Raw genomic sequence first — 57088 nt, 5'->3', positions numbered from 1 at the left:
TAATAAGCTTCTTTTAGAAGGAAGAGTCACCAAAAAACTCGTCATCCTTTTTTTTGCTCCCCGTCTTTCCTCCAGATTAAGCGTGTGAACACTTGAAATATTGTATGAAGCCATGTTATGTTCATGAAAATGTATGATGAAAAAAAAAGAAAAGAAAAAAAAAAAGATCAGAAACCACCAGAAACCAATAAATCAATTCAAATAAAAAAAAAAATGCCTACAACACCCGGTATTCAAAGGCGGTCTCCCATCCAATTACTGACCAGGCCTATGTTCTTTGACTTCGGTGATCGGACGAGAACCGGTATGTTCAGCATGGTATTGTCGTAGACAAAAGACTCGTCAATTTAAACCTATTTAACATTAAACAATGACGTCACCATCTGATTTCTTTCAATGGGTGGTAGTAGTAGTTTCAGATGTTCATGATTATTTCAAAGTGCCCGACTGGGTGAGGAAACGGATTTAGCCCGAACGCCTCTTCTCCAACTAAGAGACTGTGTCCTCTGTAGATGGAGCTCTTGCTTCAACTATATTATTGGGGGTATCAATAATAGTCCAGAGCTGCACTTCTATGCCTTGTTGAGATCAGGTCCCCCTGGGGAGAGGAATATAACAAGCTAACGTCATATTCCAAATAAGCCTTTGAGCAAACCTAGTACCTCGACACGCGATATATAGTATTCACCTTGTCTTTGTTTATGACGTAATGGTCATCATGCGCAAAGAGTGTGCGCATTGACACTGTCTTGGAAACGGTTGCGGATAAAACATTTTGCCATAATGCTACATGGAGGATGGAAGAAAAGAAAAAGGAGGAGCCGGGCAGGGATGGGATGGGGGGGGAGGGGTGGGAGTTTGTTATAAAGGTGAAGGAGGGAAGAAGGACGGAGTTAGAGGTCGATAATAAGCTTTTTTTAGAAGGGAAGAGTCACCAAAAAACTCGTCATCCTTTTTTTTGCTCCCCGTCTTTCCTCCAGATAAGCGTGAACACTTGAAATATTGTATGAAGCCATGTTATGTTCATGAAAATGTATGATGAAAAAAAGAAAAAAAAAGATGCAGAAACCAATAAATCAATTCAAATAAAAAAAAATGCCTACAACACCCGGTATTCAAAGGCGGTCTCCCATCCAATTACTGACCAGGCCCTATGTTTCTTGACTTCGGTGATCGGACGAGAACCGGTATGTTCAGCATGGTATGGTCGTAGACAAAAGACTCGTCAATTTAAACCTATTTAACATTAAACAATGACGTCACCATCTGATTTCTTTCAATGGGGTGGTAGTAGTAGTTTCAGATGTTCATGATTATTTCAAAGTGCCCGACTGGGTGAGGAAACGGATTTAGCCCGAACGCCTCTTCTCCAACTAAGAGACTGTGTCCTCTGTAGATGGAGCTCTTGCTCAACTATATTATTGGGGGTATCAATAATAGTCCAGAGCTGCACTTCTATGCCTTGTTGAGATCAGGCCCCCCTGGGGAAGAGGAATATAACAAGCTAACGTCATATTCCAAATAAGCCTTTGAGCAAACCTAGTACCTCGACACGCGATATATAGTATTCACCTTGTCTTTGTTTATGACGTAATGGTCATCATGCGCAAAGAGTGTGCGCATTGACACTGTCTTGGAAACGGTTGCGGATAAAACATTTTGCCATAATGCTACATGGAGGATGGAAGAAAAGAAAAAGGAGGAGCCGGGCAGGGATGGGATGGGGGGGGAGGGCGGGAGTTTGTTATAGAGGTGAAGGAGGGAAGGAAGGACGGAGTTAGAGGTCGATAATAAGCTTCTTTTAGAAGGGAAGAGTCACCAAAAACTCGTCATCCTTTTTTTTGCTCCCCGTCTTTCCTCCAGATAAGCGTGAACACTTGAAATATTGTATGAAGCCATGTTATGTTCATGAAAATGTATGATGAAAAAAAAAAAAAAAAAGATGCAGAAACCAATAAATCAATTCAAATATAAAAAAAAATGCCTACAACACCCGGTATTCAAAGGCGGTCTCCCATCCAATTACTGACCAGGCCCTATGTTTCTTGACTTCGGTGATCGGACGAGAACCGGTATGTTCAGCATGGTATGGTCGTAGACAAAAGACTCGTCAATTTAAACCTATTTAACATTAAACAATGACGTCACCATCTGATTTCTTTCAATGGGGTGGTAGTAGTAGTTTCAGATGTTCATGATTATTTCAAAGTGCCCGACTGGGTGAGGAAACGGATTTAGCCCGAACGCCTCTTCTCCAACTAAGAGACTGTGTCCTCTGTAGATGGAGCTCTTGCTCAACTATATTATTGGGGGTATCAATAATAGTCCAGAGCTGCACTTCTATGCCTTGTTGAGATCAGGCCCCCCTGGGGAAGAGGAATATAACAAGCTAACGTCATATTCCAAATAAGCCTTTGAGCAAACCTAGTACCTCGACACGCGATATATAGTATTCACCTTGTCTTTGTTTATGACGTAATGGTCATCATGCGCAAAGAGTGTGCGCATTGACACTGTCTTGGAAACGGTTGCGGATAAAACATTTTGCCATAATGCTACATGGAGGATGGAAGAAAAGAAAAAGGAGGAGCCGGGCAGGGATGGGATGGGGGGGGAGGGGCGGGAGTTTGTTATAGAGGTGAAGGAGGGAAGGAAGGACGGAGTTAGAGGTCGATAATAAGCTTCTTTTAGAAGGGAAGAGTCACCAAAAACTCGTCATCCTTTTTTTTGCTCCCCGTCTTTCCTCCAGATAAGCGTGAACACTTGAAATATTGTATGAAGCCATGTTATGTTCATGAAAATGTATGATGAAAAAAAAGAAAAAAAGATGCAGAAACCAATAAATCAATTCAAATAAAAAAAAAATGCCTACAACACCCGGTATTCAAAGGCGGTCTCCCATCCAATTACTGACCAGGCCCTATGTTTCTTGACTTCGGTGATCGGACGAGAACCGGTATGTTCAGCATGGTATGGTCGTAGACAAAAGACTCGTCAATTTAAACCTATTTAACATTAAACAATGACGTCACCATCTGATTTCTTTCAATGGGGTGGTAGTAGTAGTTTCAGATGTTCATGATTATTTCAAAGTGCCCGACTGGGTGAGGAAACGGATTTAGCCCGAACGCCTCTTCTCCAACTAAGAGACTGTGTCCTCTGTAGATGGAGCTCTTGCTCAACTATATTATTGGGGGTATCAATAATAGTCCAGAGCTGCACTTCTATGCCTTGTTGAGATCAGGCCCCCCTGGGGAAGAGGAATATAACAAGCTAACGTCATATTCCAAATAAGCCTTTGAGCAAACCTAGTACCTCGACACGCGATATATAGTATTCACCTTGTCTTTGTTTATGACGTAATGGTCATCATGCGCAAAGAGTGTGCGCATTGACACTGTCTTGGAAACGGTTGCGGATAAAACATTTTGCCATAATGCTACATGGAGGATGGAAGAAAAGAAAAAGGAGGAGCCGGGCAGGGATGGGATGGGGGGGGAGGGGCGGGAGTTTGTTATAGAGGTGAAGGAGGGAAGGAAGGACGGAGTTAGAGGTCGATAATAAGCTTCTTTTAGAAGGGAAGAGTCACCAAAAACTCGTCATCCTTTTTTTTGCTCCCCGTCTTTCCTCCAGATAAGCGTGAACACTTGAAATATTGTATGAAGCCATGTTATGTTCATGAAAATGTATGATGAAAAAAAAGAAAAAAAGATGCAGAAACCAATAAATCAATTCAAATAAAAAAAAAATGCCTACAACACCCGGTATTCAAAGGCGGTCTCCCATCCAATTACTGACCAGGCCCTATGTTTCTTGACTTCGGTGATCGGACGAGAACCGGTATGTTCAGCATGGTATGGTCGTAGACAAAAGACTCGTCAATTTAAACCTATTTAACATTAAACAATGACGTCACCATCTGATTTCTTTCAATGGGGTGGTAGTAGTAGTTTCAGATGTTCATGATTATTTCAAAGTGCCCGACTGGGAGGAAACGGATTTAGCCCGAACGCCTCTTCTCCAACTAAGAGACTGTGTCCTCTGTAGATGGAGCTCTTGTTCAACTATATTATTGGGGGTATCAATAATAGTCCAGAGCTGCACTTCTATGCCTTGTTGAGATCAGGTCCCCCTGGGGAAGAGGAATATAACAAGCTAACGTCATATTCCAAATAAGCCTTTGAGCAAACCTAGTACCTCGACACGCGATATATAGTATTCACCTTGTCTTTGTTTATGACGTAATGGTCATCATGCGCAAAGAGTGTGCGCATTGACACTGTCTTGGAAACGGTTGCGGATAAAACATTTTGCCATAATGCTACATGGAGGATGGAAGAAAAGAAAAAGGAGGAGCCGGGCAGGGATGGGATGGGGGGGGAGGGGCGGGAGTTTGTTATAGAGGTGAAGGAGGGAAGGAAGGACGGAGTTAGAGGTCGATAATAAGCTTCTTTTAGAAGGGAAGAGTCACCAAAAACTCGTCATCCTTTTTTTTGCTCCCCGTCTTTCCTCCAGATAAGCGTGAACACTTGAAATATTGTATGAAGCCATGTTATGTTCATGAAAATGTATGATGAAAAAAAAAGAAAAAAAGATGCAGAAACCAATAAATCAATTCAAATAAAAAAAAAATGCCTACAACACCCGGTATTCAAAGGCGGTCTCCCATCCAATTACTGACCAGGCCCTATGTTTCTTGACTTCGGTGATCGGACGAGAACCGGTATGTTCAGCATGGTATGGTCGTAGACAAAAGACTCGTCAATTTAAACCTATTTAACATTAAACAATGACGTCACCATCTGATTTCTTTCAATGGGGTGGTAGTAGTAGTTTCAGATGTTCATGATTATTTCAAAGTGCCCGACTGGGTGAGGAAACGGATTTAGCCCGAACGCCTCTTCTCCAACTAAGAGACTGTGTCCTCTGTAGATGGAGCTCTTGTTCAACTATATTATTGGGGGTATCAATAATAGTCCAGAGCTGCACTTCTATGCCTTGTTGAGATCAGGCCCCCTGGGGAAGAGGAATATAACAAGCTAACGTCATATTCCAAATAAGCCTTTGAGCAAACCTAGTACCTCGACACGCGATATATAGTATTCACCTTGTCTTTGTTTATGACGTAATGGTCATCATGCGCAAAGAGTGTGCGCATTGACACTGTCTTGGAAACGGTTGCGGATAAAACATTTTGCCATAATGCTACATGGAGGATGGAAGAAAAGAAAAAGGAGGAGCCGGGCAGGGATGGGATGGGGGGGGGGAGGGGCGGGAGTTTGTTATAGAGGTGAAGGAGGGAAGGAAGGACGGAGTTAGAGGTCGATAATAAGCTTCTTTTAGAAGGGAAGAGTCACCAAAAACTCGTCATCCTTTTTTTTGCTCCCCGTCTTTCCTCCAGATAAGCGTGAACACTTGAAATATTGTATGAAGCCATGTTATGTTCATGAAAATGTATGATGAAAAAAAAGGAAAAAAAGATGCAGAAACCAATAAATCAATTCAAATAAAAAAAAAATGCCTACAACACCCGGTATTCAAAGGCGGTCTCCCATCCAATTACTGACCAGGCCCTATGTTTCTTGACTTCGGTGATCGGACGAGAACCGGTATGTTCAGCATGGTATGGTCGTAGACAAAAGACTCGTCAATTTAAACCTATTTAACATTAAACAATGACGTCACCATCTGATTTCTTTCAATGGGGTGGTAGTAGTAGTTTCAGATGTTCATGATTATTTCAAAGTGCCCGACTGGGTGAGGAAACGGATTTAGCCCGAACGCCTCTTCTCCAACTAAGAGACTGTGTCCTCTGTAGATGGAGCTCTTGCTCAACTATATTATTGGGGGTATCAATAATAGTCCAGAGCTGCACTTCTATGCCTTGTTGAGATCAGGCCCCCCTGGGGAAGAGGAATATAACAAGCTAACGTCATATTCCAAATAAGCCTTTGAGCAAACCTAGTACCTCGACACGCGATATATAGTATTCACCTTGTCTTTGTTTATGACGTAATGGTCATCATGCGCAAAGAGTGTGCGCATTGACACTGTCTTGGAAACGGTTGCGGATAAAACATTTTGCCATAATGCTACATGGAGGATGGAAGAAAAGAAAAAGGAGGAGCCGGGCAGGGATGGGATGGGGGGAGGGGGGGGAGTTTGTTATAGAGGTGAAGGAGGGAAGGAAGGACGGAGTTAGAGGTCGATAATAAGCTTCTTTTAGAAGGGAAGAGTCACCAAAAACTCGTCATCCTTTTTTTTGCTCCCCGTCTTTCCTCCAGATAAGCGTGAACACTTGAAATATTGTATGAAGCCATGTTATGTTCATGAAAATGTATGATGAAAAAAAAGAAAAAAAAGATGCAGAAACCAATAAATCAATTCAAATAAAAAAAAAAATGCCTACAACACCCGGTATTCAAAGGCGGTCTCCCATCCAATTACTGACCAGGCCCTATGTTTCTTGACTTCGGTGATCGGACGAGAACCGGTATGTTCAGCATGGTATGGTCGTAGACAAAAGACTCGTCAATTTAAACCTATTTAACATTAAACAATGACGTCACCATCTGATTTCTTTCAATGGGGTGGTAGTAGTAGTTTCAGATGTTCATGATTATTTCAAAGTGCCCGACTGGGTGAGGAAACGGATTTAGCCCGAACGCCTCTTCTCCAACTAAGAGACTGTGTCCTCTGTAGATGGAGCTCTTGTTCAACTATATTATTGGGGGTATCAATAATAGTCCAGAGCTGCACTTCTATGCCTTGTTGAGATCAGGCCCCCTGGGGAAGAGGAATATAACAAGCTAACGTCATATTCCAAATAAGCCTTTGAGCAAACCTAGTACCTCGACACGCGATATATAGTATTCACCTTGTCTTTGTTTATGACGTAATGGTCATCATGCGCAAAGAGTGTGCGCATTGACACTGTCTTGGAAACGGTTGCGGATAAAACATTTTGCCATAATGCTACATGGAGGATGGAAGAAAAGAAAAAGGAGGAGCCGGGCAGGGATGGGATGGGGGGGGAGGGGCGGGAGTTTGTTATAGAGGTGAAGGAGGGAAGGAAGGACGGAGTTAGAGGTCGATAATAAGCTTCTTTTAGAAGGGAAGAGTCACCAAAAACTCGTCATCCTTTTTTTTGCTCCCCGTCTTTCCTCCAGATAAGCGTGAACACTTGAAATATTGTATGAAGCCATGTTATGTTCATGAAAATGTATGATGAAAAAAAAGAAAAAAAAGATGCAGAAACCAATAAATCAATTCAAATAAAAAAAAAAATGCCTACAACACCCGGTATTCAAAGGCGGTCTCCCATCCAATTACTGACCAGGCCCTATGTTTCTTGACTTCGGTGATCGGACGAGAACCGGTATGTTCAGCATGGTATGGTCGTAGACAAAAGACTCGTCAATTTAAACCTATTTAACATTAAACAATGACGTCACCATCTGATTTCTTTCAATGGGGTGGTAGTAGTAGTTTCAGATGTTCATGATTATTTCAAAGTGCCCGACTGGGTGAGGAAACGGATTTAGCCCGAACGCCTCTTCTCCAACTAAGAGACTGTGTCCTCTGTAGATGGAGCTCTTGTTCAACTATATTATTGGGGGTATCAATAATAGTCCAGAGCTGCACTTCTATGCCTTGTTGAGATCAGGCCCCCCTGGGGAAGAGGAATATAACAAGCTAACGTCATATTCCAAATAAGCCTTTGAGCAAACCTAGTACCTCGACACGCGATATATAGTATTCACCTTGTCTTTGTTTATGACGTAATGGTCATCATGCGCAAAGAGTGTGCGCATTGACACTGTCTTGGAAACGGTTGCGGATAAAACATTTTGCCATAATGCTACATGGAGGATGGAAGAAAAGAAAAAGGAGGAGCCGGGCAGGGATGGGATGGGGGGGAGGGGCGGGAGTTTGTTATAGAGGTGAAGGAGGGAAGGAAGGACGGAGTTAGAGGTCGATAATAAGCTTCTTTTAGAAGGGAAGAGTCACCAAAAACTCGTCATCCTTTTTTTTGCTCCCCGTCTTTCCTCCAGATAAGCGTGAACACTTGAAATATTGTATGAAGCCATGTTATGTTCATGAAAATGTATGATGAAAAAAAAAAAAAAAAGATGCAGAAACCAATAAATCAATTCAAATAAAAAAAAAATGCCTACAACACCCGGTATTCAAAGGCGGTCTCCCATCCAATTACTGACCAGGCCCTATGTTTCTTGACTTCGGTGATCGGACGAGAACCGGTATGTTCAGCATGGTATGGTCGTAGACAAAAGACTCGTCAATTTAAACCTATTTAACATTAAACAATGACGTCACCATCTGATTTCTTTCAATGGGGTGGTAGTAGTAGTTTCAGATGTTCATGATTATTTCAAAGTGCCCGACTGGGTGAGGAAACGGATTTAGCCCGAACGCCTCTTCTCCAACTAAGAGACTGTGTCCTCTGTAGATGGAGCTCTTGTTCAACTATATTATTGGGGGTATCAATAATAGTCCAGAGCTGCACTTCTATGCCTTGTTGAGATCAGGCCCCCCTGGGGAAGAGGAATATAACAAGCTAACGTCATATTCCAAATAAGCCTTTGAGCAAACCTAGTACCTCGACACGCGATATATAGTATTCACCTTGTCTTTGTTTATGACGTAATGGTCATCATGCGCAAAGAGTGTGCGCATTGACACTGTCTTGGAAACGGTTGCGGATAAAACATTTTGCCATAATGCTACATGGAGGATGGAAGAAAAGAAAAAGGAGGAGCCGGGCAGGGATGGGATGGGGGGGGAGGGGCGGGAGTTTGTTATAGAGGTGAAGGAGGGAAGGAAGGACGGAGTTAGAGGTCGATAATAAGCTTCTTTTAGAAGGGAAGAGTCACCAAAAACTCGTCATCCTTTTTTTTGCTCCCCGTCTTTCCTCCAGATAAGCGTGAACACTTGAAATATTGTATGAAGCCATGTTATGTTCATGAAAATGTATGATGAAAAAAAAGAAAAAAAAGATGCAGAAACCAATAAATCAATTCAAATAAAAAAAAATGCCTACAACACCCGGTATTCAAAGGCGGTCTCCCATCCAATTACTGACCAGGCCCTATGTTTCTTGACTTCGGTGATCGGACGAGAACCGGTATGTTCAGCATGGTATGGTCGTAGACAAAAGACTCGTCAATTTAAACCTATTTAACATTAAACAATGACGTCACCATCTGATTTCTTTCAATGGGGTGGTAGTAGTAGTTTCAGATGTTCATGATTATTTCAAAGTGCCCGACTGGGTGAGGAAACGGATTTAGCCCGAACGCCTCTTCTCCAACTAAGAGACTGTGTCCTCTGTAGATGGAGCTCTTGTTCAACTATATTATTGGGGTATCAATAATAGTCCAGAGCTGCACTTCTATGCCTTGTTGAGATCAGGCCCCCCTGGGGAAGAGGAATATAACAAGCTAACGTCATATTCCAAATAAGCCTTTGAGCAAACCTAGTACCTCGACACGCGATATATAGTATTCACCTTGTCTTTGTTTATGACGTAATGGTCATCATGCGCAAAGAGTGTGCGCATTGACACTGTCTTGGAAACGGTTGCGGATAAAACATTTTGCCATAATGCTACATGGAGGATGGAAGAAAAGAAAAAGGAGGAGCCGGGCAGGGATGGGATGGGGGGGAGGGGCGGGAGTTTGTTATAGAGGTGAAGGAGGGAAGGAAGGACGGAGTTAGAGGTCGATAATAAGCTTCTTTTAGAAGGGAAGAGTCACCAAAAACTCGTCATCCTTTTTTTTGCTCCCCGTCTTTCCTCCAGATAAGCGTGAACACTTGAAATATTGTATGAAGCCATGTTATGTTCATGAAAATGTATGATGAAAAAAAAGAAAAAAAAGATGCAGAAACCAATAAATCAATTCAAATAAAAAAAAAATGCCTACAACACCCGGTATTCAAAGGCGGTCTCCCATCCAATTACTGACCAGGCCCTATGTTTCTTGACTTCGGTGATCGGACGAGAACCGGTATGTTCAGCATGGTATGGTCGTAGACAAAAGACTCGTCAATTTAAACCTATTTAACATTAAACAATGACGTCACCATCTGATTTCTTTCAATGGGGTGGTAGTAGTAGTTTCAGATGTTCATGATTATTTCAAAGTGCCCGACTGGGTGAGGAAACGGATTTAGCCCGAACGCCTCTTCTCCAACTAAGAGACTGTGTCCTCTGTAGATGGAGCTCTTGTTCAACTATATTATTGGGGGTATCAATAATAGTCCAGAGCTGCACTTCTATGCCTTGTTGAGATCAGGCCCCCTGGGGAAGAGGAATATAACAAGCTAACGTCATATTCCAAATAAGCCTTTGAGCAAACCTAGTACCTCGACACGCGATATATAGTATTCACCTTGTCTTTGTTTATGACGTAATGGTCATCATGCGCAAAGAGTGTGCGCATTGACACTGTCTTGGAAACGGTTGCGGATAAAACATTTTGCCATAATGCTACATGGAGGATGGAAGAAAAGAAAAAGGAGGAGCCGGGCAGGGATGGGATGGGGGGGGAGGGGCGGGAGTTTGTTATAGAGGTGAAGGAGGGAAGGAAGGACGGAGTTAGAGGTCGATAATAAGCTTCTTTTAGAAGGGAAGAGTCACCAAAAACTCGTCATCCTTTTTTTGCTCCCCGTCTTTCCTCCAGATAAGCGTGAACACTTGAAATATTGTATGAAGCCATGTTATGTTCATGAAAATGTATGATGAAAAAAAAGAAAAAAAAGATGCAGAAACCAATAAATCAATTCAAATAAAAAAAAAAATGCCTACAACACCCGGTATTCAAAGGCGGTCTCCCATCCAATTACTGACCAGGCCCTATGTTTCTTGACTTCGGTGATCGGACGAGAACCGGTATGTTCAGCATGGTATGGTCGTAGACAAAAGACTCGTCAATTTAAACCTATTTAACATTAAACAATGACGTCACCATCTGATTTCTTTCAATGGGGTGGTAGTAGTAGTTTCAGATGTTCATGATTATTTCAAAGTGCCCGACTGGGTGAGGAAACGGATTTAGCCCGAACGCCTCTTCTCCAACTAAGAGACTGTGTCCTCTGTAGATGGAGCTCTTGTTCAACTATATTATTGGGGGTATCAATAATAGTCCAGAGCTGCACTTCTATGCCTTGTTGAGATCAGGCCCCCCTGGGGAAGAGGAATATAACAAGCTAACGTCATATTCCAAATAAGCCTTTGAGCAAACCTAGTACCTCGACACGCGATATATAGTATTCACCTTGTCTTTGTTTATGACGTAATGGTCATCATGCGCAAAGAGTGTGCGCATTGACACTGTCTTGGAAACGGTTGCGGATAAAACATTTTGCCATAATGCTACATGGAGGATGGAAGAAAAGAAAAAGGAGGAGCCGGGCAGGGATGGGATGGGGGGGGAGGGGCGGGAGTTTGTTATAGAGGTGAAGGAGGGAAGGAAGGACGGAGTTAGAGGTCGATAATAAGCTTCTTTTAGAAGGGAAGAGTCACCAAAAACTCGTCATCCTTTTTTTTGCTCCCCGTCTTTCCTCCAGATAAGCGTGAACACTTGAAATATTGTATGAAGCCATGTTATGTTCATGAAAATGTATGATGAAAAAAAAGAAAAAAAGATGCAGAAACCAATAAATCAATTCAAATAAAAAAAAAATGCCTACAACACCCGGTATTCAAAGGCGGTCTCCCATCCAATTACTGACCAGGCCCTATGTTTCTTGACTTCGGTGATCGGACGAGAACCGGTATGTTCAGCATGGTATGGTCGTAGACAAAAGACTCGTCAATTTAAACCTATTTAACATTAAACAATGACGTCACCATCTGATTTCTTTCAATGGGGTGGTAGTAGTAGTTTCAGATGTTCATGATTATTTCAAAGTGCCCGACTGGGTGAGGAAACGGATTTAGCCCGAACGCCTCTTCTCCAACTAAGAGACTGTGTCCTCTGTAGATGGAGCTCTTGTTCAACTATATTATTGGGGGTATCAATAATAGTCCAGAGCTGCACTTCTATGCCTTGTTGAGATCAGGCCCCCCTGGGGAAGAGGAATATAACAAGCTAACGTCATATTCCAAATAAGCCTTTGAGCAAACCTAGTACCTCGACACGCGATATATAGTATTCACCTTGTCTTTGTTTATGACGTAATGGTCATCATGCGCAAAGAGTGTGCGCATTGACACTGTCTTGGAAACGGTTGCGGATAAAACATTTTGCCATAATGCTACATGGAGGATGGAAGAAAAGAAAAAGGAGGAGCCGGGCAGGGATGGGATGGGGGGGAGGGGCGGGAGTTTGTTATAGAGGTGAAGGAGGGAAGGAAGGACGGAGTTAGAGGTCGATAATAAGCTTCTTTTAGAAGGGAAGAGTCACCAAAAACTCGTCATCCTTTTTTTTGCTCCCCGTCTTTCCTCCAGATAAGCGTGAACACTTGAAATATTGTATGAAGCCATGTTATGTTCATGAAAATGTATGATGAAAAAAAAAAAAAAAAAAGATGCAGAAACCAATAAATCAATTCAAATAAAAAAAAAAAAATGCCTACAACACCCGGTATTCAAAGGCGGTCTCCCATCCAATTACTGACCAGGCCCTATGTTTCTTGACTTCGGTGATCGGACGAGAACCGGTATGTTCAGCATGGTATGGTCGTAGACAAAAGACTCGTCAATTTAAACCTATTTAACATTAAACAATGACGTCACCATCTGATTTCTTTCAATGGGGTGGTAGTAGTAGTTTCAGATGTTCATGATTATTTCAAAGTGCCCGACTGGGTGAGGAAACGGATTTAGCCCGAACGCCTCTTCTCCAACTAAGAGACTGTGTCCTCTGTAGATGGAGCTCTTGCTCAACTATATTATTGGGGGTATCAATAATAGTCCAGAGCTGCACTTCTATGCCTTGTTGAGATCAGGCCCCCCCCCCCCCCCCCCTGGGGAAGAGGAATATAACAAGCTAACGTCATATTCCAAATAAGCCTTTGAGCAAACCTAGTACCTCGACACGCGATATATAGTATTCACCTTGTCTTTGTTTATGACGTAATGGTCATCATGCGCAAAGAGTGTGCGCATTGACACTGTCTTGGAAACGGTTGCGGATAAAACATTTTGCCATAATGCTACATGGAGGATGGAAGAAAAGAAAAAGGAGGAGCCGGGCAGGGATGGGATGGGGGGGAGGGGCGGGAGTTTGTTATAGAGGTGAAGGAGGGAAGGAAGGACGGAGTTAGAGGTCGATAATAAGCTTCTTTTAGAAGGGAAGAGTCACCAAAAATTCGTCATCCTTTTTTTTGCTCCCCGTCTTTCCTCCAGATAAGCGTGAACACTTGAAATATTGTATGAAGCCATGTTATGTTCATGAAAATGTATGATGAAAAAAAAGAAAAAAAAGATGCAGAAACCAATAAATCAATTCAAAAAAAAAAAAAAAATGCCTACAACACCCGGTATTCAAAGGCGGTCTCCCATCCAATTACTGACCAGGCCCTATGTTTCTTGACTTCGGTGATCGGACGAGAACCGGTATGTTCAGCATGGTATGGTCGTAGACAAAAGACTCGTCAATTTAAACCTATTTAACATTAAACAATGACGTCACCATCTGATTTCTTTCAATGGGGTGGTAGTAGTAGTTTCAGATGTTCATGATTATTTCAAAGTGCCCGACTGGGTGAGGAAACGGATTTAGCCCGAACGCCTCTTCTCCAACTAAGAGACTGTGTCCTCTGTAGATGGAGCTCTTGCTCAACTATATTATTGGGGGTATCAATAATAGTCCAGAGCTGCACTTCTATGCCTTGTTGAGATCAGGCCCCCCTGGGGAAGAGGAATATAACAAGCTAACGTCATATTCCAAATAAGCCTTTGAGCAAACCTAGTACCTCGACACGCGATATATAGTATTCACCTTGTCTTTGTTTATGACGTAATGGTCATCATGCGCAAAGAGTGTGCGCATTGACACTGTCTTGGAAACGGTTGCGGATAAAACATTTTGCCATAATGCTACATGGAGGATGGAAGAAAAGAAAAAGGAGGAGCCGGGCAGGGATGGGATGGGGGGGGGAGGGGCGGGAGTTTGTTATAGAGGTGAAGGAGGGAAGGAAGGACGGAGTTAGAGGTCGATAATAAGCTTCTTTTAGAAGGGAAGAGTCACCAAAAACTCGTCATCCTTTTTTTTGCTCCCCGTCTTTCCTCCAGATAAGCGTGAACACTTGAAATATTGTATGAAGCCATGTTATGTTCATGAAAATGTATGATGAAAAAAAAAAAAAAAAGATGCAGAAACCAATAAATCAATTCATATTAAAAAAAAAAATGCCTACAACACCCGGTATTCAAAGGCGGTCTCCCATCCAATTACTGACCAGGCCCTATGTTTCTTGACTTCGGTGATCGGACGAGAACCGGTATGTTCAGCATGGTATGGTCGTAGACAAAAGACTCGTCAATTTAAACCTATTTAACATTAAACAATGACGTCACCATCTGATTTCTTTCAATGGGGTGGTAGTAGTAGTTTCAGATGTTCATGATTATTTCAAAGTGCCCGACTGGGTAAGGAAACGGATTTAGCCCGAACGCCTCTTCTCCAACTAAGAGACTGTGTCCTCTGTAGATGGAGCTCTTGTTCAACTATATTATTGGGGGTATCAATAATAGTCCAGAGCTGCACTTCTATGCCTTGTTGAGATCAGGCCCCCCTGGGGAAGAGGAATATAACAAGCTAACGTCATATTCCAAATAAGCCTTTGAGCAAACCTAGTACCTCGACACGCGATATATAGTATTCACCTTGTCTTTGTTTATGACGTAATGGTCATCATGCGCAAAGAGTGTGCGCATTGACACTGTCTTGGAAACGGTTGCGGATAAAACATTTTGCCATAATGCTACATGGAGGATGGAAGAAAAGAAAAAGGAGGAGCCGGGCAGGGATGGGATGGGGGGGGAGGGGCGGGAGTTTGTTATAGAGTTGAAGGAGGGAAGGAAGGACGGAGTTAGAGGTCGATAATAAGCTTCTTTTAGAAGGGAAGAGTCACCAAAAACTCGTCATCCTTTTTTTTGCTCCCCGTCTTTCCTCCAGATAAGCGTGAACACTTGAAATATTGTATGAAGCCATGTTATGTTCATGAAAATGTATGATGAAAAAAAAAAAAAAAAAAGATGCAGAAACCAATAAATCAATTCAAATAAAAAAAAAAAAAATGCCTACAACACCCGGTATTCAAAGGCGGTCTCCCATCCAATTACTGACCAGGCCCTATGTTTCTTGACTTCGGTGATCGGACGAGAACCGGTATGTTCAGCATGGTATGGTCATAGACAAAAGACTCGTCAATTTAAACCTATTTAACATTAAACAATGACGTCACCATCTGATTTCTTTCAATGGGTGGTAGTAGTAGTTTCAGATGTTCATGATTATTTCAAAGTGCCCGACTGGGTAAGGAAACGGATTTAGCCCGAACGCCTCTTCTCCAACTAAGAGACTGTGTCCTCTGTAGATGGAGCTCTTGTTCAACTATATTATTGGGGGTATCAATAATAGTCCAGAGCTGCACTTCTATGCCTTGTTGAGATCAGGCCCCCTGGGGAAGAGGAATATAACAAGCTAACGTCATATTCCAAATAAGCCTTTGAGCAAACCTAGTACCTCGACACGCGATATATAGTATTCACCTTGTCTTTGTTTATGACGTAATGGTCATCATGCGCAAAGAGTGTGCGCATTGACACTGTCTTGGAAACGGTTGCGGATAAAACATTTTGCCATAATGCTACATGGAGGATGGAAGAAAAGAAAAAGGAGGAGCCGGGCAGGGATGGGATGGGGGGGAGGGGCGGGAGTTTGTTATAGAGGTGAAGGAGGGAAGGAAGGACGGAGTTAGAGGTCGATAATAAGCTTCTTTTAGAAGGGAAGAGTCACCAAAAACTCGTCATCCTTTTTTTTGCTCCCCGTCTTTCCTCCAGATAAGCGTGAACACTTGAAATATTGTATGAAGCCATGTTATGTTCATGAAAATGTATGATGAAAAAAAAAAAAAAAAGATGCAGAAACCAATAAATCAATTCAATTAAAAAAAAAATGCCTACAACACCCGGTATTCAAAGGCGGTCTCCCATCCAATTACTGACCAGGCCCTATGTTTCTTGACTTCGGTGATCGGACGAGAACCGGTATGTTCAGCATGGTATGGTCGTAGACAAAAGACTCGTCAATTTAAACCTATTTAACATTAAACAATGACGTCACCATCTGATTTCTTTCAATGGGGTGGTAGTAGTAGTTTCAGATGTTCATGATTATTTCAAAGTGCCCGACTGGGTAAGGAAACGGATTTGGCCCGAACGCCTCTTCTCCAACTAAGAGACTGTGTCCTCTGTAGATGGAGCTCTTGTTCAACTATATTATTGGGGGTATCAATAATAGTCCAGAGCTGCACTTCTATGCCTTGTTGAGATCAGGCCCCCTGGGGAAGAGGAATATAACAAGCTAACGTCATATTCCAAATAAGCCTTTGAGCAAACCTAGTACCTCGACACGCGATATATAGTATTCACCTTGTCTTTGTTTATGACGTAATGGTCATCATGCGCAAAGAGTGTGCGCATTGACACTGTCTTGGAAACGGTTGCGGATAAAACATTTTGCCATAATGCTACATGGAGGATGGAAGAAAAGAAAAAGGAGGAGCCGGGCAGGGATGGGATGGGGGGGAGGGGCGGGAGTTTGTTATAGAGTTGAAGGAGGGAAGGAAGGACGGAGTTAGAGGTCGATAATAAGCTTCTTTTAGAAGGGAAGAGTCACCAAAAACTCGTCATCCTTTTTTTTGCTCCCCGTCTTTCCTCCAGATAAGCGTGAACACTTGAAATATTGTATGAAGCCATGTTATGTTCATGAAAATGTATGATGAAAAAAAAAAAAAAAAGATGCAGAAACCAATAAATCAATTCAAATAAAAAAAAAAAAAAAATGCCTACAACACCCGGTATTCAAAGGCGGTCTCCCATCCAATTACTGACCAGGCCCTATGTTTCTTGACTTCGGTGATCGGACGAGAACCGGTATGTTCAGCATGGTATGGTCATAGACAAAAGACTCGTCAATTTAAACCTATTTAACATTAGACAATGACGTCACCATCTGATTTCTTTCAATGGGGTGGTAGTAGTAGTTTCAGATGTTCATGATTATTTCAAAGTGCCCGACTGGGTAAGGAAACGGATTTAGCCCGAACGCCTCTTCTCCAACTAAGAGACTGTGTCCTCTGTAGATGGAGCTCTTGTTCAACTATATTATTGGGGGTATCAATAATAGTCCAGAGCTGCACTTCTATGCCTTGTTGAGATCAGGCCCCCTGGGGAAGAGGAATATAACAAGCTAACGTCATATTCCAAATAAGCCTTTGAGCAAACCTAGTACCTCGACACGCGATATATAGTATTCACCTTGTCTTTGTTTATGACGTAATGGTCATCATGCGCAAAGAGTGTGCGCATTGACACTGTCTTGGAAACGGTTGCGGATAAAACATTTTGCCATAATGCTACATGGAGGATGGAAGAAAAGAAAAAGGAGGAGCCGGGCAGGGATGGGATGGGGGGGGAGGGGCGGGAGTTTGTTATAGAGGTGAAGGAGGGAAGGAAGGACGGAGTTAGAGGTCGATAATAAGCTTCTTTTAGAAGGGAAGAGTCACCAAAAACTCGTCATCCTTTTTTTTGCTCCCCGTCTTTCCTCCAGATAAGCGTGAACACTTGAAATATTGTATGAAGCCATGTTATGTTCATGAAAATGTATGATGAAAAAAAAAAAAAAAGATGCAGAAACCAATAAATCAATTCATATTAAAAAAAAAAATGCCTACAACACCCGGTATTCAAAGGCGGTCTCCCATCCAATTACTGACCAGGCCCTATGTTTCTTGACTTCGGTGATCGGACGAGAACCGGTATGTTCAGCATGGTATGGTCGTAGACAAAAGACTCGTCAATTTAAACCTATTGAACATTAAACAATGACGTCACCATCTGATTTCTTTCAATGGGGTGGTAGTAGTAGTTTCAGATGTTCATGATTATTTCAAAGTGCCCGACTGGGTAAGGAAACGGATTTGGCCCGAACGCCTCTTCTCCAACTAAGAGACTGTGTCCTCTGTAGATGGAGCTCTTGTTCAACTATATTATTGGGGGTATCAATAATAGTCCAGAGCTGCACTTCTATGCCTTGTTGAGATCAGGCCCCCCTGGGGAAGAGGAATATAACAAGATAACGTCATATTCCAAATAAGCCTTTGAGCAAACCTAGTACCTCGACACGCGATATATAGTATTCACCTTGTCTTTGTTTATGACGTAATGGTCATCATGCGCAAAGAGTGTGCGCATTGACACTGTCTTGGAAACGGTTGCGGATAAAACATTTTGCCATAATGCTACATGGAGGATGGAAGAAAAGAAAAAGGAGGAGCCGGGCAGGGATGGGATGGGGGGGAGGGGCGGGAGTTTGTTATAGAGGTGAAGGAGGGAAGGAAGGACGGAGTTAGAGGTCGATAATAAGCTTCTTTTAGAAGGGAAGAGTCACCAAAAACTCGTCATCCTTTTTTTTGCTCCCCGTCTTTCCTCCAGATAAGCGTGAACACTTGAAATATTGTATGAAGCCATGTTATGTTCATGAAAATGTATGATGAAAAAAAAAAAAAAAAAAGATGCAGAAACCAATAAATCAATTCAAATTTAAAAAAATGCCTACAACACCCGGTATTCAAAGGCGGTCTCCCATCCAATTACTGACCAGGCCCTATGTTTCTTGACTTCGGTGATCGGACGAGAACCGGTATGTTCAGCATGGTATGGTCGTAGACAAAAGACTCGTCAGTTTAAACCTATTTAACATTAAACAATGACGTCACCATCTGATTTCTTTCAATGGGGTGGTAGTAGTAGTTTCAGATGTTCATGATTATTTCAAAGTGCCCGACTGGGTGAGGAAACGGATTTAGCCCGAACGCCTATTCTCCAACTAAGAGACTGTGTCCTCTGTAGATGGAGCTCTTGTTCAACTATATTATTGGGGGTATCAATAATAGTCCAGAGCTGCACTTCTATGCCTTGTTGAGATCAGGTCCCCCTGGGGAAGAGGAATATAACAAGCTAACGTCATATTCCAAATAAGCCTTTGAGCAAACCTAGTACCTCGACACGCGATATATAGTATTCACCTTGTCTTTGTTTATGACGTAATGGTCATCATGCGCAAAGAGTGTGCGCATTGACACTGTCTTGGAAACGGTTGCGGATAAAACATTTTGCCATAATGCTACATGGAGGATGGAAGAAAAGAAAAAGGAGGAGCCGGGCAGGGATGGGATGGGGGGGAGGGGCGGGAGTTTGTTATAGAGGTGAAGGAGGGAAGGAAGGACGGAGTTAGAGGTCGATAATAAGCTTCTTTTAGAAGGGAAGAGTCACCAAAAACTCGTCATCCTTTTTTTTGCTCCCCGTCTTTCCTCCAGAAAAGCGTGATATTTTTTTCCTATGAGGGAATATGAAGAGGGGAAAAAAGAGAGAAATAAAATTAAAAGGGTAAGAGAAGGATGTCTCCATGTCTAGGTCATCACATTGTCTACAACTCCTGCATCGAATGTATGTTAATTATGCATTCAATATGTTTGTTTAAATTCAATATATTTGTTTAATATCGTTTATTATCTGTATAAATTATATACACTTGAAATATTGTATCAAGCCATGTTATGTTTATGAAAATGTATGATGAAAAAAAAGAAAAAAGCTGCACTTCTATTCCTTGTTTACAGAATGAAAAACCGAAGCCTAAACCGAAGCCTAAACCTGCTTCCAACCAGCCAGAGTGGTGGACCAAGGATCCTTACTCCATGTTAACGTTATCAAATTGGCAACACACTGAATAGTCGGTTATTTCGCATTTGTCAAGTAGGAGAAACAAAGAAAGGTCATCAGCCAAAAATAAGGATAATAGTTGCGTTAAATGAAAACTGGTGGGAAAATGGAGGAACTGGTATGAATTATTGTAATCTAATGTCAAAGGAATGAAAAATATAGTAAAGGGGTGAAACTTTTCTATTGACTATGTCTGATAAGTGTCACGTTACACACAACAATATAACTTTGCGTTATGTTGTATAGTGTTTTCTTCGCCTTTTGTACATTTTTACTTTTTAAAGTCTGTTGTTCTATTTTCAAGATGACGTTTCAATACGTGCTGAGGTAGTGCTGAACAGTTCTGGGGCCCGTTTCATAAAACTTTTTATCTATAACAAATGCTAAATTTCTATGACAAATTTGCTCTCAGCCAATCAGATGCCATGATCTCAGTAGCTTATAACAGTAGCTTGTAACATGTTGTTGATAACAAGTTTGATGAAACAGGGTCCTGTTTCATTTAATCTCCTATATATTTCTATCAATATTTTATCATCAGTTCACTACACGCCAGATTGATGATCGAACCCTGAGAAAGGTGGAGATCGTGAAGGATGGACCGCTTGAGATGTACCTCGAGGGGGGCTCAATTACACCCCTTCTTGGGAGAGTGGTTGTGGCAGAGGTACTTGAGGACGGTGCTGCTGCTAAAAGTGGTATGTTTGACGTCATTTTGTGAACCAGGGTCTTTTAAAGCCCCACTGCGCTGCTTATAGCTACTTGCGCCCTCTACAAACGATGCCTAATCGGTGCCTGTTGGTCCCCCGTGACCCCCTCCTGTCAGTGACCTTGCAGGGAGGTCTTATCCCCCTGGCTAAACTAGTGCAGACGGGCTTTAAAGAATTGCAATGAATCGCAACTTATTTACGACTGATATCAATCGCAGCTATATCTAAATAAGAGATATAGGAGAGTGAAAACTTGTGATTGATTGGAGGACTTGCCATTGATTCGGATCAAGCACAACACGATTTTTATAAGACTGGTCCCAGATAAGGATGTGATACTGGGCACCCTGATATAAAGTGTTGCGATTGATTTGAATTGATCACTCGCTATTAAATTAATCGTAAACTTTGTGCAACCGCCTGTATCTCTGATGTACGTGTACATAGTGAGATTGATTTTAAGTTACCGTCAATTAATTTGTTATTTCATGCACAACTTGTCTTTATATAATTATGCTCTTCCGGACACTATCATGAATGTAACTTTCTCTCCCTCTACTTCCTCTCTGTCCCTTTTCTTCCTATGCCATTTGTGTACTTTTATTCCTTCCTCTCTTTACTTGTATGCATCGCTGACTATTGTATGAATTATTATTTTAATTTTGAAGAGGACGTCACTTCAAGCTTATGCTTTAGCCGACCCCTTTTCTATCATATACCATGTAATTATCACACATCTAAAGTATTACGGTGGTAAATATAATATATGTTGATGTATAGGCCTATATGGAATAAATAAACATCACATCAAAACAAATCAAATCAAATCAAATTTTGATTAATCAAAATCCGTTTATAAGACGAGGTCCGGGGTCAGATGGAATAAAGTTCTTTCACAGTAGGCCCCTACCCCGAAAACAACATGTAGCCTTAGTATGTAATCACTGTGGCGGATTTCGTTCACGCCCACAATGTGTGCACCATCTCCCGTGGGGAGTATTCATATCATAAATACTATAAAGGCCCATGGTAATTACGATCAGAATGATTTCCACCATCATACCAGGTACCAATTACTCTCCTGAGTATGGAGCGGCAAATATAGATTAATGCCTTGGCAATCATTAAAAGTGACGTACCAGGGCTCGAATCCACGACAATCCGCATCTCCCAGATGAGTGTCATCAAACCACCCGACTCATTAAAGGGCCTCTCTAACCCAACTAACATAGCCTTTAAAAACATGAACACACCTCTACTTATTACTATGCCAACCTTTGATTTTTAAGAAAGTCTCTAAATTGACTAAAAAATGATAATAACCATAACCATAATAAACCAAGAAATCCCCTGCAGTGACGTCATAATTATGCTATTGCGCAATACAGCTCCGAAACTGGGCTTTTTTTGAGCGTTCTGAGTCGTCATTTCTAAATCTATATTCCAGAATTGTTTATGATCTCCAAGAAATATCATTGTCATATTCGGAATCTCCGTCAAAAATTATTCTACATATCTTTTTTTTCATTTTGTTAGCCCGTTTTGGTTAGAGTGGCCCTTTAAATCATTTCTCATTGCAATATTAAAGGAGCCATTAGCAAGGGGGATCAGATCTTAATGCTAGAGGGAAAGAAGCTGATTGACGTCCCCTTGGAAACGGCGCAGTTGACGTTCAAAGACTACATGAAGGGAAAACTTGACGTGAGTATCATTAACGCAAACATCAAAAAGTAAAATAATCCTTTCACACGAAGCGCCATTTTGAATGCGTTGTTACCTGTGCTAATCAAGGCAGTTATAATAATAATAATAATAATAATAATAATAATAATAATAATAATAATAATCTTTTAAAGTCCACTCTAAATTTTATTAAACCGAAACGGAAATTTTTTATACCCAATTGATCGTGAGCCCGGCAGCCACTGAGCAGCGCCAGATCGACGTTGCTCTATCCCTTATACTGTTGAACGCCAAACAAGGTAGCAGCAACTCCCATCTGTTAACGTCTTTTGGTATGACACGGCCGGGATTCGAACCCATAGCACATTTTATAATCATTTTGATTATGAGGCCTCGCTCAGCTTGCACATCGAAGAACACATGAGTTACCGGCGCAGTCTTGGGTCAATAAATAACGCATCATGTGCACATGGGTCGTCAGTACCCCTAGTATACAAACACGCCACAAATCCTGTTAGAAAAGTTTCTAATCATGGTTCCTTTGTTGCTTTTTTTTGGTGACTGCTACCTTTGTGGAAAACTTAGAACATTAGCTACAGATATTGAGTAGAGAAAACAAGGAAGTATATTTAATGGGTGACTTCAACATCAATTTAATGAATTATGATACTGATCGTAGTGTTAAAGATTTTGTAGATTTCATGTACTCATTTGGATTATTTTCTCTCATCACTAAACCTACCCGTATTACTGAAATTAGTGCAACATTGATTGACACTATTTTCACAAACTGCATTCAAAATGAGTTTAGCTCGGGTATAATATGTTCAGATATTTCAGATCATATGCCTATATTTTGTGTTAAAAATGGCTCTGTGGTAACTTCTGTCAAGAGAGATGGACAAGTTATGAGGCGGTCAATAAATGATGAAAGAATCTCAAGGTTCAAGCAACACTTAGCTGAAATTAATTGGCAGGCTCTGCCTTCACTGGAAGGCGTCAATGAGTCATATGAACATTTTCTACAAATATTTCTGGAATTATATAATTTATGTTTCCCATTAATTGAAGTATCGATAAAAAGTAAATGTAAAAAGCCATGGGTAACTCGTGGTTTATTGAAAACAATAAATCATAAACATAAGCTTTATGGTAGTTATGTCAAGAGACCAACAGCTGTGAATAAAAAGAAATATATCGATTATAAGAATGTCTTGGTTAATACTCTTCGTATAGCCAAGCAAAAATATTACAATGATTTGTTCCACAGTGTTAAAGGTGATATTAGGAAAACTTGGTCTCATATCAATGAATTGTTATAGGTCGGTCAACTAGGCATTCACTCCCTCAAGAGATGGATTTTAATGGAGTACTTCTTTCTTCTGCCAAGGATAAGGCTGAAAGTTTTAATAAATATTTCATTGGATTACCCATGAAAATCAGTGCAGACATTCCTCAAGTACCACAATCTTTTCAAGATTATATGAAACAGTGTGATGATAATGCGTCAATGTTTCTAAAACCAACTTCAAACTCTGAGATCATTGATATTGTGTCATCTTTGAAACCATCTAAATCTAGTGGTTCTGATGATATTTCACCTAGAATTATAAAGGAGTGCATTCACCTTTTTATTGATCCCTTGTGTAAAATCATGAATATGTCTTTATCTCAGGGAGTTGTTCCTGATAAACTCAAGGTAGCTAAAGTAGTACCAGTGTATAAAAAATCTGACCGTAAAAACGTCATTAATTACAGGCCAATAGCATTGTTACCAATCTTTTCTAAAATTCTTGAGAAAATAATTTATAAACGCTTAAATGAGTTTCTATCTAAAAAGAATATCTTGATTCCTCAGCAGTGTGGTTTCCGTAAGCACTTCTCCACACAAATGGGTGTGTTTAATTTATTAAGTAATATCATAAAAGCTATTGATGGAGACAAGTATTGTTTGGGGATATTCTTAGATCTATCTAAGGCGTTTGATACTATTGACCATGGCATCCTCCTTAGGAAACTTGAGCATTATGGAATACGTGGTGTAGCATTGTCTTGGTTCCAAAGCTATTTGTTTGACAGGACACAATTTGTTGTGGTGAATGGTACTAATTCTCAACTTGCTTCTATTAAATATGGTGTACCTCAGGGTTCTGTTCTTGGTCCCCTGTTGTTTCTGATCTATATAAATGATATAATACACTCATCAACATTATTCTCATACTCACTTTTTGCTGATGATACCAGCTTGCTGTTGGCTGATAAGAAGGCTGAAGATTTATTACTAATTGCGAATCAAGAGATTCAGAAACTGTATGCATGGTATTGTTGTAATAAGTTATTGTTGAATGTTCAAAAGACCAAATGTGTTATTTTTCGCTCCAAGGGTAAAAAGCTTCCAGATGGCATTACTTTTCTTAATGTTGGAGGCCATGATGTTGCGCTTAGTGAAAATGTTCAGTTCTTAGGGCTAACCATGGATGAGCATTTATCTTGGAGAAATCATTTAGATGCTGTATGCACAAAGTTGTCCCGTAGTGTAGGTGTCATTTTTAGATTAAAATTTATTTTACCTGAAAGGGTGCTGATAACATTATATAATAGTATTATTCTTCCTTATTTGACATATTGTAATGTTGCTTGGGGAAACACCTTTAAGTCATATCTTGATAAGTTGAGAGTATGGCAGAAGAAAGCAATACGGCTTATTACTAATTCTTATTATAGACATCCAAGTTCTCCATTGTTCCTTCGACTAAGAACGTTACCACTAAGTGGACTTGTGTCGTTCAATTGCATATTGTTTATGTTTAATCTTAAGTCTATGCCTCATGAATGTACGTTAAAAGATTTATTCCGTCAGAACTCGCAAATTCATAATTATAATACACGTCAAAGGTGTCTTATTCGACAGCCTTTTGCAAGAACAAATGTCACTCTGACCTCTTTCCATATCTCTTGCATTAAAGAATGGAACAGTCTGCCTGATGATATAAAAAATAGTACAACTCTTTCTAGGTTTAGAAGTTCATCTAAAACGTACCTGCTTGAAAGACTGACATAGTTTTTATTCGCATCTTAGTAATTTCTCATTCTGAAATGCTTTTTGACCACTAAGGACCTACTCGTCAGTGTGTTTGCTGTGTATGGTGATGTGCGTGTGTGGTGTCTGTGTGTGTGTGTGTGTGAGTATTTGTATGTTCTATATTCTGTAGCTTAGTATTTTCATCCATTGTATAATCATACGTAACATTCTTTTTACTGTAAATGTATGTATTTTGTTATAGGGCCCCGCTCACAAGCTTAGCTTCTAAAGGGGTCCTAAAACCATTCAGTTTATGATGTAATCAAGTTAGAATATGTTGATTGATGTACTATTACCAGTCTCTTTTTTATGTAACAGATTATATCATGCTTTGTATGGTTTTGAATAAAATGAACTGAACTGAAAACATGCGTATGTTTGTAAGTAAGCAACCAGGAAACTGACGGCTTTCAGTCCTCTCCGAGGGGACTTAGTAATGAGGATTAATGCATTACCAAAGGATTTTACAGTATCCCTATTTTATTAGCACGTCAAAAATCATGTTAGAAAAGTTTCTAATCGTTGTTTGTTTGTCGTTGTTTTTTTAATGTATTTTAAAACTTTTAATCGGTGGTATTAAATGTCATCTTTTGAGTCAGTTCAAAATTATAAGGAGAAAGACAATCCTTATCGTATTACCTTATAGAAATCTGGGACTAAGCAACGTGTTATGGTTCGTACATTTTAAAGAGTGACATCCCGGCCCCCCACTCCAGGGTCGGAATGACCGCATGCGTGTTACCAAGATGTCCGGTAAAGGGGTACTTTTCACGCACCAAAGTCCGGCTCGTACATACACAAAATTGACTTTACACACCGGACTTGGGGGTGTTTTCAAAAGGAGAGAACACGCATATGCGTACACTAACTTAACACAGAGTGGGGGGGGGGGCGGGAGTGAAATGCCTTTTTATTTGTTTGCATTCGTGTTCTTAATGAGATTAGATATGAAATTTGAAGAAATAAGATATTTATAAATGATTTTTCTTCTACACTGACAGGGATCTCAAATATTGAGAATGATCATTGCCGTAGCTCCTCCAAAGAACTATATGAAGACGAAGTGTAAGTATAGAGTGTATAGTATAAATATGGCAAGTCCACAATATGTTATGTTAACCATTTGGCAATTTTATTTTATTTTCTATCACACCAATAATCAAAACAAGGAGGTTCATTTTAAAGCATTTCCATAGGACGATAGTCGTCATTGCTTCCCATCACAGTTCAAACATTTTTTGAAAAAAATAATTCAATATAATTTATTTTCACAGCTTGTATAAACCCTTAGTATACATAGACCACCCAAGGGAGACAAGAACATGGTCTTTATTTACAGGTTCCTTTAGTACACAGTGGCGGATCCCCCGCCCCCCATAAATATGTTAAAATCAGCCCTAAATTCGCCCAAAATGTACTGACAAAAACAAAAAAATATGCCAATGACTTACCTAAAAAGGTGATCTTAACCACCCCCAACGGAGCAAAATGTCAAATTAAAAAATTTCGTTGACCCCCCCCCCCCCCCCAAAAAAAAAATGTCCTCTTCCCCCCCCCCCCCCCTTCCCCTCCTCCCCCCGCTTATTCAGCGGCTGGCTGAGTCGTTGCAATTCTTTTTTGGGGGACTAAAAAAATATATAAATATGTTCTCTTTCCCACCGTGTGCCCCCCCCCCCCCAGCAAGAAATTTCTGGATCCGCCCCTTGTACATGTTCCAATGAGAAACCATTTTCACGGGATACCAACAAAAATGTGGTCTTTGTAGATAGGTGGTCAGGTTTTACTACTTTATTTTCACATTACTAGAAATTCTTTTAGATAATTGCCAATTTCAAGATTTAAGATTCAAGTTTATTTGTCAATGATAACACAAAAATCTGTTTCCCGTTGGTGTTACATACAATATAAACATTGGTAGAAACATGATATTGTACGCGTAGAGCCAGAAGGGTTTTGAGTTAATGTTGAACAAATTTTCTCAATTTTATTTCTGTTTCCAACAAAACATTACATATCAAATATAATCATTTACAAAAATTAAGGAATACAAATTGGAATCAAAATTGATTCAACACCATTCCAGCTCTCAGTAACGAGATATAATTATCAAGAACATTATTCTGAGTCACACCACAAATGCCTTCATACGTATTCACCACGACGGACTAATTATTCATTGATTTTCTTTATCCAGCCATTTCTCTTTTCACAGCACTTTCTTTTAGGCTCCTGAGATAACTGAGGACGCCCAAATAGCAAACGGAGACAAAAGAAAACAACACAAATTAAAGAAGGCGTTTGCATTTCTACACTGGATGTAATTTTAGAGCATTGTCTGAAATCAAATCTTTTATTCTGTTCAGACCAGGGTCCCGTCTTAAAAATAGTTGCGATTAATCGTCACTTATTTGCGATTGAAATCAGTCGTAACTATGCACATGAGAGATAGAGGACTGCAAACTTGCGATTGATTAGAGGACTTGCGATTGATTCGGCTCAATCGCAACTCTTTTTAACAGGTTTACCAGGACTGGTATAATCGTCATAGACATACAATGTATAAAGATAGAATGTGCTTTCTAACAATTGATCACAATCAAATTATTTCTGCCAACTGCAGCAAAATCATTAATTATTGACACGACTGATTTCATGTTACTGTGAAACACACAACGCATAAACATTTTGTTTCATCTTTCTTAATTACAGATCAAAGCCCATTCTAGTTTCATTGACGGAACTTGAACATTCCTTCAAAAGAAGATCTATTTAATCTAGCGAAAGACACAGTAATGCATAATGGGTCAAAATCATGATAAACCCTGACAACAGGTTTATGATAATTGTAAAACTATGCTATTTTTATAAAAATGTCCTCTTGGCGCTTCCAAAGTAACTTCAAGCTTTCGCCTATATACTAACTCAGTACTCAAAAGTAAACATATAAAATATTTCATTATTATCATATTGATTCGTACTTGAATTATTATACACCTTGTTAATCATCAGGAAATTATTCATGTATCACTATTTTGTGTAGTGTGTCGTTGTGATAGTATTCAAGAAAGTGTATTCAAGATCTTAAAGTTAAAACAAAAAAATATATATACCCAGAATATGATTTGTTCTGTAGACCTACTGCACGCAGCTTTTGAGAGAAGTAAATAGTAAATAGTTTATAATTGTTGTTACTAATTATAAGTCTGATAATAATGATGTATTTTGGACCGAATTTTGTGTGGTGCTATGATTACCGGTCATTATATGTATTTAGTATATAATGTACAAAGTCATGCGAAGAAATCATTATTTCAACAGTTTTAGAGATTATTTTTGTGTTCACATAATACACACAAATATGTCAGGAAGATATCATCAATATTGTGTTTTAGTATGTCGCCTTTAATTTGTGACTCTGTCGATGTAGTTCACTTTTAAGATCAATTAATTGAATTGGTAGCAAACCCAGTCTTGTAACAATATTGTGTTTTGTTCCACAAATCTGTATTTTACAATGCCGCCGTGATTTAGCCCAGATTATTTCGTTTTTTAAAAGCTCTGCAATAAGCTTATATACCATCATGTCTGCCAAGTCAACATGACTCGTTCTAATCTAAGGTTCAGTTCACTCAAATTGGCAACAAAAGTAAAAATGTTGACACTGTGAAACAGTAAACTTGATAGTTATGTTCGACTACTTCTGAGAAACAAGATAGTCTCCTTCTAGACTAAAACTACGTTTTTTAAATGAAACCTCTGTGATTATGTTCATATACATATAGTTGTATTTAAAGATCAAGCTACCCATATAGGCAACACATTAAAACCGCCTATGAATGGCCCGGATAACAAACCATGACTACTAGTAAAGTCAAATTAAGTACTTTTGTTTTCGTTACAGAAAATCATTTAGGGTAACGCCTTCGTGATTTATTTGACTAATTTCTTTTAAGGATCAAGCTCACTCAAATTGGCAACAAATTAAAACCGCCTTTGACTGGCCTGGGGGGTGTTTCACAAAGATCCTAAGTTGAACTTATCTCTAAGTTGGACTTAAAAAATATGGAAAGCCATTAGCATCTTTGAAAATATTTTGTAAAAGTTATTTTGAAAGGCATTCATTGTTTATTGAAATCATTCATATTTTCTATCATCAAGGAGATTTCATGTTCTGGATGTGGAATTAATAAAAAGTCTAAAATACTTGAATTTCTGCTTTTGAATATATTTCATTTAAAGACTCCGATGGCTGTCCATAATTTTTAAGTCCAACTTAGAGTTAAGTTCTACTTAGGATCTTTGTGAAACACCCCCCTGGATAAATAACTAACCATGACTACTAATTTAAAATAAGTATTTTTTTCGTTACGGAAAATCATTTCGGGTAACGCCTTCATGATTTAGTTTACTAATTTCTCTTAGGGACCAAGCTCACCTAAACTAGTAACAAATTAAAACCGCCTCTGACTGGCCTGGATAAGAGACTAGCCATGACTAGTAGTGTGAAATTAAGCACTGTTTTTCGTTACAGAAAATTATTCTTGATGACGCCTTCATAATTTGTCCTACTTAGTTCTTTTAGGGATCAAGTTCACTAAAATTGGCAACAAAACCCCGTCTGGTAACAATGACGTCACTATGGAACAAGACACTAGCAGAGTTACCTTTAACTACTACTGAGGAACGAAATTTTCGAGTTCCACAAAGTCTTGCAATTGATGTCCTTGTTCCGTCTTCGCGATCCTGAAATACCTGCGTAGAAAGAGAAAGAAACCGAATTTACGGGCTTATGATTAAGTATAAATAATTGAATAGGATAGTTGAGATATCCTGCGCTACACAAAATAATTTTGTTGTGAGATAATGAAAAACTGAAGGTCAAATGTGAAAGAATATAATTTAAATGACAAAATCATCTTTGATTGATCAAAATAGGTTCAGAGACGGCTGAAATATCCATAAATATAACCATTTCTAATATTTTGTGGTGCCCCACAAATATTTGGCAATTTTGAACTAGCCGTTGAAAACGAGATAGCGTCTTTATACGTTTTATTCCAGCCAATGCCAATATTGGATTTTTTGTCGGCCATTTCGTGTTGGTTGTAATAAGCACAACCAGCTGGCCTGCGTATTGTTATTATTAATTAATTAATTAACGGTCACCTTTTTTTTTAAAAGTGGATCTGAATTAGTATGATCGTATTCAATCTAAATTAATACATTTTGGGGTCTAGAATTACCTTCAAAGCACTTTTAGGTCCTAAAAAAGCACTAGAAATGTCCTAAATAAGAATAAGAGCAATAACCATGCACTTTGAAGGCATTTGCGGTCTGAAACAGGAGCTCAACTATCCCTTTAAGTATAAAACAATTGAACTCATCAAGTTACAGAGATGTTGACTAAGCAATTATGTTGGATGAAAAAGAAAGCATCTTGAAGTTTATCAGCCTCACATGAGTCAAACTTAGAACTCTTTATGATTTGCTTTATGATGTTTTTTAAATTAATAAAATGGAATCGGTAAATGACTAGAATCGGGAAGAATACCATTGGTATTTAAAAGCATGAGCAAGAACATGAAATGGGAGATGGAGAGGGGAATAGATGAAATTAAAAGAGCAGAGAACGATTTTAAAAAAAAAGGAGAATGGAAAGAAAAGAAGAAAGACTGATGTGAAAGGGAAGAAAGAGAGAGAGAGAGAGAGAGCGATCGAGATCTTTCATTTTTCATTATACGGAAACGTTCTAAAATTTAAGTATGAACAAACCACAACAGAGAGCTACATGTATATTGCAGTATTGTTACCTCTACATAGTCGTATATGCAGCCAGGAGCTGGTTCTAACTCGAAGCTTTGAAAGGTCAGATCAATCCAGTAACCCGGATTAACTTTAATTCTGGTGATGCAGTCAATATCGGTCGGGTAGTTCCCGGGATGATTAGGAGATGTGAACGAACCCTCTGATGCAAAGATGGTCTTATTGCAAGTGACTGTCAGTGAGGGAAGAAAATAGTGGATTGAATTCTCTTTCAGAAAAAATGCAAAGGTCTACTTTTATTCTACCAGTCTAAAAACAATTATAAATCAATCCCATTTTATCAGAAGCGAAAAAAATTATCCCCCAACATTGCCGGTAGCGCGCGCACCATGCGTATTTTCGGAAATCTCGCCGGTCCATTTTAGGCTCTTAAAATAACACATTCCACCTTTTTTTCAAAGCCACAACAAAGTGTTTCATGTTTTTGTTTCTTTTATAAATCAGATATGTCTGTTTGAATCCCCGAAATGAATATGGAAATTTGTATTAACCTGGATTCTTAGGTCCTTCTCTTTTTTTTTGTATTTTTATAAAAAGGAGATTTTAAAATCATTCAGCAAATCTGTCGGAAACTTCGTTCCAACATCATTGAACAGCACACCTTCTGCTCTTACCTCTACCATCTTCAAGACAAGCCGGTGCTTCACAGTGTTCCTCCAGCAAAGGTTCCAACCTATCCGCGCAGGTCACATGGGGGAGGATCTCGATTAGCCCCGCCGTGTTCTCCCGGACGCAGTATGCCTGACGGAACCTCATGCCAACCCCGCAAGATACAGAGCAGTCGCCCCACTCACCCACCTCCCATCTGTCAGTAAACGTAACAAATTTAGAAGAAGTTATTGTGGTTATGCATATCATTTTAGCTTACAGTCTGATAGCTTCGGGGGCATGTAACCAGGGGGCGTTTCACAAAGCCCCTTTTCAATGACAAATCGTAAAAAGCAGTGACAAATCTTCTGATAACCATTTAGAAGCAAGGAGTTCAATAGCTTATAACAAAAAATGTCATTTGTCACTGATGATAAGTTTTGTGAAACGCCCCCGAGGCCTCCCCTAAACAATCGAACAATCAAATACTGAGAAAAATAACATCGCAAAGACTTTCGCGAAATCAATTAAGTTCTATTTGAATACCCTGTTGTAAATCCTATATAAATCATGATCACGGCCCTGTTTTTTAAAACTGGATATCAATTACAGATGCTAAATTTCTATGATAAATTTGCCTCAGCCAATCAAATAGCACGATTTATTTGTTATTGATAACAAGGTTTATGAAACCACATGGCCCTTATTTCCTATACGTTATTGTAAATGCTAGCACATTTCTAAAGGTGACTGACAGGCTACTATTAGGTTTCATTTGAGGTTTACGAAATTCTTTGAGATCATGTTGCTATGGAAAATGGGAGGGATGGAGGAAAAAGTCATAGGGAGAGGGAACGAGAAAATAAATGGATACAACTTGTCACATCCTCCCCTCCCTTGATAAGATGGTTTCCAATAATTCCAAATAAATATAGCATCAACCCTCTGCTTACTGGTATCGGGTGATCCATGTATTAACCCTATGTGAATGAGAGAAATTAGAAGTCAACTGGTTAAGAACAAATAACACTTTACTTGTGGGGGCAGTTAAACTCGTTGCACGGTTTTGTAACTGGTTCAGGCTTCTTGAGATGCAAGCAATGAAAAGGCTCAACAGATCTACCATCCAGAGTTCCAACAAGCCCAAGCTCGGTACAGATAACTTCTTGCATTTGCAGTCCTGTAGTATAGAGCAAATATGATATAAGCATGTTACCAGAATGTTATAGCACAATAAAGGTGTTCGGCAATTATAATGATAATAATAGTCACATTTGTATATCCCTTAATATTATGTTCCTAAGCGCTTTACATTTTAATTGGTACTACCCCGGTCATTAGATTCAATTGCTAATCCGCATATGATTATGATAGTGCACATGCTCCGCTCCCTGGGGACTACTTTAGCAAGGCGCTGTTTTACAAGCGCACACATGCAAATTCAACCACATCAAAGTCCGCATAATACAGGGTACCCATTTAACACCTGGTCGGAGAGAGCCAAATGTAGATAAGACACCCTATTCAAAATGATATATTGGCAAACCTTTATGCCCGAATTCACAAAGGAGGTTTGAGCTCAAACCTTGGTTTTCGTACGTCATATGACGCGTTTTACGCGTTTTTTACAGACCTGGGGGGTGTTTCACAAAGATCCTAAGTTGAACTTATCTCTAAGTTGGACTTAAAAAATATGGAAAGCCATTAGCATCTTTGAAAATATTTTGTAAAAGTTATTTTGAAAGGCATTCATTGTTTATTGAAATCATTCATATTTTCTATCATCAAGGAGATTTCATGTTCTGGATGTGGAATTAATAAAAAGTCTAAAATACTTGAATTTCTGCTTTTGAATATATTTCATTTAAAGACTCCAATGGCTGTCCATAATTTTTAAGTCCAACTTAGAGTTAAGTTCTACTTAGGATCTTTGTGAAACACCCCCCTGGTTTGTAAAGTACAAAAGGAGGTTTGGCGAAACAAAAGGAGGTTTGAGCTCAAACCTTGCTTTGTGAATTCGGGCCTTAGAGTCTTGTCAGTAAGTCATTGATTACCATCTTACTTAATTATTTGGTCCTGTCCATGGTCACTGTCGATATATCTGAAACTTTTGTCCTGGCTTGCTGGAAACGATCCGGGCTATTTTCTTTTTGAAAAGTTTCCTCCACATCTCCCCCCCCCCCCAGCACCACCACCATCATCATCATCATAATCATCATCACCACCACCATTATCATCAACATTATCACCACCATCATGATCATCATAACCACCACCGTCACCACCATCATCACCACCATCATCATCACAACCACCATCATCATCATCATCATCATCATAATCACCATCATAACCATCATCACCACCATCATCATCATCACCATCATCATAATCATCATCATAACCATCATTATCATGATCATCATAACCACTACCATCATCATCAACATCATCACCGCCATCAACATCATCATCATCATAATCATCATCATAACCATCATCATCATCATCATCATCATAACCACCACCATCATCATCAACATCACCACCACCATCATCATCACCACCATCATCACCACCACCATCATCATCATCATCATAATCATCATCATAACCATCATCATCATCATCATGATCATCATAACCACCACCATCATCATCAATATCATCATCATCATAACCATCATCATCATCATCATAATCATCATCATAACCATCATCATCATCATGATCATCATAACCACCACCATCACCACCATCATCACCACCATAATCATCACCATCATCGCCATCATCATCATCATCATCATCACCATCCTCATCATCATCGCTATTTTCTATCAATAATAACAAATAATTTCTGACCGTAACCACACGTTTTGCTGCAAGGTGTATCAATGATGCTCCATCGGTATGCAGGTCTATCTTGAATCGGTTTGAAGAAAACCCAGCGCGCTTCTGAGCTCTTCTTGGCATCATCTAAAACATGGTATGTAGACGCGTAAACCTGTACAGTTAAGTGAAGAGAACACGAGATTATGGAAAACAATATCTAGTTTCTGGCTGCTACAATTGAATAAATTGATTGAAGTTGTAGGTTGTAAGCATAATATGCTCGGGCGATAGTTTTTACTTCTCCGTAAATTTCCGACGCCAACCGAGGCTTAACTCCAAACCTGGACCTAGTACTCTACCAATAACCATCATCATCATCATCATCATCATCATCATCTTCATTCATCATTTTCATCAGCATCATGTTCATCATCATCATCATCATCATCATCATCATCGTCACCACCACCACCATCATCATCATCATCATCACCATCATCATCATCATCATCATCATCATCAGTATCATCATTATCATCATCATCGTCATCATCATCATCATCATCATCATCATCATCATTATCATCATCAGTATCATCATCATTATCATCATCATCATCATCGTCATCATCATCATCATCAGTATCATCATCAGTATCATCATCGTCATCATCATCATCATCATCATCATCATCAGTATCATCATCAGTATCATCATCATCATCATCATCATCGTCATCACCACCACCATCATCAGCAGCAGCAGCATTCAAGTCCATTTGCAATCCTATTTCTATTAACCCTATTATTATTATCTTGATCCGGGAGTAATCGTTGTGAGTGAAATGTTTAAATGGTCATATTTTCACAAATGAGGGCATTTGAAGAGTAATCCTTTTAGGGGACATCCATCTATAATATTCTTCCATTCTAATATTTAATATATGCAAATACTCGCAAACTATTTTTGCTCTGATATTTATGAGAGCTCAACTAAGTGAACATTAAAGTGACTTAGTAACATTGTTCAGATAAGAGAAAAATTATGCTAAGGTAGTGACTTCATAATGCTAGATGTACAATTAAAGATTATCTGACAGTTTGAGTGAAAACGGACCATTATTAATGATACAAATTTAGATAAACTGATCTGATCGATTCCTTAATTCTCCCAACTACAATTTAATTACATTTTAGGTGAATGTAAATTGTCACAAAGCCATGAATTTGCTCTATATACCATTCAAGACATTTAAGTTTTGAAAGATTTTTAAAAGCCTGTCTAATGTCTTATTTTAAAGGAAAAATGGTTGGGAGAATTAACTGTTAATCAGTGTTAGAGGATGTTGCACAGTGACGCCTTCATAGAAAACCGTAAATATGTTTGAAGTTTGAGAATTTTCTCAGGATTTTTTGCCTGTTAGACGGTAAGTACAATAGAAGGTATATAATAAGTAACATTTATACAAAAGTTACAGTTTTTCATCAACCTTCAACAAGGTTACCGAGTCACTTTAACATAGTTACACACCTGTATAGTTATTTTTGAGCTGGTCGGTCCCCTGATTTGGATACTTTCCCCATCTCCACCTACGTAAGATATGACGTCATCCCCCATCGAGTACGCACGGGACTTCCCCCTTTCTCCTGCGCCACCGATGACGTATTGGTCTTCTATGATCAATGCTGTATATAAGAAAGAATATACAAACTCTTAATTTTCTTATTTTAAAGTCTACTCTTCTCTTTAAAGGGGAAGTCCACCATGATAATCTGTTGGTTTTATTAGAAGCACAAAATGAGAGGAACAGGTCAGTGAAAAATAAGTTAAGATTAAGATAAGATAGTTATGATATCTTTTAAAAGTTGATCAGTCGATCAGTCAAACACACATTGGCAACTCTGTTACTCCCATTTTCTCTGTACAAACAAAATTAGAAAGTTTATTTTCCCTCAAGAAAATGTCCAATTATACGTGCACCCTTAATATCATTATTGTAAATATGTTTCTCTACAACCCCGGTAATAATAATAATAATAAAGAAGGAAATAAAAGTTTAGGAAATGTTATTAATTGTTCAATAGTTTTATTTCATTGTGTTATATTTCACATCCCACCATTTTGATTAAGATAGCTCAGTGGTAGAGCACTCGTGGCCTCGAAACCGGGAGCTCCCGGGTTCGACACCAAGCCAATAAGCTAGTGCCCTTTGGTATGGGATTAATCCTCATTATCAAGTCCCTCTGAGAGGACTTAAAGCCGTCCGTCTCCTAGTTACTTACTTACAAGAGCAAATCATCATCATCATCATCATCATACCAAAAATTGATTATGAACTTGCAAAGCATTCAGACTCTTTGAGAGACATGATGAATGTCACTTTTAAGATGGGCAGGTGGAAATGTCAACTTATTAGATCGATTTAATCTATCTTTCTATCTATCAGGCTATAGTTCATCCAGACGTTGGACAAAGCCCTCCTCATAACATTTCCACTCTATTCCGTTTCTAGCTGTCCTAGTCCAAGCGGCCGTTCTCATGTATGATGTTAGGTCATCCCTCCATCTTCTCTTCTGTCTTCCTCTTCTTCTCTTTCCCCTCCTTGGCTGCCATGCTGTTAAACGATTTGTCCATCTATTGTCCTGAAGTCTTGCTACATGCCCAGGCCCAGCCCATCTCCACTTTGATTCTCTGACTTTCTCCATGATATCTTTAACCTTTGTTTTCTGGCGTGTGACTTAATCATCTTACCGAAATGACAATCTCCGCACGGTTGTGTGATGTTGATATAAGTGGAACCTATCGGGATCTCCAAAAGATTAGTATAATCTGAAATAAAAAACACATACAAAGATCGTGTAACATGTACAATAGATGCCGTACAACAATCAACCCCGCACGGACGATGACCTAAACATCCGACTTTCCAATATTGCCAAAATATCAGTAAAGTAATAAGAATAATATTCGGTTCTTGTACAGCGCATATTTTTTTATCACATAAAGTCTACATGCGCTTCCAAAGAGCTTTGGAAATTACGAGCTTACGAAACCTAAAAAAGGAAACATTTTTGAGCGGCCTCGTGACTCGGAGCTGCCGCCCTCGACTACATCACTGTCATCGACCCTTGTCGGACTTGCTCAGGAGGGACGGGTAAAGATAAAAATAAATCTGCCTTGATAATGTTTTGCCTTTATTCTCCCTTTTACAAAAGATGAAATCTAAGTGAGGGGAAGGGGGCGGTTGATTCGGACCCTATAGACATCATGGCCTACAAGCAATTAGTGAATGAAAATGAAAATGATAATAATAATAATGATGAAGATGGTGATGATGATGATGATGATGATGATGATGGTAATGATGATGATGATGATGATGATGATGGTCATAATAATGATAATCATAATAATATGTGAAATTTGTAAGGCAACGAATCTACTTGATATCAAATGTTTAAGGCGCACCTGTGAAACAAAAAAATAGAAGGAAAAAAAAAAGAAAAGGGATCGCATGAAAAGCATCGGCATTAAAAACAAAGGTACAGATGTAAAAGTTAACCCATACCCAAATGACAGAACACTAATTAATTATATGCCTAATTAAACAGATCCGTCTAATGCTTACCATAAAACGCGGGAGGGTGACTGACACCACCAGTCTGTATCTCGCATGTTGAGTTATCTCCGTCACAAACTCCACAAGAATCAAAACGTCGATCAGAATCTTCCTCGAGATCACATCCGAAATGCTGCAATGAGACAATTATTATCATTATTATATAATCATTATTATCTATATAAGGCTTCCAATTGGTACAATAAATCAGTGTATGTAATATTTTTAGCGCAGTACCCGGATGACAGATCAATTTTTTTCTGCTGTCATCCGGGAACTTCAAATGTCGATACAATATTGCTTGATTATCAAGTCAAATTATGTTATTTCGCTAGTCAGCCTGATATAGATAACAATAATAATATTGTATGGCTTTGTTTTCGTGTGATACTATATGAATATTGCTCTCGCTATGACAATATATTCTTGCATCACACTGCATCCAATAAATATATAATTATTGTTTGGTTGCTTTTATCAATATTCCATGTATAATTAACAATGCATAACATATTTTATAAAACACCAACATTTCGTTATGTAATATGGAAATAAGCAATCCGGACTCATTAATCAATAACATGAAAGAATGTTTTTTAATCATGTAATACGGAAATTAAAAGTGAACCTACTTAAAAGCTAACCCTTAACCCTAAACTCAATCCTTAACCCAAATTGCGACCCTAACCATCCTAAACCTAATCCTCTATCTTCCTAGGAATAAAGCCAGAATAATGTTGAAATTCAAAGGTCGTGGGTTCAAAGGTCATGGGTTCGATCCCCGAACACTAAACTAATGTCCTCTGACAAGGCCTGGTTTAGGATGACATAGCATTTGTGTTAGTAATTTGCCCTCACGGTGACTGTATGGTAGGAACACTCATCAGAGAGAGGATAGGGTGCACATTGTGCGTGAATAAAACCGATGACCGGGTTAATGATATCCGTAAAGCGCCTCAATAAAGACGGTAATTCGTTTTAAGCGCTATATCAAGTTCAAGTTCAAGTTCAAGTTTTATTTATCTTTCTTTCATAACACAAATTTTAAATATGACCTGAATATAACAAGTTGACAGAATATTGCGTTACAATAGAAAGATGAGGTGACCTTGGTTGAAAGCAATAAATCCAGATTATTTTTTTTTAAATAATTAGATGTTACGTCCCTACCTTACACTCGCCTTCAACGCATATGGCCGTTTTGTCTTCTAATGGATTGAGAACATCGCATCGAGTGCCGTCTGTAAACTGACCAAACTTGACCACTTTACTGAGCCCATACGACACACAGTTATGCTGGCAGAAATCATCACCAGACGTTTCTGTATTTCAAAGAAATGTAATCAAATCGAATCAATTCAATTCAATTCAAATCAATTCAAATAATAGTGTTTTCATAACTCAATCAAAAGATTAAAAATTTCTTACATAAAATGAATATCAAATGGCATTTGCAAAACAACTTAGAAAATAAAATATATTTGTAACTAAACAATCTTATATGGCGACAAGTAATAAATGCGTTTTAGGATACAAAATAGTATTTAAAAAACACATCATAAACTATTGACTTGGTAAAGCGGCGTATACTTTGCTGTTTGAAGAACAGAGGGGTTTTGCTCGACCATTTTCAAAAGCAAAAAATTCTATAACAAGCAAAAAACAAAATTAATTCATGCGATTTAAGGCTGTAACAGGTCATGCTTAAAGGTTATCTTGAATGAGTTTATACCCCTCGTCATTGGATATATCTTGTCATTTAACAATTCTTCTGTTTTATTTTCATGCTGCTAATAAAATGAAATAAATGAATGAACATATTTTGATAATTTTGCCAAAATAAAAGGAAAATCAACAACAACAACTCACGGCTTCTATCTGTATAAGGCAACCACGTTGTGAGCTGATCTTTGTAAGGAATATCATCTCGGGATCCACACTGTTCTTCTGCAAACTGGTACTGGGTGGAACCGGGACAGTTCTAAAAATGATGAAGAAAAACAAATAAATCATTCAATCTCCGTTTCATCATTCAATGTTGGTATAGGACATTATAGACCATCATTCAATGTTGGTATATGACATTATAGACCATCATGTAATGTTGGTATATGACATTATAGACCATCATTCAGTGTTGGTATATGACATTATAGACCATCATTCAATGTTGATATATGACATTATAGACCATCATTCAATGTTGGTATATGACATTATAGACCATCATTCAATGTTGATATATGACATTATAGACCATCATTCAATGTTGGTATATGACATTATAGACCATCATTCAATGTTGGTATATGACATTATAGACCATCATGTAATGTTGGTATATGACATTATAGACCATCATTCAATGTTGGTATATGACATTATAGACCATCATTCAATGTTGATATATGACATTATAGACCATCATTCAATGTTGGTATATGACATTATAGACCATCATTCAATGTTGGCATATGACATTATAGACTATCATTCAATGTTGGTATATGACATTATAGACCATCATTCAATGTTGGTATATGACATTATAGACCATCATTCAATGTTGGTATATGACATTATAGACCATCATTCAATGTTGATATATGACATTATAGACCATCATTCAATGTTGATATATGACATTATAGACCATCATTCAATGTTGGTATATGACATTATAGACCATCATTCAATGTTGGTATATGACATTATAGACCATCATTCAATGTTGATATATGACATTATAGACCATCATGTTGGTATATGACATTATAGACCATCATTCAATGTTGATATATGACATTATAGACCATCATTCGATGTTGGTATATGACATTATTGACCATCATTCAATGTTGGTATATGACATTATAGACCATCATTCAATGTTGGTATATGACATTATAGACCATCATTCAATGTTGGTATATGACATTATAGACCATCATTCAATGTTGGTACTTTTGATCATATTCCGTAACAGTATTGTATCGTGTTTCCTTCCCCTAATTGAGTCGTCAGAGTTTTAATACCCTACGTGTATATATCGTGCCTGCAGTATTCAAGGTAAAGTTATATGTTATGTTGTTAATATGTTATGGAGTTATATCCGTACATCAATAAGCCTGTTCGTAAATAGCTCTGGAACGCATGACCCCCAAACATCCACAGATCTTTTACACTATGGATACGTCCCACTTGTGCATTTTAGAATAATCACTGTCGAAGTGATGGAGGTGCTTCATGAATACCTTTTGTTTGCCTTCTTGAGAAGAATACTTCCATCTGTGTATCAGATAAATGTACTGTCGGTACATAAATGAATACTAATACACAGGGCGGCGATCCCGGGGGGACGGGGGTACACGTCCCCCCCCCCCCCCCCCCCCTCAATTTTTTTAGGGGAATCATCCCCCCCCCCCTGGAAATTTGAAAAAGTGCAAAACAAATTGTATAGCATATGCTGAATAATGACTGCAACACACTTTTAGGCTCCGGAAGGCCCAAGAGTGCAGCGTTTAGACTAATAAAATTGCAAAAAAAATCTCGCTCGGTCGCTACGCTCCCTCGCATAACATCCTTGTAAAAAAAAAATCGCATTTCGTCCCCCCGGTCATTAACAGAAATCGCCGCCCCTGCGGAACGAATGACCTTAATCTGCACATGCGCAAATCGTAATTACGAACTCGCTTATAGGTAATGCGCAAGGCTGTTAAAACTGGCGTTAAATTGATTATCTTGAAATAAGTTGAGATTGTTCATTAATATATTCCTAGCAAATAGTAATTACTTTCTTGGACAAGAAGTGTACAATGATGATAGTCAGAGAGTATTGTCGGTATTTCTTTGTTTGATTTTTATTATATTTCTGCATTGTTCAACGTAGTACAAAGTTATATACAAAAGTCAAAATACAAAAGTCAAAATACGTATAAAATAATATCATAATATAAATAACTGTAATAATTACACCTTTAAAAAGATTTCAAATCCAAACATGTAGAAGATATTGAATATAAAATTAGCAAACTTACAAACACGTTGCACGTTTCTATTTCAGTATCTTCTCCTTGGCAGTGGTACCCGCCAAAAGACGGTCTAAGTGATTTTAAAAGAGAAAAATAAGTTGAATAAAATAGTAAACAATCATTAAATAGTGTATAAATTGTTGCAAGTTAAATCATTGTAATATTAACTTAATTAATTCGAGAATTGAAGCTGTCTTCATCTCTAAATATTTGTCTACAAGATTTGCATGTTTACTTTTTGTCTTGACGTGAATGACGTTTATAGTTTGGTTTTCTACAATTTAAATAATTCTCATTCTGCTTTGGATTCATTTTTGCTTACATTTTTGCTACCTTTTCCTAATTCATGTACTTACGAAGTCTATGTTCATTTAAAAGTAAAATTCAAAGGAAATATTAGTTCTCTTAACATACTAAGTACCTTTAACGGTCGCTTCATCTTCAGAGTAATGTTTACAGGAAATTGATAAAATACAGTGATTTGTATACACAGAGAATTACAGTAATACATCTTCGTCTTACGTTGGACTATTGCAATGCCGACGTTTCCTTCGGATCCCTCCGCCGCAAGTTCGGGAACAATCGGAAAACATCGGCTCCCATTCGGACCATTGGCCATGAATAGGTTCGGGGCCTTCGTCTCCGTAAGAAACGCACTGTCCACTAATACACCACTGAAAGAGAGATAACAATTGTGAACATTGAAACACGTTTGGTGTTGTCCGACAAATTTTTTTTTAATTGTTTATTTGTTTTGTATTTGTTTTGCTTTTTTAAATTTTATGTTTAGGCCTACAATTAAGTTAACGGTGAACAATATTGTTAGTATTTATCAAAAGTAGAACATCATGCAGTATACAGTGCATATACATCAACTGAATTTTTTTGCCTGTTGCGTTAGACATCTTAGAGCATCAATATTCAAATTATTTAAGTAAATCATTTCAAGAATATGAAAAGAATAAGTATACGAAAAAAAAAACACTGATGAATACTATAAACAAAAAAGTGCAAGAGGAGGATAGTAATGATAATAATGAATCAATAATTAAATAACAATAGGTTTAATAAATAAATGATTATAAAAAAGTAAAGAGAACGAAAGTGAAAAGGGAGAAGGAGAAGAAGAACAAGAAAAAGAAGAAGAAGAAGGAAGAGGAGGAGTAGAAGAAGAAGAGAAGAAAAAGAAGGAGAAGAAGATAAAGAGGAAGAAGAAGGAGGAGGAGGAGTAGAAGAAGAAGATAAAGAGGAAGAAGAAGAAGAAGAAAAAGAAGGAGAAGAAGATAAAGAGGAAGGAGAAGGAGGAGGAAGAAGAAGAAGATAAAGAGGAAGAAGAAGAAGAAGATAAAGAGGAAGAAGAAGAAGAAGAAGAAGAAGAAGATAAAGAAGAAGAAGAAGATAAAGAAGAAGAAGAAGAAGAAGAAGAAGAAGAAGATAAAGAGGAAGAAGAAGAAGAAGAAGAAGAAGAAGAAGAAGAAGGAGAAGAAAAAGAAGGAGAAGAAGATAAAGAGGAAGAAGAAGGAGGAGGAGGAGTAGAAGAGAAGAAGAAGAAGAAGAAGAAGAAGAAGAAGAAGAAGAAGAAGAAAAAGAAGGAGAAGAAGATAAAGAGGAGAAGAAGAAGAAGAAGAAGAAGAAGAAGAAGAAGAAGAGAAGGAGAAGAAAAAGAAGGAGAAGAAGATAAAGAGGAAGAAGAAGGAGGAGGAGGAGTAGAAGAAGAAGAAGAAGAAGAAGAAGAAGAAGAAGAAGAAGAAGGACGAGGATGAGAACAATGATGATGATGAGGAGAAGGGGTACTCTCACCTTTCCGTCACCGCATTCAGTGCCGTCTGCCGGTGGTGAGCGGTTGGTGCTGCAGATTTTCTTACCATCTTTCGTTCTCATGCACCATAGCTTCGCACAGTCCGTCTTTAAAGGGATCAAGATTTTTGTTAAATAATAATAAAGAAGTAAGTGGTGGAAACGGGGGCAAGGGCACGTGCCTCTGGCCAAACCCATTTTGTATTTATGGGGGGTAAAAATTACGATTACAAAAATAGTGGCCCCTAAATCTGTTGCTTGTGTAGTAAGAAATCACTTTAAAAATATGATGACCCTTTATTATTTTGTTCCTCTCTTGCTTGATATTATTTTTTTCTCGCTTTCATATCACCCGAACCACTACTACGAGACAACAAAAATATTGCACGTTTAATGAGTAGTTGCCCAAGGTCAATTGTACTAGGGTGTCTTGGTGATTGTCCAGGGGGAGTTGTCCTTGGGAAGTAGTCAGGGGATCCTAAATGTTGATGCCTTGAGATAGTTGTCCGTGTGTGCCAGTGTGGGAATAGTTGTCCTGCTAGATGTTATAGGCATATGATCGCAGAGTGAAATCTGAACTCTTTCACGTAAGTATTCACACTGTTTTTTTTACAGTAATTGGCGACGATAAAACACTGGGTAGACGGATAGAGTGTTACCTGTCGATGTGAACAAGCCCCACTGCTATCTGCATAGAGGAATTTACACTGCTCGTTACGGTGAAAGAGTTGACCCGGTCGCCAACCTCGGTAGAGTGAAAGGTTCTTGTTCATTTCCGGTTCGTCATTAAGACAGTGTGATATTGGTGACCTGTAACCAGAAAATTGTGACAATCTAACTTTAACTAAGAGATTTTCAATCTATGGTTACGCTATTTGGGCAAACAATTTGTGGTTTTCATTCACTTCTATTTTTCAGGCAGGGTATTGAAATAGCCCTTTAAATAGCCCCACTGTACTATTAGTAGCTACTTGCTCCCTCTATATAGAAAACTTCCCCAATCGGTGCATGTTGGTCCCCCATGATCCTCTTTTTCTTATGTTAATTGAAAGCTGAGTTGAAGAGATAGTCACCTGTCAGTGTGGTCTAATCCCCCCCCCCCCCCCCACTCAGTGTTATTTAGGGTACGCATATGCTCGTTCCCTCTTTTTGAAAGCACCCCCTATCTGAGGACTGCCAACATTTTCGAACCCCCCTTTCGCGGGCTTTTCGCGGGCTTTTCCTGCCTTGGAGACCCCCCTAAATCAGGAAAAATGCTCAATGTACCCCCCTAAATTCGGAATAATTTCTCAGGAGTCGAAAGAGATGAGAGAAAAAAAAATCACCCCTTTTTAAAGAAATCTCCGGGTGAAAACTCAAAATCACCCTTTTTTTCTTACAGTTCTCGGGCCGGACTTTGTCGCACGAAAAGTACTCCTAACGGACATTTTGGCAACACGCATGCGGTCATTCCTACCTCTGAGTGGGGGGGGGGGGGGCGGGGTCTAATCCCTCTCAGCCAAACTAGTACAGATGGCCTTTAAGAAAATATCTTGCAAGTCTTTGCCTGATAATTTGTCATATTTCAAGCATATTTTTTTCAAGCCATTCACTTACAACGGTCGTTCTTCCGTAAATAATATTTTGTAAAATTTGATGAAATATGATAACTTTCAGGTGGTCAAGAACAGCCTTTCTTTGAACAGCAAGCAAACATTTGAATATGTTAATAAATCGGTCTATTCCCCATGAGAGCCCACTACTATGCGTCTTTAAATCGAGGAGTCAGTGACACAACGACGTAACTCCATTTTGGCCATTTTGAGAAAAAGTGGTTTATGTGTCACTGAGCACTTGGGCCTTAAGGAGTTAGGTCTATGTTTCATTAGCCATTGGCTTCAATGGAGTGTTGGGTGGAGTTAAGCCTGTGTGTTTCCTGGAAAGCCCACACTTTTCTGAGCATTTTGATATTAAATACTCATTTGGCAAAATATGGAGTTACGTCTTTGCGTCATTGAACCCTGGAAATGATTGTAGGTTTTTGGATTATTATCCTCTTACCTGAGAAACGAATTCAGATATCTGACACTGCATTCCGACCAGGTGTAGGCACCGGCTCCCGACGACGTCACAGAGGCCATGATGTGACCTGAGGTCGGGCAACTGTTTCCGGCGCCGTCATGCCCAATACCCAGCCTGAAAAGAAGGGAAAGGAAGTGAAGATGAGGAGCAAAAAAATGACCATCCTCACATTTGTAGACAATCAGCTTACATTTTTGACGATATTACACAATAATTATGCCACGATATTTAAAGAGAAAGTCCCCCCTGGTATTCAGATAGATTTGATAGCAGCAGAAAAATGAGAGAAACAAGTCAGTTAAAGTTTAAACAAAACCGATTATAAATCAGAAATTTACGATTATTTTAAGGAGCGATCAATAAAAAACATAAACTGGCACTTTGTGATGTATCTCGCGAGCTCCCCTCCCATTTGCCCTGTACTAAATGCTTAAAATAATTCATTTTTTCCGGTAAGAATGTTTTTAATCAATATTCGCCTTAGATAATAATTGGTGCAAATAATTATGTTTTTATACAACCTTTTTATATAAGAAAATGGAAGTTCATTAAATTTAACAACCTCATTGCTAGAATCTTATTTAATAAGCCAGTTCATAGAAACAATCTGCACATGAGCAGATAAAGGTCATTTGTACCAAAATGGTAAAACCCACAGAGATGAATACCGGATATGCGCTCATGAAAGTTATGTAAAATTATTCATTTATGCACCAACGGTACATTCTATGATACGCAGGTGGAAGTATTCTTTTCAAGAGCTCAAACAAAAGGTATTCATGAAGCACGTCTAGGACTTTGGCAGTTATTATTCTAAGATGCTCAAAGTGGAACTTCTCCATGTGTAAAAGATCTGTGGATATTTGGGGTCATTTGTACCATGTGCTATCTGTAAACTCCCTTATATAACCATACTTTATGTAAATGAATAACGGGCACTGCTAAGCTTCTTGTATACTTACGCGTGTCCTATTTCATGTGCCACCGTTAGACCTGTTGCTAGACCGTTATCTTCAACGATTGAACACCGTCTCGATCTGACGCAAGCCGACGCCATGTTTGCAAGCCCAAGAACGCCATGTACAGTTGACCCTGTGAAGATGTCTTTCCTCGAAAGGTCGTGCCTAAATAGAAATATATTAGATAAGGTATAGGTATAGGATAATAGCATTCACACGTATACATCGGACTTTGTTTTACAGCTCATAATCTTTGCATTCTATGCCCCCTCCCCCTTTTCCCCTTACTATCCCCCTTCTCTCTTTCATGATAGAATCATCTTTCATCTTTCTCTTCCATCTTTCTCTTCGGCCGTCATTTCCTTCTTCATTTTTATACCCTCTGTTTGCTCCCACCCTCTCTCTCTCTCTCTCTCTCTCTATCTCATAATAGAAATATTTATTCTCCTGTATGTATTTCCTTTTCGCTATATAAACACTCTCTCCCATCATCTTTCTCTCCCATCTTTCTCTGCGTCTGTAATTACCTTCTTCCTGTTTAAATCCTCTCACTTTCCCTCACCTCTCTATCTCTATTTCTCTCTCTCTCTCTCTCACTCTCTCTCTCTCTCTCTCTCTATCTCACTCTCTCTCTCTCTCTCTCTCTCTCTCTCTCTCCTTTTCTCTCTAACTCTGTCCCTCTCTCCGTGCTCCCTTTCCCAGATGTAATACTTCCAGTTTTACATTACCCTTTCTGGCTATTTCTAGAACAGGGTTATTGGATGCGGACGATTACTCCTCGATCTTTTTAAACAAAAAAATATTATGATCAATCCTCAAATGTAGACTGCTTACCTCGTTATCAATGTCGCTACATCAAAGTGTTCAGGGTCCCCTACATTTTCAGGATAAACTCGTTTCTGCCAGTCACAGAAGTAACGCAATGATGTTTGAGCGTCCGGTACGATCATGGGATCGACCTGTGAAGGAGGATAAAACACGTTATAAGACGGATTCTAGAATCTAAGCAATCCGATTGGTCCATTGACATCACGTGGGCGTGCATTTATTTGTCCCACCGTGCAAAACATCTCCCATCAAATATCGATAACCCATGTTTGATATCTGCCGATATCGCTTTCGCGTAATTCAGTCAAATTGAATGTGTGCATATAATAGATCTAACGTGAGAATATTCGGCTGGCCCAAGACGCTAGGCGTCGGATGTAGCCCCCAGAGCCCCCAAACACATCATGAAATAGGGTAGATTTCAGTACCCCCATCTCATGCCCCCACTTAACTGGGAAGATTATTTACTTACCTCTACTGCCTCTAGCACCAAGCAGCGAACGACATGCAGAGAAATATTAACCATAATTGAAGGGCTCCGAAATGTATTAGCCGCCTGTAGAAGAAACAGTTATCAAGACAAAATCACGTACGAAATTTCTCGATTGAAAAATGAAGTGTACTTCCTGATTATGCTGATTGCCATCATTGATATCTATAAAGTAGAGCCCTTTGAAACTGTTGGGGAGATTAGGGACTTTTAGATTATGCACGACGAGAACGTGGACTGCCATTTTAAGGCAATGTGACGTCACTGCCAGTGTCTTAAAAGGACGTCACATTGCCTTAAAAGGGCAGTCCACGTTCTCGTCGTGCAGAATCTAAAAGTCCCTATTATGAAATAGGGCACTCAATACATTTTAACCAGGGCCCCATTTCACAAAACTTGTCATTAGTGACAAATGCCAGTTTTTTGTTGTAATGTAGTGACGTCCTTGCTTCTGATTGGTTATCAGCAGATTTGTCACTGATTTTGGTCATTTCGAGCTTTCGTGGGTTATCCTGTTCAAGCTGACTTATTTTTGATCTGTTATTATTGTATATTGTCAGACTGTATATTGTTGTATGCTGGAAGCTTGAAAAAAGGCTTTGAGAAACGGGTCCCAGGTATATTTGCTTTGCAAATGGTGAAACTAGTGGTATTGTGAGGGTCGTGCTATGGATGGAGGGGAGGGGGGGGGGTTACTTGTCTTATTTTAAATGGACGGACGGGCGGGGATTATAATATATGCCGTGTCGTCGTATTATCTCCCCCTCCCCCTGTTCATTCTGTTTTTCATTTGTTAACTTTGATGCATCAACTTTGATGAATCAACTTTGATGAATCAACTTTAATTTCAGTTTTGATGCCCTACTGTTTATCTTGAATAGGAATCATGTTCAGATTACGCAATACGTAATTGTCATGTTCGAAAATTTCAATTGGTGATGTACAAGGCCATTAAAATTGCCTAAGGTTGACTTTTTTCGAAAGTCTTTAGGATCGTTCTTTAAATTTACAACAGAAAAGAAAAGAAAAGAAAAGAAAAGAAAAGAAAAGAAAAGAAAAGAAAAGAAAGAAAAGTAAACTTACAATAGACATGATGGTCTTGAGATAATTCTCCAATTCGTTGCCATGGTACTCAAACATGGTTGAATCGCTTACGATCATCACCTCGATGTATTTCCGATCATGCTCTTGTGGTATCGAACGCATGTCCAATCGTCGACTTTCTTCTTGATCTGAAAAGAGATACAAAAATATTAAAGGGATAGTTGAGTTCTGTTGCAGAGGGCGCTACACAAAATAATTTTTTTGTGAGATAATGAAAAACCTGAGTATCAAATTTGAAAGAACATAATATTTAAATGACAAAGTCATCTTTGTTTGATCAAAATCGGTTCAGAGACGGCTGAAATATAACGATTTCTAATAATAATACCGCCACAAATATTAGATATTTTGAAAAGTTTGAAGGAAAAAAACGTTGAAAACACGAAATAACGCCTTTTCACGTCATATTTCAGCCAATGCCGATGTTGGCTTTTTAAATGGCATTTTCGTGTTGCTTATATTACGCACAACCAGCCGGCCCATGTTTTGCTGTTTTTAATTAAATAATTAATTAACGGTCACCCTGTTTTTTTGAAAGTGGAGCTGAATTGGTACGATCGTATTGGCTAAATTTCACACATTTTGGAGTATAAAATTACCTTCATAGCAATTTTAGGGCACTAGAAATGTCATAGATAAAAATAAGAGCAATAACCATGCACTTTTGAAGGCATTTGCGGTCTGAAAACAGAACTCAACTATCCCTTTAATGACACACGCTGAGGACTGAACACTCCCACCTAGACCAGATAATAGCGAATGTATATCAGTGATTGAATGTAAGTCTAAATCATTAGATTTTTAAGCAAAAATTAAAGCGAGCAAATTGTACACATGCTTAATATATCTCAATAAACTACAGGAATAACATAATGAAAACATTCAGTGAGGAATAAGTTGATCAATTTATGTTTACGCTTTTTATGTATGTTTTTTGTAACGTTTTTATACATATATGTTTTTTTATTGGGAGGGGGGAGGTAAAATATTTAGAAAAGGTTATTTTAAAAGGCATGAAATGTTGATTCAAATCATTCATATTGTCCATAATCAAGGAGATTTCTTGTTCTTGATGTGGAATTTCTGAAAAGTTTAAAATACTTGAATTTTTGCTTTTGAATATATTTTATTCTAAGGCTACTAATGGCTCTCCATAATATTTAAATCCAATTTAGAGTTAAGTTTGACTTGGGATCTGTGTGAAACACCCCCCCCCCCCCTGATTTAAGATAGTTTGCGTGGTTAATATTACGCACCCTCATTCGTAGGTCCTGTCTCACACGTCTTTCTTTCCTGGCGTTTGAATACGAGATGGGGAGGCGACCATACCTCTTGTTGCTCCTCCTGCTCACCGGGGCGAAAATCCCCAACGAGGTGACGAAATTTTTCAGGAACTGGTCTTATCAATAAGTCCAAGTCCTTACTCGCTACAAGACCATTCTGCATCAAAGCGAATTATACCAATTAAAATAATAATTAATCATAGGTGTACGAGTTAGTGAGGTTGGGGCCTCAGCTTGGAAATGCCCGGTATAGCGTCATGTGTTGGCAGCGGAAAAGATAGGTTAGTGCATTTCGATGATGAAATAACACTTCTCTATTTTGCCCGCATCTTTGCCGGCTCGCTGACAAGATGTACAAACGGGAAACTGGGATTTCCAGTCAAGAAGCGTCAGCCGCTCCACCCCCTTGGCAAAAATGTACCCAACCTACGCCTGTGTTATTAATAACCTATTACAGTGCATATTCCTACTATTTTTTTTTAGGAAAAGGCATTAATACAAACAAAAAGCCTAGACCTACTCTTCTTAAAGGGAAAGTCCACCCCAAAAATAAGTTTGTTTCGATAGAGGCAGAATAATAAGAAAATCAGGTGAGTGAAAGTTTGAGCAAATTCTGAATGAAAATAAGAAAGTTATGAATTATTGAAGTCGTGATCAATCAAATACAAATTGGCAACTCTGTGACTTATTATACGAGCTCTCCTTCATTTGCTTTGTGCATAATTTTCCATAAAATCATGTTTTCTTTGTTATTGATGACGGAATATATATTTGTTCCTTGCAGGGGGAGTATAGAAACATATTTGCAATTATTATATTTAGGGTGCATGTATGGTTGAAATTTTTCTTGAGGGAAAATGAAAATTTTAGATTTTTTTAGTACTGAGCAAATGAAAGTTGAGCTCGCATGATACGTCATAGAGTTGCCAATTTGTATTTGATTGATCACAACTTCAATAATTCATAACTTTCTTATTTTCATTCAGAATTTGCTCAAACTTTCACTCACCTGATTTTCTTATTATTCTGCCTCTGTCGAAACAAACTTATTTTGGGGGTGGACTTTCCCTTTAATAATCTGCACAAAGATTGCACATATTCCAGTTTGATTTAAAAACTGAAAAAAACAAGTAAATTGTCCAGACTATCATTACTTATAGTGAAATTTTGTGAAATTTGTGTTTGTAATTGTTTAGAAAAATGTAAAGCCATAAAACAATATACGATTCGTTTAAAATGAATCAATACTTTAAATATTCAGAAAACAATACATACCAATAGGCTTCCATCTTGTTCGCTCAAAGACACCATAGAATCGAGCTCTCGGCCTCTCACGTGACCAATATAGTATCCATGGTTACGGTGTAAACGTTGAGCTCTGAGTGACGTAAGGTTGGTGCTATGCCAGTGGTGAATGACAAGATGATCAGGAAAGACATCGTCTATAAGAGAAAAAAAATAATAAGGATAGAGTAAGAAAGTGAGAAGGTAAAGAAAATACAAAAAAACAACGAGAGAAAAGAAAAGAAACAGAACTTTAACCGTACCACGGTTTAAGACATGGGGAATTTCACAACATACAGGAAATATAATTATCGAAGGACAGTTTGGATAGGTATACAAATACCCAAGTTTTATAATTTTTCTTAAAATTAAATGTATTCAACTATATGATGCAGTTTCGGAGCTGCATATGAGTCGATTAGAGGGTTGAGCACTTGGGATGGCAAATGACTCCGTGCCCCTCGTTTCTACGAAAAATAGAAGATTGACCCTCCACTCCCCATCGCCCCCGCCCCCACCCCCGCCGCTTCTCTTTAAATTATTTCTTCCATCCCTCTTCCCTTTGCGCTCATGCACTCGGCCAACTACTCACTATTATCCGGCTCCAAATCGAGCATATATTCTTTGCCGACCGCTCGGATGAGGTATGAACGTTCTCCAACACTGTGACGCGATTGGCCGGAAGTTTGATCACGTGACAGACTTGGCCGATGTCTCTGCACTCTGATTGGCTGAACGATCTCGTACTCGGGAACTGCATATCGAAAGGATATAGACCAACTAAGGTTGAGGTATGATAGTATAGCGTTTCGTATGTTGATTTTTGAATAGGTTTCTAACGTTTTAAGGGATGCATCATATTTTTTTTTTTTAATAATTTCATTTATATATTTCGGACACTATGCTAAGCGGACCGTGCATCATTAAACGTGTGCCTTTTTTCTTCAAAGGTTGGCAAAACATATTTTGTTCCACCCCTCTCACATCCCTTTATTCAAGAAACCATTGTTTGATAAACGTTAAACCAATTAAGGACAAACTTTGACTATTTCAGTTTATAACTTGTATTTTTTTTATAGTAAAAAAACTACCGTATATTTTTAAAAGAATTACATACCTTCGCTATACGATTTAACTCCAAAAATATCCACCAGTTCGTCTTGGGACATATGCTGATGTACCTGTTGGTAAATATTAAATCAGCTTCCATAATTATCGTGATTGAAGTAATAATTATAGAAAACACCACTGTATTTCACATCCAGAAGAGATACGAATGGGGTCATTGTGTTGATATTCAAAAGAATGATAATAAAAATAAGAATTATACGAGTGATGAAAGTCACATTTATAGAGCGCTTAATAATACGTTTCTTTGTTGTAAATTGCTAATCTGCACATGATAGTCCACATGCTCCGTAAGAGGACACTTTTTTCTTTTCTTTTTTGGTCACGAAATTTTTAAATTTGACGTTTTGCTCCGTTGGGGGGGGGGGTAAGGTCACCTTTTTAGGTCAGCCATTGGCAATTTTTTTTTTTTTTTTTTTTATAATAATTTTTTTTTTAAACGTGCCCCCTGCCCCCCCCCCCCCCCCCCTGGATCCGCCACTGGTTGGTATTACCAGATAGAGGTTATATTTGGATTGGTTGTGATTTAAAATCCCGTTTCCCCCAATTTCCTCATAATATTCCAGAGTTACAACGCACAGGGCTTATAAAGATCATGGCCTTCTAATTGTTTCATAAGATCATGGGTGTGTGCGAAAGTGTGCAAATCAGTAATAATACATTTCATATCACCACAATCGTCTGCTTTTCAACTTTGCTGCTTCCCATTGGGGATGTTTTTATTTAAGACACACTCTTACAGAGCACACCATCCAAACAAAACCCAAGAGAGGGAAACTGCTCCTTTGTCAATGACCGAAAATGCTTACGCAGTCGTTATTGTTAAAACAGCTGAATGTTCTCATTAAGATGCACATAATCAGAAGGCGGTAACTATCAATGGATCAAAGAAAGAATCACTTTGAATGTCCATCCGTAATAGGTCCATGGGCAAATAGACCATTTATGTAATGTAACCAAATTTATACGCAAGTGCCTCGATACGAATTATTTCATTCACCTGTTACGAATTGTATTTCATTAGTCAGAATGCAAATTGCATATATTGCGTGTGATAAAGAAGGGGAAGCCATAACGTTTGTCCTACCTAGCAACAATTCATGTATGCAATTCTCATTTTGACGATCGAGGTACATTCATTCGTAAACAGGTGAATGAAATATTTCGTATCGAGGAGTTTCACAAAGGTAATATGAATAAATTTGATTACATTACGAAAATGACCTATTGTAAAGTTCAAGAAGTCGTTCGGAAATAACCGTCAAACCAAATAATACAGTACATGGTAAATAAAACAGGCGTACAATTTTCCAAAAAGATCAACTTACCTCTATACTTGATGCGTACGAAGAGGCTGGTAGCAAGTAGCACATTATATGAAGTGCTACGAAGAAATGGTCATATATAAACCCCAGTTCCATGGTGTACTAATCCGTTCACTAAATCTTGGAATCGAGCCGCAATAAACATGAAACACTTAAACGTTTACAGTAACAAAAGTTCACACATAAATCGGCAATGGATCATTTTCGTAATGTAATCAAATTTAATGTAGAAGTTTTTGTTGAGTGCCATGTGAGAAATTATTTCATTCACCTGTTTTACGAATTTTTGTATTTCAATATAGTCAAAATGAGAATTGCATACATTAATTGTTGCTAGGTATAGGACACACATTATGGCTTGTATTATTCAACAACACATAATGTATGCAATTCGCATTCTGACTATTGAAATACAATTATACGCAACAGGTGCATAGAATAATATGTAACGAGGCACATAACAAAGATTTGTGCATTAAATTGATTACATTACGGAAGTGGCCTATACATGCCCAGACGCGGATCCACGAGCCGATTTTACCGGCCCGCCCCCACCCCCCCCCCAAAAAAAAACGGTAACATAATTGAATAGTAACTTAAATTGTACCTTTTTTTAAACAAAAAACGAAGCGGCCCCCATGACCCCTCCCCCCCCCCCCAAAAAAAAGGAATATTTTAAAAATGTTGCCCCCCCCCCCGCAGAAATTAGTGGTCCTCGATCCTCTCCAGCATCCCCTCCCCCCATATTCACCGGCCGGCTGAGTCGGAGCTAAAATGTTACCTCAAGAACTGGACCCCCCCCCCCCCCCCCCCCCCGCTTATTCGCCGTTCGCCAGCTGGCTGATTCGCCGCTAAATATTTTTTCAAGAAAACATACGTCACACAAACTTCAAGTCTGTTACTGTTAAATTTCATCAAACTTTTACATCGAGGCGAGTCACATAATGGTACAAAACTCAAATCGTTTCTTTTTTGTTCTGATAAAAATTTAATGCCCAAACAAGAAAACAACGCGTGAACGCTTATAAACGATAACATGGAAAAGTATGTACATAATAAATCGGGGATAACAAATTATCTTGATCAGTTGTAATTGGAATTACCATGATTAGTCATTAGAATACTACCGTAATCAGAATTAAATATTATATACAACAGACTCAGAGTCGAAATTATTTTGCATCATGAACGATTTGGAGATTATTCCTCTTCCGTTTACAGCAACCAATGAACTAACATTCATATGTATATGGATTCAAAAAAGTTAAACGATCATCAAACGGAAGTATTTTATTGCACACTTTCGTGGCAAGAATTATGCACGAAACTGCCTAAAAGAGATCAATAGGATTCATTACGTGTAATATGTTGCCATGTTGTCGAAACTGGATTAGGTGTTCTACAAGACATAGATTTCAGCCGCTACATGCTTCGATTTCAACAATTACTTGAATCAGTATTTTGTACGTATGCTTGTCATTATGGATTATCTACGATATTAAAAGTCAACAAATATTACGAATGATCCACACGTGTTCAGTACAAATACAACCATAATATCAAATCAAATATCTTCATCGTCTCTTTCGTAGGAAAAACCCTTAGAGAAAACGTTTCCTTTTTGTATATAAACAATATAATATAATGTCTCAACTAGCCACCTAGACATGACCCCTAATCTCGAACTAACCGTAGAGTTCCTCACTACAAGTGGACTCAGTCTTAACAGGGGCTTTTAGATTTGCACGTCGACATAGTGGACTGCTACGTGTGACGTCATTTTAAGGTACTGGCGCAGTGCTTTAAAATGACTTTAAAATGACGTCACACGTTCCAGACGACTATGTCCACGTGCAAATCTAAAAGTCCCTAATGTCAGTAATAGTGTGGTACGGTATGTCACTGAAACTGCTCTCGTAGGATTTTTGTGCCAAAGTTGTTGTTTTTTGTGTGTATTTTTGGATTAATTGGGGTCCAAGCTATCAGAAATTGATGGGGTACAAATTTTCACGAAGACACCAAATTTCCTTATTGCGCGTGCCATTTTGGCGCCCAATATGGACCCCCAAGAAATGAAGGAGGGGTCTGAAAATTTGAACCCCATTATTTTTGGCCAATTGGGACCCTTTTGAAGCCAAAACAGCAACAACAACAAAAATCAATTTTGGCAAAAAAATCCGACGGGATTACATACCATATCGCACTATAAGTGCGAAGTACATGTATTTCTCATCACCCCGATTAAGAAGTCATTTCGGGTCAATGAGGAAGACAATATTTAATGGGGTGGTGGGACGGGAAGCCATCCCGTGGGTAGAACCAGGCGATACAGCCAAGTATAAACCATTATCATCACTTCCAAGCTGGAACTCGCATATAAAACTGATTTGACGCGAATGAAAGTCCTAAACTATCAACAGTCCCCCCCCCCCCCCCAATAACCAGATAACGGGTTAAAAAACTAAGATTTCTTTAATGC

The 57088-nt window shown here is 38.7% G+C and overlaps 3 protein-coding genes and 22 pseudogenes across 4 annotated transcripts in view; 1 reads left to right on the top strand and 24 right to left on the bottom strand.

Annotated features, from left to right (window-relative positions):
* LOC115925507 overlaps window positions 1-22422 on the top strand; it is a 27754-nt gene extending 5332 nt beyond the window's left edge. Inside the window, exons 5-6 of the mRNA XM_030989495.1 lie at window positions 20520-20676; window positions 22277-22422. Of these exons, the coding sequence (XP_030845355.1) occupies window positions 20520-20676; window positions 22277-22422 (303 nt within the window). The remainder of the gene's footprint in view (window positions 1-20519; window positions 20677-22276) is intronic.
* LOC115925745 lies at window positions 215-332 on the bottom strand (annotated as a pseudogene).
* Window positions 1097-1215, bottom strand: LOC115925634 (annotated as a pseudogene).
* On the bottom strand, window positions 1982-2100 carry LOC115925632 (annotated as a pseudogene).
* On the bottom strand, window positions 2866-2984 carry LOC115925631 (annotated as a pseudogene).
* On the bottom strand, window positions 3750-3868 carry LOC115925629 (annotated as a pseudogene).
* LOC115925628 lies at window positions 4633-4751 on the bottom strand (annotated as a pseudogene).
* On the bottom strand, window positions 5519-5637 carry LOC115925627 (annotated as a pseudogene).
* On the bottom strand, window positions 6403-6521 carry LOC115925626 (annotated as a pseudogene).
* Window positions 7288-7406, bottom strand: LOC115925625 (annotated as a pseudogene).
* LOC115925624 lies at window positions 8171-8289 on the bottom strand (annotated as a pseudogene).
* Window positions 9055-9173, bottom strand: LOC115925623 (annotated as a pseudogene).
* On the bottom strand, window positions 9938-10056 carry LOC115925622 (annotated as a pseudogene).
* LOC115925620 lies at window positions 10822-10940 on the bottom strand (annotated as a pseudogene).
* LOC115925619 lies at window positions 11706-11824 on the bottom strand (annotated as a pseudogene).
* Window positions 12594-12712, bottom strand: LOC115925618 (annotated as a pseudogene).
* On the bottom strand, window positions 13492-13610 carry LOC115925617 (annotated as a pseudogene).
* LOC115925616 lies at window positions 14379-14497 on the bottom strand (annotated as a pseudogene).
* LOC115925730 lies at window positions 15269-15387 on the bottom strand (annotated as a pseudogene).
* Window positions 16150-16268, bottom strand: LOC115925615 (annotated as a pseudogene).
* On the bottom strand, window positions 17038-17156 carry LOC115925729 (annotated as a pseudogene).
* LOC115925614 lies at window positions 17922-18040 on the bottom strand (annotated as a pseudogene).
* Window positions 18806-18924, bottom strand: LOC115925613 (annotated as a pseudogene).
* A 7572-nt stretch (window positions 22423-29994) lies between the features above and the next one.
* LOC115918745 (bone morphogenetic protein 1-like) lies at window positions 29995-32079 on the bottom strand. 2 transcript variants are annotated; one of them, XM_030989165.1, is made up of 3 exons: window positions 31891-32079; window positions 31264-31448; window positions 29995-30205 (listed from the first exon to the last, which is right to left on the bottom strand). In XM_030989165.1, exons 1-3 carry the CDS (start codon window positions 32030-32032, stop codon window positions 30032-30034), a joined length of 501 nt encoding a protein of 166 aa, XP_030845025.1. In that variant the 5' UTR covers window positions 32033-32079; the 3' UTR covers window positions 29995-30031. The 2 variants fall into 2 exon arrangements, with proteins under 2 accessions (XP_030845025.1, XP_030845027.1); XM_030989167.1 differs by having other exon boundaries at window positions 31897-32079.
* Window positions 32080-32895: 816 nt separating this feature from the next.
* Window positions 32896-54791, bottom strand: LOC579238 (A disintegrin and metalloproteinase with thrombospondin motifs 4). Its single transcript, XM_030989494.1, has 21 exons — window positions 54613-54791; window positions 53274-53337; window positions 52749-52910; window positions 52148-52314; window positions 50846-51029; window positions 49569-49717; window positions 48468-48551; window positions 48002-48126; window positions 47171-47332; window positions 46188-46322; window positions 44807-44957; window positions 44151-44255; window positions 42873-43024; window positions 42357-42420; window positions 40189-40300; window positions 39490-39641; window positions 38329-38452; window positions 37452-37529; window positions 36231-36385; window positions 34730-34871; window positions 32896-33044 (listed from the first exon to the last, which is right to left on the bottom strand). The coding sequence occupies exons 1-21, from the start codon at window positions 54703-54705 to the stop codon at window positions 32896-32898; spliced, it is 2709 nt and encodes a 902-aa protein (XP_030845354.1). The 5' UTR covers window positions 54706-54791.
* Window positions 54792-57088: the final 2297 nt, after the last annotated feature.

Source organism: Strongylocentrotus purpuratus, unplaced genomic scaffold (genome assembly GCF_000002235.5).
Source record: "Strongylocentrotus purpuratus isolate Spur 01 unplaced genomic scaffold, Spur_5.0 spur5_scaffold_18, whole genome shotgun sequence".
NCBI lineage: Eukaryota > Metazoa > Echinodermata > Echinoidea > Camarodonta > Strongylocentrotidae > Strongylocentrotus > Strongylocentrotus purpuratus.
The sequence above is the reverse complement of the archived record's forward strand: the minus strand, read 5'-3'. Positions and strand labels throughout refer to the sequence as shown.

Coding starts and splice junctions, on each gene's coding strand:
- LOC115918745 (XM_030989165.1), bottom strand. CDS start 32,032: ATGAGGTTCCGTCAGGCATACTGCGTCCGGGAGAACACGGCGGGGCTA. Junction 31,449..31,890: donor TTGTCTTGAAGATGGTAGAG/GTAAGAGCAGAA, acceptor CCTCACTGACAG/TCACTTGCAATAAGACCATC. Junction 30,206..31,263: donor GCATATACGACTATGTAGAG/GTAACAATACTG, acceptor CTTTCTACGCAG/GTATTTCAGGATCGCGAAGA.
- LOC579238 (XM_030989494.1), bottom strand. CDS start 54,705: ATGGAACTGGGGTTTATATATGACCATTTCTTCGTAGCACTTCATATA. Junction 52,911..53,273: donor AGTTAAATCGTATAGCGAAG/GTATGTAATTCT, acceptor TTCGATATGCAG/TTCCCGAGTACGAGATCGTT. Junction 48,552..49,568: donor TCAAGACCATCATGTCTATT/GTAAGTTTACTT, acceptor TTTCTTCTACAG/GCGGCTAATACATTTCGGAG.